The sequence below is a fragment of the Panthera onca genome, chromosome C1 (assembly GCF_046562875.1).
Source record: "Panthera onca isolate mPanOnc1 chromosome C1, mPanOnc1 haplotype 2, whole genome shotgun sequence".
Lineage (NCBI taxonomy): Eukaryota > Metazoa > Chordata > Mammalia > Carnivora > Felidae > Panthera > Panthera onca.
In genome coordinates, this window is record NC_138346.1 from 173,855,101 (window position 1) to 173,926,862 (window position 71,762).

The 71,762-nt window shown below is 45.1% G+C and overlaps 1 protein-coding gene and 1 long non-coding RNA gene across 2 annotated transcripts; one reads left to right on the forward strand and one right to left on the reverse strand.

Annotated features, from left to right (window-relative positions):
- The first annotated feature begins 4,574 nt into the window (after positions 1-4,574).
- JUN (Jun proto-oncogene, AP-1 transcription factor subunit) lies at positions 4,575-7,324 on the forward strand. The gene has a single exon (XM_060625320.2). The coding sequence runs from the start codon at positions 5,555-5,557 to the stop codon at positions 6,557-6,559; it is 1,005 nt and encodes a 334-aa protein (XP_060481303.1). The 5' UTR covers positions 4,575-5,554; the 3' UTR covers positions 6,560-7,324.
- A 13,591-nt stretch (positions 7,325-20,915) lies between these two features.
- LOC132673328 (uncharacterized) lies at positions 20,916-49,640 on the reverse strand. The gene is made up of 4 exons (XR_009607988.3): positions 49,459-49,640; positions 23,136-23,218; positions 21,917-22,005; positions 20,916-21,127 (listed from the first exon to the last, which is right to left on the reverse strand). It is a non-coding gene; the product is annotated as an uncharacterized LOC132673328 (long non-coding RNA).
- Between the last annotated feature and the right edge of the window lie 22,122 nt (positions 49,641-71,762).

Here is a 71,762-nt window from a genome sequence, read left to right on the forward strand (position 1 = left end):
ATTGGGCTGTGCACTGACAGCAGGGAGCCTGCTTGGGATTCTGTCTCCCCATCTCTCTCTGCCCCTCCCCCCCCTTTCTCTCTCTCAAATTAAAAAAAATAAACTTAAAAAAAATTAGCACTGAGACATGCGGTAATGTAACAACAACAAAAGTAAACATTCATTTAGAAGGCAATAACCAAGAACACTGTTATCAGAAGCTTCCAGGATGGTGATCCATTTGGTGGACATATCACCTGTAATAATGGAGAAGGCATATCATGAACCTAATAAATTAAGCAAGAGATTGTAAAATTGTAAAACAAAATGTTAGCAGCCTGTGTTGGTGGCTGTTGGATACATTTGTAAACTTACTACAAAAAAGAAATGAGCGAGCTCACCGAAGATTTGCCCAGTTTGTAAGCAGAAATGAAAGAAAGCCTGGACAATCTGTAAATTCAGAGGTATTTATAGGATTAGAAGAGGCTATTGTTTTTCAGTCTCAAGCAGTAAAATATAAAATTAAGACATGTTTTCAGCCAAAATAAATAAATAAATAAAGACCAGTTAAAATGAGCCTTGAGGTATGGATCAAGTCAAGGGTATGGCCTCAAACCTATTGTTATAACCTCTGGATAAATTAAGATGTTACCCAGCACATGCTTTCAATTGGATGAACTGGCTCTGGAAAAGGGAGGGAAAGTATCACTCTCCCACCAAAGCCCAGTAAAGCCAAAGCACACAAAACCAAGTCAGGAGAGAGTGGAGGAGAAGTGGGGGGAAATGAATGAGAGAGAGAGAGAGAGAGAGAGAGAGAGAGCAGGCATGAGAGCAAGAAAGCAAAGAAATACGGCAAAACGTGGAAGCGTGTCTAGGAAAGAACTGGCTGTCGCTGTTAGCTCATGGAACGCCTGGAATCACACAGATAAGGCTGCATTTTTGTGAGAGTTGTACTGCCAAAAGTGCATCCGCCTGCATTAAAGGAGACCGGATTCGAGACTTAATATCACTCTGTACCTCCCCTAATGTTTAAAAGCGAATTTTAAAGCTTTTAGGGCTACTTTAGTTGTAGAAAAGGAAGACTTCCTCAGAGAGCAAAGCCCGGGGTCATGGAGAGCCATGGGTAGGGCAGCTACACGCAGCAGGCAGAATCAGGGTCTAATCGGGGTGCTGGTCTAATCGGGGTGCTGAACATGTCTGCTCAGAGGACTGCCTGGCGTCTACCGTGGTTTCCCATCCCTTCGCTTTCCAAACCGTGTGCCGGGTTGCAGCTCTCCTAGCTCTGTCCTACTGTTACGTACTGAGGGTGCGCGGGGTAGACGCCTCGCGTTTAGAAAAAAAGAGTCACATCTGGAGCTGATACAGAGTCGACTACGAATCACCCAGAACCTGGAAAGTGAGCTTGACATACTGCGACTAGATGAGTCTTTAGGATTGTCCCCCCTTACGGGGGAAAATGAGGAAATTCTGCCTGGGGTGGGCAGGGTAGGGGGAGACAGTAAGCCAAACATTCGGTGAACAGAAAGGAGCCTGCTAGAGTCATTGGTGTTTGTTCCGCAAATATTCCCGGCTCTCTCCCTTCCAGACACTCGGCTGGAGTCAAGTCGGACCTCACCACGTGACTTGCTCCGGCCAACGACAGCCGAGCAGAAGCGCAGTAGGTCACTTCCAGGTGGACGATTCGAGAGCCAGTGAATGGTTGGTTTGCTGCCTTCTCTCCCCCAGCCAAGATAGCAATGAAAAGCACGGGTCAAGAAGAAGCCTTCCTCAGCCCAAGTCCTCAAGTGTCCACCATGAGCAGAACTCCCCTGCAGACCCAGAGTGGGGCATGTAGCATGAGCAAGAAATAAACTTCCCTGGGGTAAGTCACTGAGATGTCAGGCTTGTTTGTTAGGGGAGCAGAGCCCAGCCTTTCCTGACTGATACTGGCAGTGACAGATGAGGCAGGAGAGCAGGATGGGACTGTGAAAGACCCCTTCTCTCAGGCAAACGCCTCTCTGAACTCTTTCCTGGTCATAAAGGGGAGCCATGAAAGCTTTCAAGCAGGGGCGTTAACATGAGCAAATCTGTTACTTTTTGGATGAAATAGGCTACTTCTCAACATAAGGAGAAAAGAAGCCTGCTAAACTACATAAGGCAGAGAGAAACACACAGAACCCTTAGGCAAAAGATATATAGAGAGAGACAGAGACAGAGACAGAGAGACAGAGTCAGGCGTGGTCATTTCTTCTTCCACACCATCCAAGTGCCATTTCCCCCACAGCTAGTACAAGAAAGTCTCCCAGAGCGGAGCAGATACAAGGGAATGTAACACAGACCTGAGGTCGATTTCCTGTTGTCTGTGTGACCTGAGCCAGATACTCAACCTCTCTGGGCCTAGTTCCTCACATGTTAAATCCAAATAATAATATATGCAGCTGGACACAGTTGTAAGAAGAAACAGCATATTTCAATTCCTCAGGTGAATGCCTGGCTGGTGGTAGGTGTTTAATATGTGAAATTTATTTTTGCTCCCGTTGACATACAAAATCATTGAGAACACCAGCTCCCTGATTACAAAAGAAAATGACTCAGGGCCACAGAATAGAGAACGTCTCCTCCTTGAGAAAAGTAACTGGAATTGTCATCACTGTATCCCTAACACACACACACACACACACACACACCCCACCTCCATGCCCAGTGCTCACAGGAGCCGCTGGGTTTTCCTCTGCTGCCTGAGAAAATGAGAGGAGTGAAGAAAAGACTTCCCTGACATTAGCTGCTGTTGGGCCATTGAATCTGAACTCTCAGAGCCACAAATACCCTAAAGCTCTGGGCTATAAACCCAAGGCTGAATTCCCCTAAGTGCAGAAGCTGAAAAGCCAGAATTAGAAGCTACGTATGTAAATTGCTGCAGTTCCAACTTCTTGCCCCAGTCCTCAACAGGAGGCACGGGAAAGTGCTGACTTCTGCTCCTTTCGTCCCGGCTTCCTCCCCTCACTGCTCCTCACAGGAGCACACCTGCTCCTGCCAACTCACACTCCTATCCTGGCATTCCATCGAGGCTCTGGGAAACCCTGAGGCGGGGCAGGGAAGGGGGCTGTTAGGCGACCGCCTCCCGGCTTGGAGGCGATGATGCTGCACTATCTCAGCCCTGTGAGGTGGGTCTCACCGGCCCCACTTGCAGCTCTGAAGGATCCCAGAGAAGTTCGGCGATTTGTTCACGTCACACCCTGGCAGCTCCGGCCACGAGAGAACCCACGATTCCCGAGTTCAGTATTCTTTCCGCCATACACTTTTGTCCCGAAGGGGTGCGGGGTAGGGGGAGAATAGAATAACAACCGCGGAAAAGGAACCACTTATATGTGTCTAGCGCTTCCTAGAGGCTACCCAGGATATGGGCCCACCACCCGGCCGGGAGCGGCGAGATTTTAAATCCTGGTCCTATCCCTGACTCGCTCACTCGTTGCGTGACTTTTGCTGAGTGTCTCACGTTCTCGTTTTCCTGTAAGCAAATCAGGACCGGAGGGTGTGTGCGTGTGTCTGTGTGTGTGTGCGTGCGTGTGTGCGTGTGTGTAAAGTGTGTCTAAAGTGTGCTGGCATGTTGTGCGGGGGCGGGTAGTAGACGATCACCGGGGTTCCCCAAGTTTCGGATTCCCTATACGCTCGTTCACAACTGGAAGCTGAATTGCCCCCCAATTCCACCCCCTATAAAAAAAACTTCGCCATCGAAGCAAAACTGTGAACCCTCGCACCCCTTTTCCCTTGGTTTGGAGAGGGCATTAAGGGGTGCAACGCGGACTTAGCTGAGCGCCCAGTTTGGAGCAATACAAATCACTTGGTTTCTAGGCGCAGCCAGACAGCAGCGCTGTCCGTCGCTCGTGAACTTGACCGGGAGACAAACTTCGGAGCGTCCTCAACGTGGGGGGCCCACTGTCTCGAGACCGCCCCTCAACTTAAGCCCACTTTCGCTCGCCCCCACAGGGGACTTAACAGAGCCACCTTAAGGGCGGTGCTCCCGCCCCCCGGAAGTGCGGGGGGGCACAGAGCCTGGCGCTCGGCCTCCAGCCCTGCACCGAGGCGAAGTGCCCGTGGGGGACAACGAGCCCCCCAAGTGGGGAAACACCTCCCTCCACCCCGCGCCCTTGGCTGCAGACACCTGGCCGGGTTCCCGAGCCTTCCGGGTGCCTGCATCTCCTGCCTTCCCGCCCAAGCCCTGAATTTGAGCCCGCTTCGGTCAGAGGCGGCGAGAGCCCGCGTCCGCCCGGCTCGCGGCAGCCACCGTCACTAGACAGTCAAACCCCAAGACGTCAGCCCACAATGCACCGGGCGGGCCGGGAAAGACGCGCCGGGGAGGGGAGAGGGAAGAGCCGGGCGCGAGTCGCGCTGGAGGGGGAGGGGGAGAGGAGGAGAAAGAAGGGCCCAACTGTAGGAGGGCAGCGGTGCATTACCTCATCCCGTGAGCCTCCGCGGGTCCAGAGAAGAATCTTCTAGGGTGGGGTCTCCATGGCGACGGGCGGGCCCGCCCCCTTGAGAGCGACGCGAGCCAATGGGAAGGCCTTGGGGTGACATCATGGGCTATTTTTAGGGGTTGACTGGTAGCAGATAAGTGTTGAGCTCGGGCTGGATAAGGGCTCAGAGTTGCACTGAGTGTGGCTGAAGCAGCGAGGCGGGAGTGGAGGTGCGCGGACTCAGGGAGACGGACAGATACAGGCAGGCAGGCAAGACGGCAGCAGAGTCCGAGCTGCAAATCTTATTTTCTTTTCCATTTTCTCACCAACTGCCCAGAGCTAGCGCCTGTGGCTCCCGGGCTGGTGTTTTGGGGAGCGTCCGGAGAGCCCCTTCTCCAGCCGCCCCCAGGAGGAGAGCCCCGCTTCCCCGGAGCTGGTGACAGCGCAGAGAGCGGCGACAGTCTGTCCGGGGAAGTCCAGAGAGCCGCTGCAGCGGCAAAGAACTTTCCTGACCAGGCGGACAGGGGACAAGTGGCCCGAGTCCCGGAGCGAACTTTTGCAAAGCTTTCCTGCGCCCGAAGCTGCCGCGGCGGCGAAGACAGGAAGGCGGCGGAGAGAGGAGACCAAGGAGGGACGTGCGCTCAGTTTCACTCGCACCGGTTGCTGAACTTGGGCGAGCGCGAGCCGCGGCTGCCCGGCGCCCCCTCCCCCTCGCAGCGGAGGAGGGGACAGTCGTCGGAGTCCGGGCGGCGGACACCCGCTGCCGGCCGGCCACCGCGGGATCGACGCTGACTGCCGCCGCCGGCAGGGCCGCTGTCGCCGGGAAGCGTGTTCGTCTGCGGGCTCCCAGGGACGGCTGCGCCAAGAGCGCTCCGTGAGCGACCGCGACTTTTCAAAGCCGAGCAGCGCGCGCGAGCTGACAAGTTAAGAGTGCTGGCGGCATCTGAACCCTGAGCGCCTGGGAGCGAGCCGGTGAGCAGGGCGCAGGGGGGAGGACAGCCGGCGGGTGCGCGCGCCCCTCGAGAAACTTTCCCTGCCCAGGGCCCCGGGAGGGGTGTCCTCCGCTCGCCAGCGCGCTGTTGCGGCCCCGAAACTTCTGCGCGCAGCCCAAACTAACCCCACGTGAAGTGACGGACTGTTCTATGACTGCAAAGATGGAAACGACCTTCTACGACGATGCCCTCAACGCCTCGTTCCTCCAGTCCGAGAGCGGTGCCTACGGCTACAGTAACCCCAAGATCCTGAAGCAGAGCATGACCCTGAACCTGGCCGACCCGGTGGGCAGCCTGAAGCCGCACCTCCGGGCCAAGAACTCGGACCTCCTCACCTCGCCCGACGTGGGGCTGCTCAAGCTGGCCTCGCCCGAGCTGGAGCGCCTGATAATCCAGTCCAGCAACGGGCACATCACCACCACGCCGACCCCCACGCAGTTCCTGTGCCCCAAGAACGTGACAGACGAGCAGGAGGGCTTCGCCGAGGGTTTCGTGCGCGCCCTGGCCGAACTGCACAGCCAGAACACGCTGCCCAGCGTCACGTCGGCGGCGCAGCCGGTCAGCGGGGCGGGCATGGTGGCTCCGGCGGTGGCTTCCGCGGCGGGCGGCAGCGGCAGCGGTGGCTTCAGCGCCAGCCTGCACAGCGAGCCGCCGGTCTACGCCAACCTCAGCAACTTCAACCCGGGCGCTCTGAGCAGCGGCGGTGGGGCGCCCTCCTACGGCGCGGCCGGCCTGGCCTTTCCCGCGCAGCCCCAGCAGCAGCAGCAGCCCCCGCAGCCGCCGCACCACCTGCCCCAGCAGATCCCCGTGCAGCACCCGCGGCTGCAGGCCCTGAAGGAGGAGCCGCAGACGGTGCCCGAGATGCCCGGGGAAACGCCGCCCCTGTCCCCCATCGACATGGAGTCGCAGGAGAGGATCAAGGCGGAGAGGAAGCGCATGAGGAACCGCATCGCTGCCTCCAAGTGCCGGAAAAGGAAGCTGGAGAGGATCGCCCGGCTGGAGGAAAAAGTGAAAACCTTGAAAGCGCAGAACTCGGAGCTGGCGTCCACGGCCAATATGCTCAGGGAACAGGTGGCACAGCTTAAACAGAAAGTCATGAACCACGTTAACAGTGGGTGCCAACTCATGCTAACGCAGCAGTTGCAAACGTTTTGAGGAGAGGCTGTTGGGGGCTGAGGGGCAACAGAGAAAAAAAAAATTCACCCAGAGAGACAGACTTGAGAACTTGACAAGTTGAGAGAGAAAGAGAGAGAGAAAAGTGTCCAAGGACTAAAGCCAAGGGTATCCAAGTTGGACTGGGCGGCGTCCTGACGGCGCCCCCAGTGTGCACGAGTGGGAAGGACTTGGCGCGCCCTCCCTTGGCGTGGGGCCAGGGAGCGGCTGCCTGCGGGCTGCCCCGCTTTGCGGATGGGCTGTCCCCGCGCGAACAGAACGTTAGACTTTTCTTTAACATTGACCAAGAACTGCATGGACCTAACATTCGATCTCATTCAGTATTAAAGGGGGGAGGGGGAGGGGTTACAAACTGCAATAGAGACTGTAGATTGCTTCTGTAGTACTCCTTAAGAACACAAAGTAGGGGGGGAGGGGGTTGGGGGAGGGGAGGCGGGAGGGAGTTTGTGAGCGCGAGGCTGAGCCTGCAGATGAACTCTTTCTGGCCTGCCTTCCTTAACTGTGTATGTACATATATATATTTTTTAATTTGATGAAAGCTGATTACTGTCAATAAACAGCTTCATGCCTTTGTAAGTTATTTCATGTTTGTTTGTTTGGGTGTCCTGCCCAGTGTTGTTTGTAAATAAGAGATTTGGAGCACTCTGAGTTTACCATTTGTAATAAAGTATATAATTTTTTTATGTTTTGTTCCTGAAAATTCCAGAAAGGATATTTAAGAAAATACAATAAAATATTGAAAAAGTACCCCTCCCACAACCTCTTTTCTGCATTACCTACGGATTACCTATCTAGATGGAGTCGAAAGAGTTCAAAGAGTCAACTAAAATCACTCTCAGTGCTTCGTACTATCAGGCAGTGAAAACTGTTCTCTGCTGGACTTGAGAATAACTGTAGCTGAAGCTCTCATCAACTTATACTCTTCCCTCCCCCAACAATCCATATAGAGTTGCTTACAAAGGATAGTGTGGCCCTTCAGAAGGCTGAGGAAAGGGAGGTTGTGGTGGAGGGGAACAGACAGCCCACTGGGAAGTCAAAGAACTTAAAAGTCTGGTTCATACCGAGTGGCATGTGCTGTGACCATTTATGATGTTAGCAGAAATTTCAGAGTAGCTGCGAATTCTCAAATGAGGAACAGTGGCAGATTTTTACAAAAGATGTATCCTTCCAATTTGGAATCTTTAACAATCCCTAGATAAAAAAGATGGTCTTTGCTTATGAATATTTATAACAGCATTCTTGTCACAATAAACGTATTCAAATACCAATAACAGATCTTGAATTCCTTTCCCTTTACTACTTTTTTCTTCCCAAGCTCTACACTGAAGCTTTTCTTTTCAGTTGCTGGGGTTAACATTACTGCCAGCTAAAGTTACTGGGTAATTAAGAAGCAAAGAATTTAGGAAGAGTCAACACAGAATTTGCAATCTGGATGAAACATTCTCCCAGTTTCATTAATATTCCCTCCCCTCCCTCTCCCTCTCTCCTCCTCCCCACTCCCCTACTCTCTCTGTCTCTCTGAAGTAAACACCTATACTTAGACAAATTACCACTATAGCCATTTGCCATTTGGGATTCTTCTGCAGTTTATTTCTTAATTTGTTTCTAAAATAACCAGCCTTATTTAAGTTATTACTACAGAATCAGCCTTAAAAGATGGTAATCTATACAACATGGAAAAGATTCATACAAGAAAACATGAACACGAACACAACGATGAGATGTGTAAATCAAACCTTAGCTCTGGGGAAATGGCAAGCTTAAATTCTGTCTACAGGTATAACTTAGGAGATCAACAAGGCAGTATGCAACAAGGGAACAATTTTTGCTTGGTTGCTCTTCATCCCAAGAGCTAGTATGACTATCAAGCAGCAAAAGCAATTTGATATCCAGGAATATTTCACAAACCACTAATTGAGGCAGGGCTGTCTGCTCATTAGCAGTGCTCCAGTACCCAACAGGTCTGAGAGTGCTAATATCCTGCCTGTGGCTGTAAATCCAAAGACAAAGAGTTTCTCCTTAGGAGTGTATCTAGGAGTGGAAGAGATTGGACAGACTTGTAAGCTATCAGATCCACTCCGTTGTAATAACACTTCTTTAACAAAGGGTTACTGGGAGCAGAGCCGAGTTTGCCAAAGAGTGAATTTGCCTATGTCAGCAACCCGGAAGGTGAGTTGATTTTGACCATATGTAGGAATAGTCAGCAGAGGGACAATAAAGCACTTTGGGGTGGGGCTCTATGGAAGCTAAACAAGAGCCAACTAGAAAAAATAAGCAGGCTGGGGAATTAATTACCTGCAAAGGTAGACTAAGCCCAGACAACAGAGCAGCACAGAAAAGCCACACCACTCCCCAGCTTTATTTAGATTCCAAGTGTTTAAAAAAAAAAAAAAAAAAAGGCAGCCTGAAATTCAGGCCTCTCCCCACACTTGTTTGTTTCAACTAACATTCTAAATGTGTGTACATATATATATATATGTGTGTGTGTGTGTATGTATATATGCGTGTGTGTGTGTGTGTGTGTGTGTGTGTGTGTATATATATCCCTGAAATTCTAACCATTCTAACAAAAGGGGTAACAAAAAAAAAAAAAAAAACAAAAAAAAACATTGTGGTTGAGGAAATTAACCAATGACCTTTGGAGACAGAAAAATCAGCTAATTACTTGTAGACACACAAAAGTTAATTTTATTTTGGCACTCAGTGAGTTATTATTAATGGAGATGAAGCTAGTGGCACCTAAAACCATTAATTCACTTCTGATCTGTTTTATGTATGTGTATTTCCATCAGAGATTCTTAACACTTTGTGTCCATTGGGGCAGAGGGTTCATGAACTCAATGAAAATGCCTACAAAATCGTATATATGTGTACGTGCATACACACGCTCCCTTGGGGGAAGAAATCATTAGCTTTTATTTGGTTTTCATAGAGTCCCATGACTCAAAAATGTTTAGTAATTCCTAAACTTAAGGCCTACACACTCACTATGAGAAACTTACCTTTGTGTGAGTCTGAATCCCATATGCCTTTTCACCCTTCCATGCTTCTGCTTGTGCTCATCCATCTACCCAGAATACCTTTCCATCTGGTTCAGCTGATGAATCCTACTCATTCCTCATGGCTTGGCACACAGCACCTTCTCTATGAAGCACTCCTTGCTAACTCTTATCTTCAGGTGGAACGAATATTCCCACTGAGCATTCATAACATTTTATCAAAACTTCTATGATAGACTTATCAAAGTATTATTGTGAAACTCTCTGTCTCTTGGCTAGAGCCATATCCCACTCATCTGTGGACCCCAGACTACTAGTACAGTGCCTGGTACTAGGAGATGTTTATAAAACAACAAATGTGTGATGAGTGAACAAGCAATTGAACTTAAAACCTCCTCCAAAATAATTCCAGATCTCAATTTCTTCTAGTGAAATATACCTCATCCATTTCCAGGTATGCAACTCCAGATGGATTGAAGACCCCCAGAAAATTCAAGCCCAGCCAATTTTCAGTGAACGTTCTAAAGTCCAGTTTTCAATGAGTGTTCTTAAAATCATTACACTGTTAGCATATTCTTACAGCCACACAATGTCCATTCTCCCCTCTGCTAATGCAAGTGGGCATCTTACATAAAATGAGTCAGCCTGAAACATTAGGCGTGGAGGTGGGAATGGGCAAGGATACTATGTAACCATTAAGCAGGCACAAAAAAATAGTTCCAGATATGGCTTTATCAAAGCAACCACTTCATTGGCAATGGCAGAGAGGACTTTCTGTTTGTAACGTTAATGTATCTCAGGGGTCTCGGAGTTAGCACTTGGTATTTGCTGGATAGAGATAAGGATCATGCTAAAGTGTCTATTCCCCATGTCTTTTTATTGTCAGAGAAGATATGCATTGGTGGAACTAAGAGAAAAAGACAATGTCCTTTACTCTGTCCTACCCTTGCTTCCATGGGTCTTCTATATGGGTCAAGTGGAGTGTTGTGGAAGATGGGAACATGTTAGAATATGGGCTAGCCACAGAATGTGAAATTATTTCCTCCTAACTCTGGACTCTGGTCCCAGTTGTTTGCTTGTGGACTTCTGACATCCCAAAGAAGGGCATTCCCCCAGGCCTGGGTCTCATTGAGGCCCTATGCTGAGCATGGGGGTTCAACGATGAGCAAGACACAATCTCTGTTCTCCAGGAACTCCTAGTCTGGTGGGGAGAAGCGTAGAGATGAAGCACAAAGAGGTGCCAGATCTGGAAAGGAGGAACCGTTATCAGGATAGACTTCAGAGGAGAAGTGACATCTGAGCTGAGCCAGTGGAACTCACCAGGAAAGGAAGGTTGGAGGAGGAACTTGTGTGCAAGGGCACAGGGGCATTGGAAAACATGGCGTGTTCGGGAAGCTGTAAGCTGGAAATGAATGTATGAGAAGAAAAATGAAGGGAGATTTGAAGCAGGAAAGTTGAGGTGTCAGGTTGTGAAGTAATATCCATTCCATGCTGAGTTTGGCTGTCACCCTCTAGATGACAGAGAAATGTAGAAGAAAGCAGAGCAGGGTAATGGACTGTCAGCTTGAGAAAGATTCTTGCTGGTAACAGTTTGGATGATGCACTGGGGGAGAGGAGAGGCTGGGTAAGGAGGATAATACCAAGGACAGGATTCAGTTTAATTTAGAAGGTCCGTGGTCTTTAACGCCGCCCTGGGGTTGGGGGAGAGATGGGGAGGAGATAACGGGGGCCCAGCTCCGTTATGCCACATTTCTTCCTACACAACCTCCTGGCAAGCTAGGCCTGCGGAGGGATATCAGGAAGTTCACGCGACACCTTTGCTATTTGTCCTGAACTTAAGCTTTTCTCTTCACTGGGTCGACTTGACATCTAAAAGAAAATCCTCTTATAAAATGGTCCAGAGGCCACCTGCTTAGTGTCAGGATGCTCAAATAAACAGATGTAAAAGACAAAGACTTGTGACCTCACCACTGCAGGCAGGACCCAAGCCTGATTTTATCTTGTCCCCCATAATTGACTAAGCTCCGTGGGACTAACTGACCCAAACTATACAAACATTTCGACGCAAATGAAGAGACCAGTGTTTTTACTTACATTGGGGAATTGCATGATTAACACCTTACATTCATGCGACACTCATTTTATTCATCAAGCAGCACTAAATTTCTATTTTGTGCCAGGCACCAGGAATACGATGGAGAGTGAGATCCACAGGATGCCTCCCCTTTTGGAGTTTTTATTCTGTAAGAGACACAGGAAATCGAAATCACCACTAAATGTATGATTCTACACTTTGACAAGCACAGTGAAGAATTACTGAGCACCGTGAAAGAGAAAAACTATCCAAACTGGACCGGAGGGGCGGGGGGGGGGGGGGGGGGGAGGTCTTTCTACAGAAATACGGGAATTGACACTTCCTAGATGATGAGTTCATCAGGTGAAGAGCAGAAGAGAAGGGGCAGCAGGTGGAGGTGCAGCATGAGGGAAAGCTTGGGAATGATTTCTGGGCACCCTAGGGGTCAAGAGATGGTCGACTTTCCTGGAGCAGAGTGAGCAAAGGAAGCTTGATGCGCAATGCGATTTGTACCAGTTCACACTCCTATCATTTCCAAAGTACTTTTGTCCCTTCCATCTCATTTCATTTTCACCACTGCTCCGGCTACGTCGTTGTTAGAGGCCGTGTCTCGCGGACACAGTGACTGAGGCTCTCAGTGAGTCTTAAGAGCTTTTGACAAGGTCCCTCAACCACTGGCTGGTTTCAATTAGGCTTCAAGAACCCTACTCTTCTCCTATATTGTTCCAGGAACCAGATGCCCTGGTGATCCTGGGTTCCTTACCCAGAGCACGTCCCTGCTTCCACATCAAGGACCCCGAGGAACTGAATTAGTCATCAGAAGGTTCTTTGATGTGCACACCATCTGAGCAAAGGTAATCAGATAGTCCCCTGGGATATTTCATCCATGCCACAACAACGGGTAGTGAACTCTCCTTGCCCTGCTGTGAACCCCTCCTCTCTGGAGGGGCCAGAACACTTACAGTCCTGAGAAGCCCTGACAGTTTCTTGCCATGCAAACTTCTTCCATGTACATCCACTGAAGAACAGTGCCTGATGGTTGCCTCGTTATTGGATTACCAGATCATTAATTTACAGCCTTCTTAGGTTATTGCTACTCACTGGCTACCTGGACAGAATGTGTGTATTTCCTAGATCTCAGGACTGTCAGTCCATCAGCAGAAGCTGATGCCTAATCTCTTCCAGAGAGTTGATTCATCCAGGTTCATGCTCAGAGGAAGGGATTTTCCCTGACCTTATTGTAAGTCCTGGAAAAAGGTGGGCAGGAGCCTGGGCTGTTATATAATTGACCACACTAACAGTTAGGATGTTTACAGGGGCCAGTAACAGAAGACACAATTTAAACAAGAGGTCCAGACATGAACCAATCCAGGACTCAATGACCTCGTTCACTGACATCATCATGGGCCTGGGGGCTATCTTTTCATGTCACCATTCGTGGTGTGTCAAAGAAGTTCCTTGTGTGGCCTCAGAATAGCTCTGGCAGTTCCTGGCATCATAGGTAAACACAATAATCACTAGCAATGCAAGGATGTTTACTTTAATCTTTCCCTTGGGGCACCTGGGTGGCTCAGTTGGTTAAGCGTCCAACTTCGGCTCAGGTCATGATCTCACGGTTTGTGGGTTCAAGCCCCACATCAGGTTCCGTGCTGACAGCTCAGAACCTGGAATCTGCTTCAGATTTTGTGTCTCTCTCTCTCTGCCCCTCCGCAGCTCAAAATCTTTCTTTCTCTGTGTCTCAAAAATGAGTAAATATTTTTAAAAATTTCTTTTTAATCTTTCTTTTTATTAGCAAGAGAAGCCTTTCCTAGAAGCTGCCCACCTCCACCCCAGTAGACTTCCCCTCACATCCTGTTGGTCAGGAGCAGGTCACATGCATATATCCTGCAAGGGAATGTGACTACCATAATTGGCCTACAGTCATGATTCACCCCTTGGGATCACCTTTTTCTAAGCACATGGGAGAGTGAACACAGAAAGTTATTTTTAAAATAAATAAAAAATCAAGGCTCTGATAGCAAGAAAGAAGTGAGAAGGAGGATGGCTTTTGGGTTGGTGGATGGTCATTAACACCCTACACAAAATATTTCCAGCTCTCCTCTTGGGTACAATGTAGGGTAGTACTTCCCCATCTCCTACCTCCTTGAAGGTGGGTGAGAGGCCATGCAACTTGTGTCAGCCAATGAAATGTGAGCAGGGGTGCCATCTGTCATACCCAGGCAGAAGCCTTAAGGGCAAGTGAGAGATTCAACATGCTTCCTTTTCCCAGCCTTGCCAACTATGGAAGCACAGAGACGGAGTGTCCATTAACCTGGGTCTTTAAATAATGACAATGTAGATCAGCGTCCCTCCCCCTGCCCAGCACATCTACAATAGACATTTAACAGGAGCAAGAACGAAGCCTTTGTTGTTTTAGGACACAGGGATTTGAGAGTTGCTTGTTTCTGTAGCATCGTTTAGCTCTTCCCAACTCCAATAGGAACCAACAGTATCTTCCACAAGTATAATAAAAACACCTGTATAATATTCATAGTAGATACCATTTACCACATTTCTACTATGTAGTAGGCACTGTGCTGGGTCTCACAAGGCAAATGAAAGGGCTGGATTTTGTAGATGGGAAAATGAAGCTTCAGGCCTTGTTCGTGTTCGTGGAATAAGTGACTGGTGGACGCCCAAGCTGAGTTCAGGTCTTCCTGACCCTAAAGAGCTTATACACACATGTCCCAACTCCTGAGTAGTAATGCCACATGAATTTATATCCCAATTGAGCCTCACAACCTTCCTGCCACAGACACTGTTATTCTACACTTCACAGGGCTGGGAAGACACTAGAGTCTCTCCCTTTCCGCTCTTCCTCATTACCCTTCCAAATATATGAAGAATCAAAGTATTTTACGAGTTAGAGGGGACCATGAAATTTGGAGTCAAGTGTCTAGGGGTTAAATCCGGGCTCTGCAGTTATACCTAGAGGAGCATGGAGCAAGTGCCTTAATAGTGCCAAGCTTCAATCCCTTCGTTTATGAAAATGAGGCCGGCTGTGGCTACCTCAGAAGGTTACCAGGAGGATCATTTAATGTACAGCCCTTATATAGAGTAGGAAAGCAAGAATTAGTCATTTTTCACTGTAGACTTGTTCATTTAAGAAGAAATAATCAGGAACCCCCCACCCCGTACCCCCAGCCAGTGTGCATACACACACACACACACACACACACACACACACACGTCACCCTAACTGAAATGCAAACATTTCCCACTAAGATTCAACAAGGTCTCAGAGGGCTTGCTTCTTGGTCATATAAGGGCTGGCAGGTCCTCTCTACGGGCTAGAGAAAAGTTTTGTTTCCCCAGCTGCACTCACAGGGGAATGCTCTGCAGGCACGGTATTGGGAACCTGTTTGGCTTGGCTCAGAGACCTGTCAGCACATTCAGGAAGTGAAGTCAGAGAGAGGCAGGATTTCAAACAGAGCCAGCTTCACACAAATGCCCAGGCAGTGAAATGCCTTATCTAGGCAGGGTGCCTATCAGCCCAGGTTGCCCTGGGTGCCGTCAAAGAAGCCTCTGAGAATGGCTCTGGGCCAGAAAAGGAAGGAGCAATCTCTGGCACCCAGGGGAGGGCTGTGACTTCCATAGCAAAGAAGCCAGAAAGCCTACACAGGGGTCATCTCAGCAATCCCCATGTCTTGGGCAGGGGAATGACTAAGCCCAGGCTCCCAGCGCTTGCTGGTTGGAGGGGCTCATGTTTATCTCCCTGGAGACTTGAACTCAAGTTTCAGGAGGGGAAAAAAGGAGAGGGGGGGAATAGCAAAAGGAGGGACTAGGTTAGAAGTGCTGGGGAGGGGAGGGAGAGAAATGGATGATGCCTGACAGCATGTGGGACCTTGAGAAGGAGCATGCTACCATTCTCCAGCTGTGCCCAGGAAACAGTGCAGCGACTAAGACCTGAACCCTAATCCCAACTTGAACATTTCTAGCTGTGAATGGGAAGATAGTTAATTTCCCTAAGCCTCAATTTCATTATCTATGAAGTAGAGATGGTAATATCTACCCACATTGGGTTGTTGCAATGATTAAAGAAGCTGATATATGTAAAAGGGCTTAGCTTAGTGCTGGCAAATCAGACGTGCATCAGTTAGAATTTTATGGTTGCAAGTAACAAAAAAATTCAGTTTAAGTAAAAAGCAATTTTATTGGAATAAATCAATGAAAAGCCATCAGCAGAAGTAGCTCTAAACCTGGCTATATACAGGGCTCACATGGTATCAGCAGGCTTTGATTTCCCTCCCTCACTCAGCTTGCTATGGGAAGTGTTAGCTTCCTGTTCAGGCTCCGTGTGATATTGTCCAGCAGACCCCACTCTCTGTCCATAAGGAAAAGTAAGATGGAGATGGCACTTACTTGCCTCCTCCCCGGATGGTGTCTCATTGGTCTGATTGGGTCTCATATCCCTCCCTGAACCAATCACCATGGCTGAGGGATGGGAAGGGACATACTGAGTGGCTTAGGTGTAGGTCAACCTTCAATACTAGGGTTTTGGAGTCCCATCAAACCACAGAGTCGGAGAAGAAAGAGAGGGAGGAAGAGATCATCAAAGCAATGTCAGGACTTGCAAAACAGTAGATGCTAGAGGTCAAACAGAGTCCTGATGGACTCTGGTCCATCTATTTTGTGATTACTCTTGTTACTCTCAACACATTTTACAGGCCAGGGTAGAGGGGCATCTAGTCCCCTTCAAAAGCTGGGTCAAGATTCATGATCCATTCTTGAATCTCTTACAACAAGTTGGGGGCTCCAGGTACAAGTTATCAAAGCATACTTCTCTGGATGGAAAATGTTCAGGAGGACTATATTAAACAATATAATATGTAAAAATACTCTGTAAAAAATAGCTACTTATTAATATTGGTTGCTGTTGTAATATTAACTCATCTAGGCCAATTAGAATAGAGTCAAAGATACTCGGGGCAAGACTATGAAATGTCGGGAAGCCCATCTATTCAGGTCTGTGTTTTTCTCTACTCTCCTACTCATTGAACTGTATCAGTATTGGTATCTACAATAGTATTTCCACAATTCAATTGTTGAAGTAGTAAAAGTAAGAAAAAAAAATCAATAGACTGTCTCCATGACTGAATTCTGAGAAGAATCCAACGCGCCATGAAATATTTTTTCTCTCCTCACAACAAATCAAAGATCTTTACATGAAAGATCTCTGAAAATTTCTAGAACTGGTTATAAGCATAAGAAGTGAATGATATATCCAGTGTTGCAAGTGTGAGATACCAAGAAAGGTTGATGAGTCTACTGTGTGGCTTAAGACATTTCTAGGAGGTAATACCTAACCAATTCTTGGTGTATATGGCCAAAATCTTTCTGCCTTAAGATACTAACATGGCACTGAATGATCATCACTCTCTCAGAAGGTAATGTTACTGTATTCATCCTCACTCAATGTTTATCGAATGCCTCCCCGGTGCCAGGCACCCACTAAGCACTGGAAGTGAGAAGCTATGTAAGGCATCAATCCTACTATCAAAAGCTAATGGCATTCAATATATTAATTGCTGTGACAGACATAAAAACAATGTACCTTGGGAACAAGTACCCCACCTAAGGGAGTTGAGCAATGGCTTCACTGAGAAGCCGACTTGGAATTGTATCTTAAAAGAGATGAGTGGGGGGTTGACAGAAAAATGGGGGGATAGTGTTTCAGAGAGAGGGGACATCAAGGACTAAGGCAAGCAGGACTCCAGGGCCCATTAGCCACGCATCAACTGTTCATGGACAAAATGGACAGAGTTCCTGCCTACTTATTGTCAGGTAAGGAAAAGACATATAACAGATCATTAAAAAGATGATCACAATTGCTTATGAAGCCCAGCACTTTGCAAAGTGCTGAAAGATGTGCAAACAATATTACTGTAGATACTATGAAGGCACTTCCAGAGCATTCAGTGGAAGGGTGGGGAGATGCTTGACTCAGTCTGGTCATTAGGGAAGGCATCCCCAAGGAAGTGACCTTTAGACTGAGACCTGAAGGAAATTAGTCAGGCATATGGGAGTGGGTGGGGAGAGCATTCCTCTCTTGGGCAAAAGCATGTGTTAGAAGTAGCCAGAAGACCAGTGTGGTTAGAATGTAAGGTTCCCTCCAGGGGAATCAGAGGAGGGGATGGGAAAAGAAGGAGCCCATGGGGCAGGTGGATCCAGATGGTGTGCAGTTTAATACCACATGTCCAAATATAGTATCTTAACCCTCAGGTCTCAAACAACCAGAGAGGTTGGATGACAGTGAGCAGAGAACCCAGGCGTTTTCTAAAAGTCACACATTTCATGCTTCAGGCAGAAGATCTAATTCCTGGCTATAAGAGACTGATCTTGATTAAGCTGTTTATGAAGCTCTTAAAATGCGCCCAGGGGCACCTGGGTGGCTGAGTCGGTTAAGTGTCTGACTTTGTCTCAGGTCATAATCTCACGGTTCGAGGGTTCAAGCCCCGTGTTGGGCTCTGTGCTGTCAGCATGGAGCCTGGAGCCTGTTTCAGATTCTTTGTCTCCCTCTCTCTCTGCCCCTGCCCCCACTCTCAAAAATAAATACACTTAAAAAAAAAAAAAGAGTCACATGTTTTTCAAAGAAAAAAAAAAAGAAAGATGTGCCAGGAGGAGTGGTAAATGCCTCCTGTGCTACGTTCTTTCAACCTTAACAACAGTCCTACTAGCTAGCTATCACAAGCTTGTTCCCAGGAAGTCGGACTCAGACAGGTCCCAAAAAATGGCTACGTCCTCATGACTGTAAGAATCAGGAGCAGGGTTTTGCTCTAGAATTGAGCTCTTGATCATTCTGCCTCTGAAGAAATCAAAATCTTTAGATATCTTGACAACTTCAACGGCTCAGCAATATCACCCTCCCTCCCTGAGTGGTGCTTCAACAGACAGTCGGTTTACCAGAAACCCTAATTCCTTTTCCTTCAATGTGAAAGGTGAGTGGGGGACTCCAGGGACCTTTTAATTTTCTCTTCCATCCATAGCTAGGCTTTATGCCCCTGCTGTTTTGAATTCCATTTCAAACAAAAAAATAACTAAAAACCATTCTCCGCCAAGCCATTTGGATTTAAAACAGACTGGCAGAAACCTGGAAAGAGTCAAGATTCTCCTTAATATATCAAATAGAGCAGCCAGCGCCAATCTGAGAGGCTTTGCTCCATTTTGTAGAGAACAGGCCGTATTTTGAAAATGGATGAGTAAGGTTCACTGTTGCGACTTGTTTCAAGGTCTGGAGGCCAGGCCTGGTTTTGATCTGACAGGCCTGGGTCTCCAAACATGGGTTATTCCTTTGCAAATGCTCAGAGGGGCGGCTGGCTCCCCAGGCACAGACCTGGAGCAGTGTCCCTTTGAAGACTTCCTCCGTGGGTCTTAAGTGGGATTTGGTGCCCATTGTGGAATCAGAGTAATGAGCTCAAAACTAATGTTTTTCATTACACCAGCAAATCAGTCAGCCCCTGTGTTTGCTCAGGTGTGCAGCTGTGTGCCCCATGCCCTGATCTCTATATAAGAACAAAATAAATATTTTCAAAAGGAAGAAAGAATTGAAGATGAAGGAATGTCACAACGGGTAAGGTAGGAAACGCGAGAGAAAGGAGACTCTGGCCTCTTTAAGGTGAGCTATATTTGCTATCTACTCTCTTTACTAATTGGTCGCCCTCTAGTCTGTGAAGAAAAAAAAACCAATGGGCTAATGAAGCGACAAGATTCATCCAATTAATTGGGGCTCATTCGGAGACTCGAGCAGTGCCGGTAGATGGCGCCAGAGGGCAGACACAGCGCTCTCCCTTTCTGGGGTGTAAAGGACTGGAAAAAGCCCAGCCAACAAATTTGGCTGGGACCTGGGACAAATCATGGGCGTCGTCCGGCTTCAGAGGGGACCAAGTATAAACACATTTTTTTTTTTTTTTTTTTTTTTTTTTTTTTTTTTTTTTTTTTACAGAATAAGGAAGCATATGCACTGGAAATGTTCTTGCTCCACCAGCCGGAGGCCTGGAAGTGAGCACCAGATACTGTTTACAGGGCAGCTCCTATTTCAGAATGAAGAATGAGGCTCAGCAGGTAGGGAGGCCTTGAGAAAGAGAACCGAATTTCCAAGAAGCCCACGCTGCGACAGAACTGTGGAGAGCCCGTCTCAGGAAACTCGCTGGATAAGACGATGGAGGCTTATGTTGTCAGAATAAACCCACCTGCCTCCACAGAGGGACGAGCTTGGTACTCTGGGGGAAATATGAAATGCTAGAATTGGCCAGAACTGGGTTAAGATGCTGCATGTGTGACCTTGACCAATTCTCTTTCCTTCTGAGCAACAGTTGACTCATCCTTGGAAAAGATGCAATACTTGTAAATGGGAGACGAAATTTGATTTATGGAAAATGCTTAGCACAACACTCGGTACTCAGAAGTCTCTGAAAAACTCTTCCAGCTGTGGCATAAAACCTCTTCCTATGGGAATTAGAACAGTCAGAAAGGACAATCTTCCCATTAGTGTCACCACTGCATCTGATACACGCTGATTCTCTTTGGGCTTATCACACTATTTTGCATTCTATTTATTTACACAGGTCCTTAGACTGGGCGCTCCTTTAAAGTAAGGACTGTGTGGTAAAATTCTCCCAGCATTCCCAGAATCTATCACGCCCCTGGAACATAACATCTGTTGAATACATGAGCTTTTCTTGTGAGCAACTTGTTCCAATCCACCAAGCTAGATAATTCAGATACAGAATAATGGCCACATCTCACTTTCTTTTTCTTCACTGTGTTCGGGAAAGAAAACAGAAAATACTACAAACCTGGTGATGAAAATCAACTGTGAATGTTTTGTTTTAGCCAAGGACCAAATAGAAGCCAGATGCTAAGCAACCATTTTTAGTATTGGCCAACTCAACCAGCCAAGATTCAAAATAAATTCCAAGAAGAATTACAATACGAGATGTAATTCTATAAACTGAGTGTCACAGGTTAAGCTTTGGGCATGTGGCATTCTAGTCTATGCAGGTCAGAGGGACAGATGCTAAAGGAAAAAAACCGACCTGAATGGAAGCAAATGACAGGAAGCCAACAGAATCAGGAATGCCAGCGTGGCCAATACTGGCCAAGGAGGGAATGGGAAACCACAGAGGTTGGCTCTTGTGGTCAGATAGACTTGGTTCCTAAGTAGCCCCTTTGATTGGGGCAAGTTACTTAACTGCTGAAAGACTCAATCTCTTGGTTTATAAAATGAGGCATATTTAGTCAGGATCAGTTAACCTATGCTGCAGTAACAAATAAACTCTGAACTCTCAGTGACTTAGCAAAACAGAAGTTAATTTCTCACTCACCCATAGTCTCACCCAAAGGCGGGTTCATGGGAGCTCTTCTACATCCAGTGACTCAAGGATCCCATTTCTTTGTATCCTGTGATACCTCCATCTTATCAAGTGGCGTCCAGGGTTACTACAGCATGGAAGAGAGAATTGGAGAAGGCACACTGGCTCCAAAATGCATTAGTACAGAAGTGACATGTCATTTCTGCTCTGAGCCCATTGTTCAAAATTAGACATCGTCCCAACCTAACTGCAGGGGAAACTGAGAAATATGGAGGGGCATGGAGATATTTGGGGAGCACTATATATGTCTGCCCCACCATATATATTAAATATTTAATTGAAATAAGTTCATCAAATGGATGAAGAAATTGTGGTTTATATACACAATGGAGTACTACATGACAATGAGAAAGAATGAAATATGGCCCTTTGTAGCAACGTGGATGGAACTGGAGAGTGTGATACTAAGTGAAATAAGCCATACAGAGAAAGACAGATACCATATGGTTTCACTCTTATGTGGATCCTGAGAAACTTGACAGAAACCCATGGGGGAGGGGAAGGAAAAAAAAAAAAAGAGGTTAGAGTGGGAGAGAGCCAAAGCATAAGAGACTCTTAAAAACTGAGAACACACTGAGGGTTGATGGGGGGTGGGAGGGAGGGGAGGGTGGGTAATGGGTATTGAGGAGGGCACCTTTTGGGATGAGCACTGGGTGTTGTATGGAAACCAATTTGACAATAAATTTCATATATTGAAAAAAAAAAAGAAAGAAAGAAGTTCATCAATCAGGAGTAGACTGTGTCACATACAATAGAACAACCAAATAAAAAGTTAGAGATTTATTTCCTTTGCTATAAAAGAAGCCTAAAGAGGTGGGGCAGCTCTCCAGTCATCAGGAGCATAGGCCCCTTCTACCTTTCTGCTCCACCACTGTGTGTGGCTTCTGTCCTAAAGTCACTTCATGGTTACGAGGTGCCCTCCAGGTGCCATGGCTACATTCCAGCCTAGAGGAAGGAGAAAAAGATCAGAACTTTAAAAAGACACCCTACCTGCTTTAAAAAGTTTTCTCTGAAGCTCACCCAGCAACTTCCATGTAGACTTCGTTGGCCACTCCTAGTCACAAGGCAGTGTGTGATGTGTAGTCTTTAACATTTGTGACTGGGAGCGTAAAGGCTGGGAAGGCAATGAACAGCCTGTGCCATAACAATAACACTCAGTTCATGGGGTTACGGTGAGCACTTCATAAAAGTGAAAAAGCTTTGAATGGGAGCTGACCATTATATGTGTCCAATAAATGTCAGATATTGTCATTACTGATTTTAGTAACCACGTCATCATTTAGGAAGCATGATCTCGGTGGCCACACCTTAAGGACCTGTCAAAAAAAAAAAAAAATGGAGCGAGTCTTTGGTCTTAGGAGGACTTGGAAGAGCAAGGCAGGGCATGAGAGCCCCAGACCCCGCGTTAGGGATTAGGACAGGGGAAAGCATTAGCACTCAAGAGAAGGGACCAAGGTGGAATATCATTCTGATGGGCTGGGCCAAACCATGGGGGAGCTGCAGGTACAGGAGGGAAGAAGCCGAAGGTGGTAGCAATAGGTTTTTTCTGGGGCTGACTCTGGTTACGAGAGGTAAATAGCAGAGAGAGGAACACAGGAACTATGGTGGAAAAACAGCAAATATCACAGTGACTGCCTTGGTTGGCACCTTTAGAATCCAACGCCTCTGTACCCTCAACTCTACGTATGTACTCCCTTGCTTGCTGACCTCTCTCCACCTCTGTGAGATGATCTCACCCTTTCACTTGGTTTCTGCCACCACAAATCTCAGCCCTTCTTAATGCTACTGCTTTCTCTCAGCACCTATTTCCTGAGTGCTTATCATGGCCAAACTTGGCTTTTAGTACGAGGGATAGAGTGGGGAATAAGACAGGCAACACTCCTTGTTTTGTGAAGTCTACATAGCATGTTGGCCTTTTCCTTCCTTGAACTGGTGCCTTCTAGGTAATTCCTCAGCCTGGCCCCTGGGACTTCCTCTCTGGTATCCTTCTTACCACCTTATTGGTCTTAGTCTTAACAGCCCTATTAATCACTAAAACCCAGATATAAGAGGGACAGTTTAAATCTACATCCTACCTTCATTTCCCACTTCATTTGGCTCAGAAGCACGGCAGGGCTAAGTGTGTGGCCGGAGGCATTTGTGGTCTCATCAGGAGATTCTGGAAAAGAAAAAGCCAGAGTGACAATAGTCAGACCAGCCTATACAATTCCAAATCTTTAGGTAGAACAAATGAATAACTACTTGTGTCATTTAAGGTTCTTGGGTTGCAAGCAACAAAAACATAATCTAATTAACGGAAATAAAGATTTACTGGAAGGATATGGGGCATCATGAACAAGATTTGAAGGACTAACTGAACAGTCAGACTTCAGAAGAGACAGCTTCCAGGGCAGCTCAAGAACTTTGATATCCATGCCTCTGCTAGAAAAAATGGTCCCTGATCATATTACTGTGCTTTTTCTGTCTCTACTCAAGAGACAAATTCCTGAGAAAGAGGGAGGCTATTGTTCTGGCTTGCGTTACATTTCTACCCCTTCCCACCTGAAGCCCAATTAATAGTTTCTACCAAATCTACAAGGAATAGGAACCAGCAGTATCCCAAAGCGAAACTGGGGTATCACTACCAAAATGGGGAATGAATGCTGGGTAGGCAAATACAAGGATGTCTACCTTCACACTCTGCGTAATTCTCCTATTCCCAAAGCTATGGCTTTAGGGACATTTCATGAAGACGCATAAGAAGGGGTCCACCTGGAAACATTTTCAGTTGCAGGGAGCAAGACTGTGGCCCGGTTATAATAAACTGGATGCTAATGTTGAGAATTTGGAGTGACATCGATAGAAGTAACAATTACTGATCATTTAATAATCCAAAAAATAAAAGATTTTATTTTTTTGTATTATATGGGTTTTTAAAAGTCTGATCTATGTTTTTGTCATTGTCATATTATTGATTTTTTTTCAAGTGAGTAATGTGTCCACATGGTTCATGCACCTTCCTCCATCCTGCCTCCTGGAACACGGATGTCTCCATCTTGAACCTTCAGGCCTGCCCTTTCGGATCATGAGGACTAAAACACAGGAATGGCAGGACAATGTGCTAGAAGGAAGGTAGGTTCTGGTGACCTTATGTAACAGAGACATTATGTTAGCCCTCCTCTGTATTGTTCTCTCTCTACTTTTTTTTTTTTTTTATTTGAGAGAGAGAAAGAGAGAGTATGAGCAGGGGAAAGGGGCAGAGAGAGAGAGAGAGAGAGAGAGAGAGAATCCCAAGCAGTCTCCATACATGCAGGGCCCAATACCAGGACCCTGGGATATGACCTTAGCTGAAATCAAGAGTCAGACGCTCAACTGACTGAGCCACCCAGGTGCCCCTGAATTGCTCTATATTTTTATGTAATAGAGAAATAAGCTTTTACCCGTTAAAGCCACCCCCTGTTTTGGGTTTTTCTGTTATAGCCAAGCCTAATTACAATTGCTTCTCTGAGGTTATACCTCCAATAAGTGATGGAGCCCTGATTCTAACTCAGTTCCAGAGCCTGGACTCGATGAGGCCAGAGAAGCACCCTAGGTGCAAATTGAAGGAGGCTCTCACTCTGAGAGTCATGCAAATGCTGACCGTACACTTGTATGATGCTGAGAATAGGTGCCTCCTAACATTCTGCAGCCTGGGTGCTTCTCAGCCTCACCCTGCTCTGCTTCATCAGCTTTCAGAGCCCATGCTTTTTCACATCACACTCACAAGACAGGGCTGAAGATTGAATCAACCTAGCAATACACCATGACTGTGAGAAAGCACCTGGTCTTAGTCTGAGATTTAAGAAGTGCTTTTTCTGATATTAACTATGAGATGCAAGGTTGTAAAACTTTCTGACACCTCCATTCCACAGCACCCCTGCTATTTCAAGAGCTAGCTTTTATCATTCGCTGGCATGGGAGTAAAAAGCCCCTTCTGAAATACCTCACCCTCCCGCCCTCCCATCCGCTTTCCAGGCAGGCAGTCTTGTTTATATATCATTTCTCCTGGATGAATCATCTGCAGCGAGGGTACAGCTTCCACTTGTCCATGAGAAACTGTTCAAAACAATCCTTTCTATTCTGCATAAAATCTCAGGAGTAACAATAGATATTCAAAATAAGACTGCTACTTCTCAGCCTCTAAAAGTCAGGGAACAAATAAAAGTAACTATGTGCCATCAAAAATCATTTTGAAAGAAAAAACAAAACCTCCCTGTGATTGCTTCTTTTTTTTTTTTTTTTTTTTTTTGAGCTCCCAGCCTCCACCTTCTTTATATTATGCTTCCTGCAAAAGCCTTCCAGTTCCTTTTGCTTCTGGTTTGAAGGTGTTATTTTCACATGACGCTTCCTGAAATCCATGCAGAGTCATCATGGGGGGAAAGGAGAGGGCTGCTTTAGGGGCCAGAGGTCAATTGCCATTTGCATCTTAGGGCTCAGCTGGGCTTAGGTTAGGGGGAAACATAGAGTCATTTCTCAATAGTGTGATATGCAGAATTTAGGTAGTGGTGCACAAAGACCTTCCAAAGAAATACGTTTTCTGTAGATCCCTGCCAAACTCTCAGGAACAGAGACACTGTAGGTGAAGAAACAGGGGCTGGAGAAGGTCACAGAAGTGGAGAATGGAATCTGGATGATGGCTTGCGAAGAGACACTGCCCTAGAGTCTTCACATTAATTCTCACAGCCCCCCCTTCAAGGAAAGCGTTTTCATCTCCATCTTACAGGTAGAAAACACAAAGTTCAGAGAGCTTAAATAACTTGCCCAAGATCACACAGCAAAGACATAGCAAGTGGGGATCCAAATCCAGGTTGACCCGACTCAATACCTCTGCTCCTTCAGGTGTGCTTTGCTGCCTGCAAAAGCTCAATCTATTTCTTATTAGAGGGAAGATCAGCAAGGTGTGGTTAAGTCAGGAAACCGAGGATCTAGTCCCAGCCTGGGGACATGGGAAAGAGGATTCCTTTCCCTCTGGGCCGCCGTGTTCTTACTTCTAGGACAAGAAAGTAGAACTGGATGGTCTTTGGCTGCTTCTCCTCCCTGACAATCTAGGTTTCCATATCTACTCCCATCAAAGGCATCTAACAAAAGCATAAAAATAACAGGAAGGGTGAGCCACAGGCAGGATCCCTCCCTGTGGGTCAGGAGTCCAGGAAAGGCCAGAGACAGACACTGCAGGATAAATAAACTGAACTTGGTGTTCTTTGCACTCTCCCATTTTTTCATCAACCTTTCCAGCCCCTGCCTCCACCATCCGGGTACTCTGCTCCTGGCCTTACCACCTCCAGCCCGCCCCCACTTCTGGCACCCCATGTGGGCTTGCCTGGATTCCTGTGGTCCTGAGTTAAAAGGCCTAATTCCTTTTTTATCTAGCCAACTGGATGGTTCCTTTTTGCAAATTATCAGAAGGTGCTTCTCCAACTCGGGTGGGCATAGCCCTGAATCAGGATGTATGACTTGACAAGCAGAGCACAGATTGCCTTTTAGCTCCTGCCTTCCCCACTCAGCCAGATGCCCTGTGCAGTGCACAACTCACACAACTGTATGTGGCAGCCCTGGGATGAGGCCAAATATAGTACTCCATTCATCCAATTACACATGGCAGAGAGGAACCTAGGCAGTATCTTCACCATTTTCTCACCTTCCCCTCCCATGTTCTACTCACCATACTACTGATTTAGTCCCCTCCCTGTGCTTCCAGATTCATCTCACACTGTCTTCCTTTCAGCTCTTTCCCCCTCCCCAGCTCCTCAGGAAAAGTAGCACAGGCACACACTCTTCTCTCTACCTGGAGCACTGGTCCCTCCCTCTTTGCCTATTAACTCCTAGTCACACTTCAAGTGCGTCCAAGGTCAAGCACTGCACCTCAGCAAGGCCTTCCCCGATCCCCCTGAGTGGCCAGCTGCCCATATAAGTCCCTCAAGACAAGGAAGGGCCTTCTTTCCTGTGTGGCACTCATCAGAGTTACCGTTCTGTACGTATCTGTGAGATCGTGTGACACTGTTTCTCTCCCTCCATCCGGCTAAGTGGGGAAGGCAGGAGCTAAAAGTCAATCTGTGCTCTGCTTGTCAAGCCATATATCCTGATTCAGGGCTGTGCCCACCCACGTTGGAGAAGCACCAGGCATCACATGGTCCCTGAGCTCATTGCCATATTCCTGGCCCCTCAGCATGGTGTTAGGCACACAGTATCTACCGGATAAGTATGTGTCCAATGAATGCAGGTTTGTCTGACTTGGGGAAGCCACCATTTAGCAATGATCACTTTTGAAAGTCCCCCAAGTGACCTACTAGTTTAACATCCCCAAACTGGGGGCATAAAAGAAAGAAGAGCAAATCATAGAAAATAACAATTGGCAAACCACTCCTCCGTAACTGGCCAACTCTGACGGCATCTTCTATGAGGCATTGTGCTTAACAGGTTCCTGGCAAATGTTTGTTGGACCAGTGAATAAAATCCCATCATTCAAGGCGCAGATTAGATGCTACACCTGCTAGAAAGACTCAGAAGTAATCTCTCTGTCCTGTACAGATTCAAAGCATTTCGTCATTCCTTCTTTGGTGATAGTTTTGATCTTGTGTTGAGTTATTTGGGGATCTGGGTGCCCCCTCCAAAAAAAAAGAGTTATCTGGGTATATGTCTCATCTCATAGAGCACTTTGTAATTGCCCAATTGAATCCTACTCTGATCTTCCATTCCTCAACACCTAGCACAGTGTCTATCGTGTTCAAATAAGGTTTGGCAAAGGAGCAAATGCAGAAATGGATGATAAATCATGCCTGCTTAGCCCTCTCTCTCTCTCTCTCTCTCTTAGGGATACAGACTGTTAGTTTGAGTGTATTTCTGACTTTCCTGATACTATATTCTCTTCAAAAAAAGCTGAGGGAGATGATTACTTAGGATTCTTTCAAGTACTTTAAATTAATTAATTCTTTATCATTTATTAAGGCTCCATTGTGGGGAGCCAGGTTTTTGTATCCCTCTTCCCAGTTAAGCATTTTCAGTCTGGATGATATCAACAGCTTTCTAGTTCAAATCAGAGAACTTCCAGTACCAGATACGTGCCTCACGCATGCCAGAGGTTCAAAATCCAGCTTGGGGGATCTCAGTACCCACCTTAAAATCATCTAGGTATATGCCCTCTAGGTATATGCTATTTAATAACTATTCCATAATCTATGCCATCTAGGTATATGCTATTTAATAACTACCAACACTTTCCTTGAGTTTCTTGTTTGTATCAATTGAAAACATGCGTTAATACATATAAAATCTACCCCTCTCATTAGGTCTCTGATTGAAAGACAATTTAGGTAATGTGTCAGGACAGTGGAAGTCTCAACTCTTCTCTAACCATGAGCTACCCTTAGGATTCAAATATGTGTACTGAACTATCCCTAAGAGTTGCTGAGTTTTAGGGTGGAGAGAGACCTTAGAGGTTATTTGACCTAAATGCCCATTTTACAAATGGCAAAACTTAAGTCCTAGGAGAGGAAGGGAGCAGCCAGGTGGGTCATGGAGTTGAAATGCACACTAAGCTTTGGAAGTCTTCAGAGTTGAAATACTTATTGGATCTCCTGGGATGTGAAAGGCTTTTTAAATACTTTATCACTGGTTATCTCAATAACACCTCAGGAAAGATGCATTGCCCACATTTCATAGGTGAGGAAACTGAGCTCAGAAAGCTGAAATAATTTGTTTCAGTGTCTACTGTCTGCTAGATCTTCCAGATAACAAAGCCGGGGTCGAAACCCCTGTCTGTCTGAATCTGAAGATGGAGATTCTCCCACCACACCAGAGTGGTAAAGGTCACTGGAGATTTGTGAAGAGCACACTGCTACCGAGCGATGGGTCTGAGGCCAAGAGAGTGCAAACTCCAGACTAGAGAATTCCAGAGCAGAGATGTCACGTGTTCCTGTGCCCCCAGGCCTCCCATACAACCCCCACTAGCATCCTGAATAAGAGACCAATACCTCTGCAAAGGTATTTACTGTGCATACAGATCACCTGGAAGTCTTTTAAAAGTGCAGATTCTGATTGAATAGGTCTTGGGAGGGCCTGAAATTCTGCAGATTCTCAGGTGATGCAAATACTCCTAGTTTTGGACCACACTCTGCGTAGCAAGGCTGCTGAAGATAACTCAGTCTTCAGCAGCTCCATCCAGCTGTCACGCAGCACAATTCATAAGGATGACGGAGGGTAGCCGTGGGTGAGTAGTTGGAGGAGGTAGAAGGCTGTGTAGATAGCATTCATTGAACGTCTTATTATGTGCTGGCATAACACTAAGCACTGTATTGGACAATCATATTTAATCCCCACTATAACGCTCCTCGTAGCTCTCAGTGTTCACATTCTACGGATGAGGAAACAGACGCAGAATTTAGGCAACTTCTCCAAATTCACATGGTTCCGTCTGATTCCAAAACTCATGCTCTTAACCACAATGCCAACTTCCTCCACAATGAGTGTCTGTCTCCTTTGCACTCAGTGATTCGGAATGGCGTTTTCAAGGGGGAAGAAGTCTCTGGGCAGATATTGATTAGCTGATAAGCACATCCCGAACTTAACATCAAGATGCTAGTGAAGATCTTAGACCAGATGTTGGTCAACTTGCCAGAGGAACGTGCAAAGGATTCATTCACACCAAGACAGAAGTAAGCATAAATCGCTTGAGTGAAAAATTAGAAATAATTTGCATGCTCCACATGAGGAAAGGTTAAATAAAACATGGCATATTAGGCAACAGGCATACTAATTAAGCGATGGGTATACTTATTTTAGTAATAAATCTCCTAGAATAGCATGACCTGAATTGTGTTAGAAAAGACCTGTGTGTGTGTGTTCACACATACGAAGAGATTGGAATGAGGTATTCCAAGAAATTAATATAAGTAACCTTTGGATGGTATTATTGTTCATTTTTTCTTTTCTTTTCTTTTTATATTTATCTGTACTTCTCATTTTTCTATAACAGGGGTGAGTCATTTGTACAACTTTTCAAAGAAAAAATAAATATGCAAGAGAAGCTGGGAAAATCTTTTTGAAAAGGGGCAATGAAGGTAGACATGAATTACCAGATATTAAAACACATTATAAATCTGTAAATATTATAACAATTTAAAATTGAGAAATAATAGACTGACAAATCAGTGGAAGAGAATAAAGTAAACTGCTCATAAGATTTGGATACATAAATAATTTACTTTTTCTCTTTACGTGAGAAAGCTTTTCGAAAAATAATACAAAACTATTGCCTGGCTCCCCAAACACTATATATGCAGCCAATGGACCATTGACTAAGTGGGGGGAAAATATTTCCAATATGTATACAAATAAACAGGACTAGTTTTCTTAAAATATAAAGGGTTCTTATAACTCAGTAGAAAAACTGGCAAAGAACATAAACAGCTATTCAAAAAAGGCGAGGGTGTGATGAGCAAGAGAATGGATCCTGGCTACAGTAGCTTTTAGAAAGGGGAAACTGTTTTTTTTGTTTTTTTTTTTTACCATGGTCCACACTGGTCATTAGAGTCTTTATGTAACTATAGAGGTAGACATTCCAATCAAACTAGAACAGGAACAATTTCATGAGTCACACCTGACCACTGAGAGGTTCATCAGTAGCTTAGTGAGAGAGGGATCAGAAATTAATACCAGTATCCTATTGTACACAATTCACAGTTGTTGTTGTGCATGTAATTTTTTTTTTTTTTTTTTTGCACATAATTAGGCTTAAGCTAACTGCAGAATAAAGCAAAGAAGAAAGGGAAGTGACATGGCATAAAGAATGAAAAGATGTAGCTAAAGGGGCTTCAATCCCAGCTCTTCCTCTGGCTGTGCGTGTCCTTGGACACCTCACTAAACCTTCCTTTCCTCATCTGTAAAATAGACTCAAGAAATCCTATTCACAGCGTTTCTCTGTGGGAAAAAGAAGATCGCCTATGTAAAGCACTTCGCACCCTTAGCGGGTGCTCAATAAATAGTAGCTATTATTACCTCCCAGAATTATTATTACCACCCATGCAAGGGCAGGAACAGGGCCGGGTGCTGTGCCTCCCCCCTCTTCAGCCCAGCACTGAGCCTATAGAGCAGAAGCCTGTGATTAGTGGGTAGGGGAGGGCAGCACGGCATTGTGGCTGCATGGATACAGCGTGACATTATCTGCACCAGCACTGACTCCCATGCGGGGAACCTCTCAGGACCTCTGATTCCTCCTGCAGGATGCATGCAGTAGGGATCAAACTAAAGGAGAAGTTGTTTGGGGAAACACTCTCTGAGCTGTAAAGCTGTGAGCCTCAGCCCCGCCCTCCCTAGTTCACAGATCTCAGTACTTTAAACAAGCTTAGCCGGCAAAGTTTACCTCCAAGTCACCTCATTTACCCATCCAGCAGGGCTTAGAAGAGGTTGCCGGATGAGGAATCTGCTAACTTAGCCAGGACCAAGCAGCTCCCAGCCTAGTGCAGGACACCAAGATCCAGTTGACTGGAAAACTATGGGAAACCGTAGAGTGCCCCCTTAAACTGCCATCATTGCCCAGACACATGCCACATAACCTACACCTTCACTGCCAGACAGACCGGGACCCGACATCCATAATAGCTGACATTTATGGAGGGCTGTCTGTGTTTGAGCCTAATGCTAAGTATTTCTTTGACCTGCATTATCTCAACGAATCCTCGCAGATCTATGAGGTCAGTACTCTCACATCTTATGTACAGCTGGGGAAATAGAGGTTTAGGGATGATTCAAGTACAGAAGTTAAGTAACTTACGGTTATAGGCCAGAGCCTTGCACCCAAGTCTGCCTGACTATGATCTTGGTCATTATGCCCCTTCTCTAAGAATTATTTCACAGACGCCCCCAAGAAATGAAGTGACCTACCCAAGATCACACAGCTAGTAGGTACCAAAACTGGGATTCAGATCTACAGCTCTCCAAGTCCGAAGTCAGGCACTCCCCATGATGCCATGCTGTGTTCCCCAGGCACATAAGCCTAGTTTCTAAGTGTCCCTTCCCCGAGTCTAGAGCCTCCTGTTGTCCCAGCCTATTGGTTGATAGCCTGGAGGCATGCCTGACTTTTCTGAGCTCCCTCCCCTGGTGGCTGGTTCTGGAGTCTGTTCCCGCCGGTGGGACAGATCTCCCCCAAAGAGGACAAATCCCAGCTTGGTTCCAGAGAATACAAACAGGAGTTCCCACTCCAGGCACGTCTACCTTTGAGAATGAGAAGCAAACTAACCCAGCCTCTCGGTTGCTGCCCTGGGTCTCTGGAGTCGACCTGCTCCGAAGCTGACTTGGAAGGGGTCAAGAGGTCAGTCCTCCATCCCGCCTTCTCCCACTCTTGTCCTACCGCTCAGGCAGGTATGTGAGGGACCCACCATGCCTTGTGCTCAAACCTGACCCATGACAACTGTGCACTGTTATTATTATTTTTTTTTTTTTACGACGTTTGTTCATTTCCAAGTGTAAGAGCAACACGCTCATTGTGGTATCCCCCACTGCTCTGACAAGCCTGCCCTCCCCACACCAATGCCGCAGAAGCATTGCGGGGGGCCGGAATTGCAGGTGACGTATAGGAACGGGCGGGAAGCACAAATTGAAATTCCCTCCAAGGTGTTCAAAGGCCGCCACAACTGGGGCAGTTTGCACATAAAGGCTCCCATTCAAACCGAGGGCTTCAGTCGAGGAAAAGCAGACTAAGAAATAGACTGTTTAAACACTTCAAACCATTTCCTCAGAAAGGCTTTCCGCCTCTCATCGGAGGAGCGAATCATCTTCCTGTGTGAAGTGTTCGAACTCGTTTCCGGTGAGTAATGAGGGGGGCATTCAGGCCTGGAGGCAGCCAGCGTGCACGTGGCGGAGCGCACAGCACTACACAGCTTCCTCTTCGGAAAACAGAGGTGCTGCCTCTCAGGCCCCATCGCCCCTGGCTTTTCTCCAGGCCGCCAAACAGCCGGAGGCTCGGAGGGGCATCTGCTGGCGGCATCCGCTGGCTCTCTCTCTCCAGCGTATCCGTGATGTCTGTGACTCACAGCAGGCTCACACCGGAAGCCACTTCCCCGTGCCGGCTCTGTTGGCTGAGATCCTTGCCAGCCCCGAGAAAGGTCCGTGGCGCTGGAAGGCAGCAGTCGTGCACCTGGAAAGCAGTAAGGACCCAGCCTTCCCTCGGGCTGCGGCAGCGCGAAGAGCAGAATCACTAGCCAGCACAAAGTACCCGCTCTGGTCAACGGGCTTGTTGTCTATTTGGTGGGCTGGAAAGCACATGCCATGGCTATGCGGAGACTGAGAACACAAGCCATGCTACGTGTTAGCTAGGCCAAAGTGGCGCTTCAAAAGGGGAAAGGAAGCAAGGAAAGGAACCCATTGCTCCGAAAGCAGATCAGGCAGGACAATGAGAGACTCGGTGTGTCAGAAACTCCCATCCCACCTCCAGTTGGGGTTAATCATGATGCCTTCCAGGGAACCCCATAGAAATAGCCAGCAAGGGGGACGTGGGAGGTGTTGCCCTTTACTTTACACAGACTGAACTTCAGAGGGGTTAAGTTGCCACAGATCACGGCAGTAGTCAGTGGTCCAGCGGCATTTTAACCCACATCTGTCAGACTTCCACACTCTTAGCTACTTAACGATTCACTTCCTTGGGGCACCTGGGTGGCTTAGCTGGTTAAGCGTCCGACTTCGGCTCAGGTCATGATCTCACAGTTCGTGAGTTCGAGCCCTGCTTCGAGCTCTGTGCTGACAGCTCAGAGCCTGGAGCCTGCTTCGGGTTCTGTGCCTCCCTCTCTCTCTGCCCCTCCCACACACGCATGCTCTCTCTCGCTCTCTCTCAAAATAATAAACATTAATTTTTTTTATTTTTTAAATTCATTTCTTTCTGACAGATTTTTATTGAAAACCACATGGCTTAGAGCCAGAGACCCTTATGAGGTGTTGAATGGAGGAACAAAAGAGAAGGAGGGTAAGAGTCCTAGATGTGATGCTTTCTAACTATGTGACCTTGAGCAAGTCCCCGATAACCTCCATCCCCATAATGTTCAACTCTGTGATTGTTCTAAGAAGTTGTTCAGGGGAGGCTCTTTGGTGCCCATTTCCCTTATTGACCCTAAGAAATATAGTTTCCTCATTCATTCATTTGTTATTTATTTATACCTTCACTCTGTAAACATGTATTGACTACTCAGTAACAAGCATGGGGGCAGAGGGATAAGTAAGACCCAGTCCCTGCCATCAAAGTAGTCATGATCTGGTGGAGAAGAAAGGCCTCCAAAGGTAGTCACACTGTAGTGAGATTGATGGACGTCACAGGGAGAAAAAGGTACAGCGGTAGGAACACAGAAACAAGAACAACTAATTCTGCCCAGACGGCTGGGGAAAATTATAGGGAAGGTGACAGCTGAGCCAGACTCCGAAGAAGGGTTGACTAAAATGAGTGTGCTTCATGCCCTCTCTTGTCTAGGCACAGTCTTTACCTTAACCTCAAGAAATGCTGATGCCGCCATCTTGAATAAATGGGCAAATGGGTGGAAGGCTGATGAGGGGGCTAACAACATAGGCTTGGGATCCAGGCAGTCCTGGGCTTTAACTGGAGCTCTGCCACATACTAGCTATGCTGTAAGTCCAAGTCTCTATCATGGCAACTTTTTGAACCGCTCCTTTTTGGCAGCTTTCTTTGACATACCTTTCTGAACCTGCCTTTTCTCAGTTAAAGGCCCTTCTGTAGATATATGAAATGCCTACCACTGCCAGGTAGTTGCTAGGTACTGGCGGGAGATGCAGAGGTGAGAGGGACACAATCCTTGCTCCCCAGAAGCACAAACATTTTGGGAGGTATGGACACTGATGACCATCTGTTGGGCATAGGGGAACACACACCATGATGGTACCCTCCTGCAGGACTATGGCAGCCCAGGGATGTTTAATGTTCAAGGCTCCATCCTTAAACCATGGCTTCTTTCTGAAGTTACATTTAGGGTCCCCCAGGCCTACACGGCACTATTGGGTGATTGATTATAAAAGTTAGAGCTGAAGTGGAATTTCAAGATCATTTTACAGGTGGGAAAACTGAGGCCCAGAGAAGTGAAAGGCCTGGGTCAGAAGGGACAGAAACTGGTTCTGGACCCAGACCTCTGGACTTCTGTGTCTTGCTAATTTTCGGCAGTGATGAGATACCCAAATCATCCCCCTCGTTTTATCCTGCCACCTGCAGTCACTCTGTAGTCTCATTCAGCTAGGTATAATACTACAGGACAGGGACTCAGTAAATATAAAATTTCTCAGTGAAACATTTGAAATTAGAGAAATCATTTTTTTTTTTTTTTGCACTGCTTTCCATAAATTTCTCTGGTTAAGGACCTTTATTTATCTCACCAAAGTACCAAGTCTCAGCTTAAAATCTGCTACAGATGAATCTCTTTTGTGAAACATGGTGGTTGGAAAACGTCCTGGTATGGGACTTAGGAGGCCCAGATTCTAAGATCAGCTTTGCCAATTGGTTGCCTTGGGGCCTCAGACAGATCACTGCCCTCTCAGGACCTCCAGCGTCCCCTCAGCTGTAAAGACGGCTGACCCCACTAGAAATTCCACGAGATCTGAGACTGTCTCCTGTGGTCTCTCTGGGGCCTGCAGCTACATATGGTACACAGTAGGAACTCAACACATGCTTCTTTTACAAGCTAAATATCTTCAAAGTCACCAGCAGTCAGTGACTAGGAGTCCATACAATCATTTCCAAAATCTGAAGTTCGTCTCTGTTCATTTTTTCCCCTCTCTCTCATTAGGAGGCCTGATTACCTCCCCACCTCCCCGTCTCTTAGCAACAACATGGAAGGGTTGACTGTTCTGAAGCACTTCTCAAGTTGCGTGACCTGGCAGCTGTGAATTATTCTGTGTACTCTAATATTATCGTTTCGGCACTGCTCCCCCTCTGCTGTCACTCCCCGGGCCTCCTGCTCAAAACCGCCCGCTCAGCGCCTCGCCTCACTTGTTGCTGAAAACACACCCTGATTCCGCCTACCTTCGCCAAGCTTATGTGTGCAATTGTTCAGGACACTAGAAAACTGGACCGAGCGGCGTATTTTAACAGGAGCACAAGAGCACAGTGAGCTAAGGTAAATACTTTGCAGTTCTCACAAATCCCAAATCTGAAGCCCGTAAACATTTCTAGGGTCTTCCGTTTGTCACTTTATTGTGCAACGGATTGGGAAAAAAAAAATCAGCAAATAATAATCACTGCCATTTATTGAACACCTGCTATGTGTCAAGTAACTTCACACGCTCTACCCTGCTTTACCTTCCCGACAATCCGGGGAGCACCCACTTTTACGGATGAGGGAACTGAGGCTCAGAAAGGTCCGTGAACTTCTCAGGGCCACACAGCTCATAAATGCTGCTGCCGACGCTGGATCTGGGTCTGCTATCTGATTATAACTTGTTTTCTGTTGCTCTCTTATAGAGAGCTGACTAAAGGTTGGGCCTGCTGAGGAGATGCCTGGCAATTATGAGGCCAAAGAAAGTTCAATTTGGAACGCTCCTTCCAGCCCGTTCAATCTAGCCCTGACATTTTATAGATAATAAACTGAAGCCCAGAGAGTTTAAGAGGGTCACCCAAGTTCACCCGTCTTAGAAGTAGCATAAGCCAGCCTTATCTCTACCAAATTCTATGCTTTTCCTCTGTGAGCGGCGGCATAACACCTGTGTAAGAGGCTGTGTCTCTGACGACTAAATGAGATAATATCCTCAAAATGCTCAGCCAGGCCGGGCCCTGCAAATGGTAGCTGCTGCCGCTCACTCTGATCCTCTGTGAACCTCAGTCTCCCTGTCTGTAAATAGGGCTGGCAAGGGCCCTGAACTCCTATCTTTGCTAAGAAATTCCACTGAGCTTTGGCATGTGGGAGAGCCTTGTGTCTGCTTCACAAACACCAGCCGGACGATTCCGCATGTTCTTGTATGATTTCCCTGGGCGGGGGGCGGGGTGGGGGGCACATTAGAATAAGGTCGGTGGCGCCTGCCCCTGGCCTCTTATGATTATGGATGATTACGAAACAGCAGAAAGAAAACACACAGGAAAAATATTAGAACTTGCTTCCACTTACATGTTTTTACTTCCTCAGCCTCCTTCTCTTCTCGGCACTGCTTAGACTTCACTGAGCCATGGGCAAGGAAGGCTGTCAGCTGGAAGGTGACAGAGAAACTAGTCCTGGGTGGGCCAGGCTTGATTAGAAGTCAGGCCCACCAGGTAGAGGGCACATAATGTGTGAGAGGCAGCTGAACCGTACGTGTCATGAGCCTGGATTGCCGTGGGCTCCCCCAACATGCATGAGCCTGGATTGCACGCGAGGTGGTGAGGGCCAGCAGGGGCCAGGGCAATTCCATTCTTGGTTGACCAGAGCTTCTATCACATCCTCTTCCCTCTCTACCCTCTCTCTAGGTCCCCTTTTCAGGATGGAAACAACTCCCTTGTGTCTTTGACCTTGCTTCCTCTAGACTCCAGCTTGTCACCCTGCTTGTTAAAGGCTGCACCAACGGGAGGAGTGAGTGGGGGTTGAGGAAGTAGAGACAGGTTGTGCAGACAAATACTGCAAGGAGTTTGCCTAGGGGAAGATGGAAAGAGAAGAAAAGCACTGGGGGAAGAGCTGGGATTTAAGCTGTGTGTGTGTGTGTGTGTGTGTGTGTGTGTGTGTGTGTGTAGTCAAGCTTGCTCTAAGGAAGTGATTGAAGCCCATTTAAATGCTTCTGGGGAGAAGCCAGTGGAAAGAAAAGGCTAAAAGGAGAGGGGCCGGTGGCACCTGGGTGGCTCAGTTGGTTAAGCAAACAACTCTTGCTTTTGGCTCAGGTCATGATCTCAAGGTTCATGAGTTCGAGCCGCACTGCCAGCTGTGGAGCCTGCTTGAGATTCCTTCTCTCTCCCTCTCTCTCTACCCCTGCCCCCCTCACACTGTCTCTGTCTCTTTCAAAATAAATACATAAACTAAAAAAAAAAAAAAAAAAGGGAACAGGGGCCAGATCAATAGCAGAATAGCAGAAGGTCTCTGAGAAAGTGAGAGGGGAGGGGGCCCAGAGTTCAGGGACAGCAGTTAGCCTCACTCGGGAGGAGGGACCTCTCTGTCTTTTGTGGCAGGAAGGGAGGAGGGTGATGAGGAGCAAAGGTAAGAATGCCAGTGTGCCCAGACACTCGCAGACAGGCCGGCTCCCGAGTTCAGGGCTGTCTTTTTTCCCTCCTGGTGCAGCTGTGGCCTCGTGCCAGGTGCTGCCCCCCGTGCTCCACACACCTGAACTGCCATCCTCACCACAACCTGCAAGGCAGACACTTCCCAAACCCCCATTTTATAGATGAGCACACCAAATCTCAGAAAGCGTGTGAAATTGCCTAAGGCTGCACAACCAGTATTATTAATAAAAAGAAATAGTGCTGACACCAATACAGTCCTAAGTCTGTGTCAGTCTTTATTCTAAGTACTTTCTATTCATTAACCTATTGAACCCCATGAGGTAGGTGCTGTTACTCTCCTGACCTCACAGATGAAGAAACTGGATAATTAGATTATTTGCCCAAGGACAAACACCTTTGAAAAGCACTGGAGGGGCGCCTGGGTGGCTCAGTCCGTTAAGCGTCCGACTTCGGCTCAGGTCATGATCTCACGGTCCGTGAGTTCAAACCCCGCGTCGGGCTCTGTGCTGACGGCTCAGAGCCTGGAGCCTCTTCAGATTCTGTGTCTTTCTCTCTCTCTGACCCTCCCCTGTTCATGCTCTGTCTCTCTCTGTCTCAAAAATAAATAAACATTAAAAAAATTTTTTTTTTGGAAAGCACTGGAACCCAGGCTGTCTGCCTCCCTCCCAGGCGAGTATTCAGAACCATCATGTCAGGTTGCTTGTGGAAAACAGAGTAATGGAGATCCAACTCATTTGTCTGATTCCAAAGGCCATTCTTTGCTCATCATCTCAAGGGATGAGGCCACGGAATGGCAAATCAGCTTTTAGAGTTGAATAAGCTATACCAAGATCTAGGTAGGGCATCTAAGAACAAAAACAAGTATCCCCCCAAAGACTTCTTCCATTTTCTCTTTGGCTGAAACTGGGCGACAGGGCTCTCCTAAATTCCCTAACGGCTGGGGTGTTTCTATGGTGGAAGCAGGCAAGTGGGGAAGGTTAAACATGGTATAAACGTAACCACTCAACAGAGCCGGCCACATCCATGCAAGGCGGTAAGTGCTGTACTGACGCCTTCATGTGTTCAGTAAATCACTTAGGGACCACCAGTTCTGGTGGGCGCTGTGCCAGCACGGGCATCCCGGAGGGAAAGCCCGTGGGTCTTGCTCTTTAAGGAGCTCACAGACTGGTACTTGCAACAAACACGTAAGCAGACGAGTCCGTCGCCGTGGGTGACAGCGGGGTGCCTGCAAAGGGTGATGGGAACAGAGTGGGGTGCTGTGTCCGTCTAGGGGAGGAACTGAGGCACAAGCTTCACAGAGGAACCGTCACTTTTAAGGAAATAACTTGGCCGGATGAACAAGCAAAGTGAGGGCGTGTGACCCAGGCAGGCAGGACACATGTGCAAAGTCAGAGAAAGCATGGACAAACACGGCAGCTTCTGGGGACCTGTTAATAGTTCGGTATGGCTGCAGCAGAGATGGCAGCTTTGGGGGGCGGGAGACACAGCTGGAGAGGTAGGCAGGGGCCAGATCGTGTCGTGATGGGAGCTGCGCTCCATGTGCATGAATTTAACCTCCAATCCTCACTACCACCCTGGGAGGATGCCCAGTTACTGCAGTTTCCCCAGTTCACAGTGCTCACAGGCACCGTTCACAGCTCGGGCGGCTTGACGCTGAGGTGCCTGGGAAGGTGCCTGGCGGTGCCACAGGCCGTGCCAGGTGCACGCTGCAAAACAAACGCTGATTGCGTTTTTTTTTTGCTTTTTTGCTTTTATTCCCAGAAGCGACAAACTCCCCTTCCGGTTTCTTTCGGTTAGCAAAAACGAGTACTCATGTAAGGTCTTTCACGAAAGCAAAGTGGCACAACACGAACTTTGGGAAAGCAGGGGATACCCGTATTTCCAATTTACAGATAAGAAAATGGAGGTTCGGAAGAATTAACACGCCCTCTATCCGGAGCTGATAAGAAGCAGATCTGAGGTTTGAACCCAGGCTGGCCCAAGGCCAAAGTCTACACTCTTTCCACTCTGCCATAATGACTGCCTCAGCCGGGCCTCTAAAGCTATCGCTCCCTATTATGTAACCAAAAAAATAAAAAGCCTTTCTTTCTATGGTGGCAGTGGCGATGTCATTCCAGAAACTAAGATTTGTTCCCTTTATAAATGAGGGGTCAGTGCATTTTTTTCCCCTGCTCATTATAAAGGCCTGCTTCCTACCAGAATGAATAATGAGGTTGTAGCCGTCTGCATTCAGCCATAGGAAGACGCATAATTGTATTTCTTCCATGATGGAAGAACCAGCTGTGGCACTAATAAAAATGACTGCTTTTCAATTCTTTCAACAGAGTAAATAAAACTCCCTTGTGATTAACAGCAAATTGGTTTCCTACAGAGTTGTCAAATCCGAAGGGGTGCAGGGACGGGGGTGGGAGAGAAGATGGGGGTGAGAGCCTGGTTAGTGGTTCTACTCCAGCAGCGTGCTTTCTCAGAGGATGCGTTCCTAAGGTGCTCTGGGTAGGAGAGATATTTTTAACTCCTTTCAGGAAATTCCCAAGTCTGGCAAAATAACATTCCAGTATCCTGGTGTGGGGACAAAAGAGAAAAGGGGTCTCACTTATTAACAACTGCAGTCCCTGAGGCTTTCAAATTTGGGGCTCAAATTCTTTCCCAATTCATGTCCTCTACGAATATTTATTAAGTGCTTACTAGTGGTTTATTCATTAATGGACTATTTAGTGAGTTTCTACTCTATTCTGACACAGAGCTGTGCCTTGAGGAAGGAGCTCATAGTCTAACAGGGAGAGAGATAGATAGAGAGAGAGAGAGAGAGAGAGAGAGAGAGAGACATGGTTTGGTGCAATTTCTGTGATAAGATCTGTATACTGGAAATAAAAGTTGTGAATTTTTAGAGCTTTTTTGCTCTCTCAACAAATAGGATAGAAAAGCTGTTTTGCCCCCAGCTTTAAGCCAAAAGAGTTACAAACCAAGGTCAATAAAAGATCAATCACAAATGAAGATAATGTAGTTTGAAATGATAACAGAGGGAAATGTGATTCTGAAATTTGCAAAATACTGGTGGATCAGACAGGGTCCCCGTAGGAAACAGGTGGGATGCCCAAATTAGGATAATTCAAGGAGAGTTTACTTACAAAGGAATCCTTTGTGTACAAGCATGTGGGCAGGATGTAGGGGACTCACAGGGGCAATGCAGGGACCCAGAACTAGCAGCAGTGGTTCTGTGACCACCCCAGGTCCAAAAGAATAGGGGAGAGTATTTTTCCAGGCTAAAGAAACCTGGAAGAGAAGAGTTACATGGGGAAGATCACTTTGAAAGGTGTAGTGGTGGACAGCTAAAGTTCATAGCCAGGGTGACCATACAGGGAAAGTGTCAGAGAAATAAATGCCTAATCTCACTCCCCTCCACCCCAAGACTTTTTCCATCTTGGGGGTCAGGGAAGGCTTCCTGTAGTGGAGATGGTGTCCTATCTAGATCTTGACAGATGAATGGGAGTTAGGTGGTGAAGGGAGGGGGAAAGTCTTCAGGCAGAAAAAATAGAGCATTAGAAAGAAGGTGGGAGGTGGACTGAAAACAGATCCTGGGGGACCTTTATGATATAGATAGAAGTTTGGCTTTTGTAGCCCGGGCATTGGGGAGCCACTGAATGATTTTTAGGCAAGCGAGTAGCATGACTATAAGTGCACTGATGAAAATCCCATTGTGAAGCATAGGAGATGGGTCAGAGAGGGGTGTGGCTTGGGGAAGAAGAGATGAGCCGGCACAGTAAGTAGCAGATAAAGGGGGGAAGCCTGGACAGTAGTCGTGGAGATGGAGAGAAGAGACAGTTTTGAAATAGTTGAAAGAAGTCGAAATGATGGCTGATGGAACGGGGGAAGGGTGTGCAGGAGAGAGAGGCATCAAGGCTGATTCTCAGCATTCCCACTAGGGTGTCAGTGGACCGCACCATCTGCTGGGACTTAGAAGGGAAAGAGGCAAAATGGGCTTGGGGGATGAAACAAGAAGGGTCTGCTCTGAGGCATACTGAGTTCGACGTGCATGCAAGACATCTAGGTGGAGATGCCCGCTGCGACCTGGGTACGACTCTCAAGCTCAGGAGGGGGAGACACAGCCGGCCGGAGAGAGGGGCACAGGACACCTGAGCACGCCCGAGCTTAGGCCATGCTAGCGCACAGGAAGAGCGTGGACAGAGGGAGAGGGCTTCCCGGCTGGGGGACCTGCACGCCCTCATCTGCAGGCCGGAGATGTGGGGGCCTCCTTCCCTGGGGTGTTGTGAGTGTTAAGAGAAGAGATCTATGTGAAAGTGCCTGGTACATAGCAGATACTAAAAATACTTGCAGAAGCAGAGAAAAGGCACAAATGCTAAGAAAGTTGACTTTACACTGCATTCAGAAAAGAAAACAGCAGCTGCTTTCCACTTAATGAACACCGCAGTATTATCTCTGCGGCTGTTTCCTTACACATCTGTTTCTTGCTACTTGGGCTGAAAGGAGATGGGAACTACAGCCCACAGTTGTTTGTGCTTCCCATTCCCCTATGTACTCGTAAGACAGTTAGGGCATAATAGGTATCCACTAAATATATAAATATGACTGATTGATTGTCTGGGGGAGGGAAAAAATGAGAAGGACTCGTAGCTGGAGATAGTCCCAATTACCCTAGCACTTCTCTAAAACTGACAAACTGCTCACTCTCTGGGTCCCGTCCCTCCCCCACCCCCCATGGGAGAGACGTGATTAATGTCCTTTCTCTCTTGGAGACTGGTGGTCCAAAGATTAATGAAGTCAGAATCCCTTGGAGATACTTGAGTAAGAAATGGGCCGTATTGTTGTCTCATTTTAATTAATTTGAAAATTATCCTATATTGTTCAAATGGCAACTGACTCATCAAAAGTGGGTGTTTGGAAGTGATAAATGGAAAGTCTGAGGATTTTCTCATTAATTAATTTGGCTGTGAAAATAAGCACTGGCCCACATTCCCAGTGAAATAAAAACAGACCAAAAGGTAACCAAGAAGCCAGGCTAATGTAGAATGGCATAAATTCTGCCCTCAGGCATAGACTCACACTTTGGGCAGCCAAGTAATAATTTTATATAGGTAATATGTAATATGTGATTTTCTGTATTTTCCCAATTTTCTACAATGGGCACATGTTACCTCACAATAAAAACTTAATTTTAAAAAAATTAAAAGAGGTGCCTGGGTCAGTTAAGCATCCAACTCTTGATTTCGGCTCAGGTCATGATCTCACTGTTCATGAGTTCAAGCCCCACATTGGGCTCTGTGTTGGCAGCGTGGAACCTGCTTGGGATTCTTTCTCTCTCTCCCTCTGTCTCTGCACCACCCCCCCATCTTGTGCTCTCTTTCTCTCTCTCAAAATAAATAAACATAAAAAAGATTAAAAAAATTAAAAGAATACATATTTATCATACATGTATATTATATGCAATAAATATAGCATATAAAAAATATAATAATATAGAGTAAATACTATTTTTATTTTTATCTATATTTTGAGACTTTTTAACTAATATTCCATAAGATTATTTGTCCCCTTATTTCATTACCATGTAAAGCAGGAGTCTTTACTTGTAAGCAACAGAAACTGCATCTGGTTAACACATACCAGAGAGGAGTTTTTTTGGCAAATACAAGGGAATTCAAAATTTCAAAAGCAAAGTGGGGAAACAGGGTTAGAAAGACAGGAAGAGGAAGTAAGCTGCTCCAGGGGTTTTGCAGGAACTACACAGCGGCTTGTCCAAGAGCCCCTGTGGCAACCAGGGGCTCATACCACTCACATGCTCAATCAGGAAGGGAAGTTCTGGTCAACCCAATAAGGGCCATGTTTCCGCTATGGCTAGAGAGGAGTAGGGCGCCTTGCCAACTGTCCAATAGCCAGACTGTATCCAAAGGACTTTCACCATTCACTCAACTGAATTTTATTTTTTTAATGTTTATTTATTTATTTTGGGGAAGGAGAGGCAGAGAGGGAGACGGAGAATCCCAAGCGGGCTCCATGCTTGGTGGGGAGACCAATGCAGAGCTCTATCCCGTAACCCGTGAGATCATGCTCTGAGCCGAAATCAAGGGTCCCATGCTCAACCAACTGAGCCACCTATGTGCCCTTCACCCAAGTGAATTTTAATCCTAGTCCCATAGGAGATAGTATGGACGTTGAACAAACAAAAATAGATGCCCACCACATGAAGTAATTGTTTCCCCCTCACCCAATGTTTTTCTAGGTGTAATTTACATATGAGCATTAATATTGCAAATCAACCTCTGATCCATCGCTGAACAGCTCTGAGTGTTTGAAAATTATTCCCTGAGTATTGATTCCACTTCTGTTTCCTTATATCAAAAGAGGGGTCCGGATGGTGGTGGGACTGGAAACAACTGGAACTGTTAGAGGATCAGTTGAGAAAGCTGGGGGAGGGGGCAGCTTGGAGGTTAGAAGGAGACTCAGGTGAATGAGCTGTCATCACCATGTTTCCAAAGGGCTATTTACCATGTAGCAAAAGAATGAGAATTTTAAAACAATGGATAGAAGTTCAAGGGAGGCAAATGTTGTCTCAACAAATGGTAGAACTTTTTAAGAATTAAAACTGCCCTGCTCTGGAAAGTAGGAAGCCCCCATTTCAAGGGGTGATCAACTAGGAATTCTAACATGGAATGGGGTTGGGTTATTTGATCTCTAAGGGATTCTTTGAACCCTGATAGTCTATGGTCCTATGATCCTTTGTTATTTGCAAACCGAGTAAGTGTCCTGCTGAAGGGCTCCTTGCCTTTCACAGCTATTCAGTCATATCCATGCCTCAGGCTCAGCTTCTCCGTTTCACCTGGTTTGCTTGCAAACCTGTGTTTGTGGAAGAATTCCCCAGGCACCACTCTCTGCTGGAGAATGTTGGAATTTCTTCAACCAGCTTGGCAGGCAGAGAAGAGAGGAAGGGCACCAGCAACAGATCAGGAGTAAGAATTCTTAGGTTTAAACCTCAGCTTTGCCACTTACATACTGTGGATTCTTAGGCAAGTCAATGGGCTTTGTGGTTCTCATTTTATTCATATGTAAGGAGTGGATGGAGGGAACAGTAATAATAGTAATAACCTTCTTTACAGAGTTTTTTTTTAACGTAACACCTGGATTTTGTAGAGTCTTAATGGTGCGCTAGATTATTTACATGCATTATTTTGTTTACCTAATTCATTTATTTAATCCTTCCAATGATCCCATGCTGTATAGATTCCATAATTCCCATTTCACTGATAAGAAAACTGAGGTTTAGGGGGTTTAAGCCATTTTCCTAAAAGATGGAGCTAAAATTAAAATCAATTGATCTAACTCCATAGGCTGAGTACTTTATCATGCCAGACCACAGTTGTAAGAATTACATGAGCAAGCACATATCATACTGAATGTAATAGACGATCTGGAACATGATAGGGACTCAGTAAATACTAGTTTTCAACTCACCATCCTTGTAACTTAATCTTCTAAAAACTCCAGCTAAAATTCATCTTTTTCTTAAAAATTTTTAATGTTTATTTCTTTTTGAGGGGGGTGGGGGAGGGGCAGAGAGAGAGGGAGACACCGAATCCAAAGCAGGCTCCAGGCTCTGAGCTGTCAGCACAGAGCCTGATGTGAGGATCAAACTCATGAACCATAAGATCATGACCTGAGCCAAAGTTGGACGCTTAATCGACTGAGCCACCCAGGTGCCCCTCGAGCTAAAATTCATCTTTAAATGTTGTGCCCCTGTGCTGCCTTAGCACTCTGGCTGGTCACAAGATGATGGCAGCAGCTTCAAGTGTCAAATCAAGATAACAGAAGGTGCCTTTCTTGTTCTTTTTCAAGAGCAAGAAAAACACTTCCTAGAAGCCTCTTGTCACATCTTATCTAACAGGTGTGGGTCCACAGTCTCATCCTGAAACCAATCATTGTTAAAGGAGGATGATTGAATAACCCTTAGGCCAACCAGGCCTACCCCTGGAGCTGGTTGGCTTACAAAATCAGCCTTCTTCTTGGAGAGGAAAAGGAGGTCATGGATGCCGGTAAGCTACCAAATGTCTCCTCTACACTCTTGTTATTCTGATGAGGAAAAGAAGGCTCGGAGGGGTGTAATTAATCTACCCAGAGTCCAAGGGCAGGGGCAGGACTGGAGGTAGGGAAGTGCATACCGAGGGTGGTTCTTAGGTAAGGAAGAGGGTTGGAGCTGTGGCAAGGTATGGAGAGGATCTAGGACTGGGGTCCTCACCTGTGCTGCACATTGCAGTGACATGAGCCACTTTACATAGCACTGATGACTGGATCCGACCTCTAGGGATTCTGACTCACTTGGTCTGGGAGGCAGCCTGGGCCTCAAAAGCACCCTGAGAAATTTTAATGTGCAGCCAAGATGAGAACCACTGGTTTAGGAAGAAAGCTAATGGAATGTGGAGGGCTTGAGGTCAAAGGCATAGAGTCTGCACGGAGTAACAGAGATCCTGTCTCCCCTGTTCCTCCTCAATAACTGTTGCCATTTACTGAGGACTCCCCACATTCCAGGCAGGGCTATGCCCTTAACACTTCTGCCTAGTAGGCAGTCAATAATTGAAGGGATCACAGATGCTCTACTCACAGAATGAATAATTTTCATGCAAACTACACAAGGTAATAGTGCTTCCATTTTAAGATGAGGAAACAAAGACCAGACATTTTGAGGAGCTAAGTCTTTTTGATTCTGTGCTCTCCAAGTCCTGTCCCCTCCACTCCTGGTTTCTTCAGGAGTCTGAGAAGCAAAACGGAGTGTCCCCTCTCTCTTTTTGCCCTCCAAAGCCTCACCTTGCATCTTACACTGTCTGGAACCTTCTTGTGGTCCCACCTACCTACTGGGGAGCACCAGCCTTCTGAGAGAGGAGGAAAGGGTTGAAGCTTGCATGGGCAAGCGTCAAGACCAATCTTCATTTTTGAGAAGCCCTATTGGGAGGCCTGGTATCTAGCCTGGTCTTGGCACCTCCTTGTGGTATGACCTTGAGCAAGGGCCTTCGTGTTTCTGGGCTTTGTTTTTCCCATTGGTAGCATGAAGAAGTTGGACCAGAATCTGAAGGTTGCAAACTCAAGTACTTTTCGGTCTAGGTAGATGATGTACACCCACGGGACAGGCTGGTAGGGACTATAGGGAAGGAGCAAAAATATGCCCTGTCCAAAAGGGTGGAATTTGTTGCATTCCAGCCAATTGTCACTGTGGTGGCCTGTGGGCTCAGGGTTATGAGAGCTTCTGATTCATTTTCAAAGAAATGCTAAGAAGTCTTTAGTTTATATTCAATCTCCTGCTTAAACTAATGTTAGTCTGATAATAATACTAATAATGATGATAATATAATGTAGGGGAAAAAACATGAATGTGGACTGAATTTAGCCCACGTGCTATTTCTTTGTGATCTGTGAGCTAAATGGTCTCTAAGGATTAATCACATTCTGTGATTTCTAAATGAGGGAAACTGACCCAATATGAAACACAAACATTGGCACTCATGCACTAACTAAAAATTCTCTTTGGGAAGTAGATTCAAATGGCATCTTTCCTATTTTTCATTCCTAGTACTTTGCTGTGCATTTATTTCTGGGGTCTCAGGGAAATTGTATCCCTCTGCAAAATCCGATGATCTTGTTTGAAAGAAGACCACTGGCTTTATAGAGAAACAGTGCCCTCTGCTGGAAGAGTAATGCAGAAAGATGCCTTTGGGTCTGAGATCATTTAACACTTGGGAAGAGTGGATTTGTTTGTTTTCACTTGAAATAGATGTAATGAAGAATAATAAATAAAATATAAATGCATATTTATGGATGGCTTGATGTATGTTAGGCATAAATTTGACTTTCATGTATCCATTTGGGAGTAATTACTCTTAATCTACAAAAAGGCCAGGATTCGAGAAAGGAAGAAAACATTTGTTACATCAACTGACAGCAATCTGGAATGCTCAGGCAAGGAAAGGAAATTGGAGTCTAGGTCTCAAGACTGTGTGCTGGAAAATCAGAGCCCTATAATAATGTGTTGCAAATCTGTAGGTTTTAATAGTTACTTTCACTGCATCCTTTTAATAAATCCTTCCAATAACACGCAAAGGCAGGTATTATTATTTTCATTTGACAGATAAGGCAAATGAAGCACAGACTCTGAGGGACGAGCTCGAGGTTTCTTGGCAATTAAATGGTAGAGACAAGGTTAAGCAAGTTGCTTACCCTTCCTAAGCCTCAATCCCCCTACTGCATGAATTGCAAATATGTGTGTGAGGCACTTAACACAATGCTTAGCCTAGAGTGAGCCTGGTACCCAACATTAGTTAGAATCACTCTAATGGTTAGAGTCCAGGTCTTTTACACTACATTGCAGAGTATCTTGAATGTTCAAAGTAGGGACACAGTGCTGCTGGGATTTACAACCATGGCCTTAAACCATGGGCTTAAATCTGGGCTATGATTTAGCCCAGATTTTTTAAAAAATAAGTGGCTTTGTCAACAGCTATTAAGATCTTGAGCTGCATTATAAAGATAGGTTATTCCAAATGAGGAAAGTTACAGTTCCTGTGACTTATGCACCACTCAAACCATCCTAGAACTACTGTGTGGATTGCTGATTCTACATTTGAATAGAGCATTGCCATGTTGGATGGTATCCAAAAGAAAGTGGAGTCGGGTCCAGGAACCACCTCACAGGAGTCCTGTTGAAGGAACTGGGGATATTTGGCCTGGAGAAGACAAGATTCCCGGACCATATTCATTCATTCACTCATTCACTTGTTCATTCGTTCTGTGTTTACTGAGTGCTTGCTCTGTGTCACATGCTGCGTGCAGACACAGCCAGCAGCCAAACAGACATAATTTCTGGTCTCATGAACCCAAATCTACAGAGGATTTGCATGGAGTAGTAGAGGGTATCATATGAAGAATAAGCCTTATTGTGGGTGAACCAGGATTATGGCCAGAAGAAGAATACATTTTGGCCGAACTCTTTAATTGCCTGCAGGCAAGGGAGCAGGGATGGCTGGCTCAAATGTGTGACCTCATTACTGCTAGGTGTATTTTAAGTCTAGAAGACTATTGGGGAGGTTTTAGAGGAGATTCAAGATGGGGCCAGTTTCGGGCAGGGTCTAGTGGCTTTAGTTCCCTACAACCCCAAGCACCACAGATATAGCAACATTGCCCAGGCTGCTCTGGGAAGGCCCTCAGGAGCTGCCACTTACCTTGTGGGGGAGAAAAACAAGGACCCAAAGTTCCTTGGTCTTTGGCTTCCTGTCTTGAGCCTCCATGTTCTTAATGCTTCAGTGATACCGTGGACCTTTCTCTCCCCATCACAGAGAATTCTTCTGAACGGTGTCCCTCGGCAGAAAATAAGGGGATAGGCAGCAACATTCTTTAGTAGAGGATGCAGATTTTTCAAAAGCCCATTTTATATATATATATATATATATATATATATATATATATATATATAATTCATTTCCATTGTAGCTAATTCTGAAGCAAAATATAAGTAACAAGAATAAGTGGGAAAAAGTCACCCAAAGATAACCATGGCTAAGAGTATTTCCTTCCATTTTTTTTCCCTTCTGTTTAGGATTTTATTTTATTTTTTTAAGTACATATGATCCCACTAAATCTTGCCTTTTCTCTTAGGATTATTCAAAACAAATCTGTCGTTAAAATTATTATAAGCTTCATTACAATCATATACTGACTTCTATAATTATATACTTCTATAATATTATTATTTCATAATATTATGTCAAGTAAATACACCATAGTTTACTTATTCATTCTCCCATCATTGGCCATTTCCGGTCTTTGATACTATTTGGTGCAATATAGAAGTCCATATGTGATACTACTGTGGGGGAATAAATGAGGAAATGGTGTGCTCTGTGGGGAGGAAGGAGGGTGGCATTGGGTGGGGAATAGGGACGCTGATAAAAAGGGGGAACAGAGGAAGTGACATAAACTTAAGGACCCACAGATGTTCCCTGGGTAGACAAGTGAGGAAAACACATTTGCAGCCAGGCCATGCCATGACTGAGTCTGCAGGGGTCAGCCCCAGAGTCTCACTACCTGAGACCAGCTGGGTGACCGTAGATAAGTAACTTCTCCGAGCCTCATTTTTCCTACCTGTACATCACAGCATGGCTGAAGGAATTACTTTAAATTGGTAGATCTGAGGACTAAATTGAGATAACATGTGCAAAGTGCTTCATGCCATGCCTGATTCTCAGCATGTGCCCAACAGAGGCCAGCTGTGCCAGATTGTCTCTTGGCAACTCAGGACCATTTTTGCCCTTCTAAGTTCTCCTTATAACATGGGGGTTGGAAGCTTAGCAGCTCTGTCTTATAAAATTCCTACTCTCAGATTGTGTTAGTTTGCTCCGGCTGCCATAACAGAGTACCACAGGCTGGGTGGCTTAAACAGCAGAAATGTATTTTCTCACAGTCCTGGAAGCTGGAAGCTGAAAGTCTGAAATGAAGGTAGCAGCAGAGTTGGCATCTTCTGAGGCCTCTCTCCTTGGCTCGTGGGATGGCCACCTTCTCGCTGGGTCTTCACATGGTCTTCCCTTTGTGTGTCTGTGTCCTGATCTCTTCTTATAAAAGGACAATCATACTGGATTGTTACACCCATGAGATCTTATTTTACATTCACTACCTCTTTAAAGGCCCTATTTCCAAATATACACACATTCTGAGATACTGGGTATTAATACCTCTGCATAGGAATGGGAGGGGTTGTCACAGTTTAGTCCATAACACAGAGTCTGGATTAGAGGCATACTTGCAAAATTTAAAAGGCAGAAGAGAAGCAAAAGCCATTGTCTAGCCAGGAATCCTCTTGAAAATCACCCACTTTGCTGCAATTCCTATACATCCTGCTTCCCTGAACACTGGCAGTGGTTTTCCTAACCTTTTTCCCTGGAATCTTCTAACGGCTTTGCAGGCATCTAACTTCCTATGTAAAATTAATTCCTGTTTGAGATATCTACAGTGATTTCGTATTCTGACTGCATCCTGAAGGCTACCATAGCTGTTGTTTTAAATGGTGAGGGATGGTTGGTGAGTAGAGTTTCAAGGGACCCATTAAACAGAACAGGGTAGCAAGACACAAATGAATAGATCCTGGAGAAATCAAGGATAGGATACTTGGAATTTATCCTAGGGTCTAGGACATTATAGACTTTTCCCACTAAAACATCCCTAATGGCAGAAAAGGATAAACTTGGACTCCCATGGGTTCTGACAGCAGCTCCTACAAGAAAAATTCTTTGAATGTTTTAAACTCACCCAAAGTTTTCATCTTGATCTATATTAATCTATAGTGTTTTCATGTAAAATACTATTTGTAATTATTGGCCATCAAGTAAAATGAACACTCTAGAGTAATGCTATTTATCCTATGGTTTTGAGCACTGTCTGGACCCAGTCACAAACCACAATTCGAGAAGCAGAGCTTGAGGCAATATGGAAACACTGAATGGTTTTGAGGAACAAAGTAAAATAAGGCAATTGCTTTTCTGAATGATCTCTGTGCTGCTGTGTGGAGGATGGAAGGAGACAAGCATGTAGGCAGGGCAATCTGTTAGAAGGCTATTGGAATACGGAGTCCCTGGGTGGCTCAGTCGATTAAGTGCCCAACTCTTTTTTTTTTTTTTAATGTTTATTTTTGAGAGAGAGAGAGAGACAGATTGTGAGTGGGGGATGGTCAAAGACAGAGGGAGACACAGAATCTGAAGTGGGCTCCAGTCTCTGAGTTGTCAGCACAGAACCCGATGCGGGGCTTGAACTCAGAAACAGTGAGATCAGACCTGAGCCGAAGTCAGATGCTCAACCAACTGAGCCACCCAGGTGCCTCAGGCGCCCAACTCTTGATTTCGGCTCAGGTCATGATCTCACAGTTCATGTGATCAAGCCTTGTGTTGGGCTTCATGCTGAGAACACAGAGCCTGCTGGGGATTCTTTCTCTCGCTCTCTCTCTCTCTCTCTCTCTCTTTCTCTGCCCCTCCCACTCATCTCTCTGTCTCTCTTTCAAAATAAATAAATAAACAGAAGAAGAAGAAGAAGAAGAAGAAGAAGAGGAGGAGGAGGAGGAGGAGGAGGAGGAGGAGGAGGAGGAAGAAGAAGGCGGCTATTGAAATAATCCAGGTAAAAATTGATGAGACATAGGGGTTCCTGGGTGGCTCAGTTGGTTAAGCATCCAACTCTTGATTTCAGCTCAGGTCATGATCTCACAGTTCTTCATGAGTTCGAGCCCCACATCCACACTGTCAGCGCGGAGCCTGCTAGGGATTCTCTCTCCCTTTCTCTTTCTCTCTCTCTCTCTCTCTCTCTCTCTCTCTCTGCCCCTCTCTTGCTCACTCTCTCAAAGTAAATCAATAAACTTAAAAAATGAATTGATGAGACTTTGAAGTAAGACCCTGGCAGTGAGAATGGAGCCAGTACAGGTGATTAAGAGACCTTGAGTGGTTACTTTCATCTCTGGGCTTCAGCAGAATAAACAAGTTGAACCACCCAAGAACCAAGATCCTTCCCAGCCCAAAGGTATTATGATTTCTTTCTGCTTATATTTATTTTATGTGCTTGCCTTTAATCTATTATAAATATTCATGGTTTATTTCACTCAAAGACCAGCTTCATTCAAAGAAGACTTTTGCTGCTAGTTTGCCTATGAGATAACATTTTATAGACTTGTTTGTTTAAAAGGAGAAGAAATTCTAGATATAAGGAGCAGTGATATTCTGACAAAGGTTTCTAGTTATTTCCAATTCTAATTCATTCTAATTCTAATGTTACCTGGCATATAGGAGACACTCAATACACATGTTTTGAATTACCAAATGAATGAATTAATGGAAAGTAACATATTTCAATGGATTCAAAGCCTTATTTTTTTTTTATGTTTTTATTTGTTTTTGAGAGAGAGAAAGGGGGAGGGCAGAGTGAGAGAGGCAGACAGAGGATCTGACAGCACAGAGCCCAATGCGGGGCTCAAACTCACAAACCACGAGATTACGACCTGAACAGAAGTCACTTAACTGACTGAGCCACCCAGGTGCTTCTCAAACACTTCAGAGAGCAAGTCCTCCCTTGTATTATCTGTGTAACCTTACATCGTCTTGGCACTTCAGCCCATAACTCCAGGGTCTTGTTCATATATGATCTGTGCCCTCGGTTTACAAGGCCCTTTGCCTCTTAATCCATCGGGAAAAGTGCCTTTTCATGCGTCACAACTCAGCTTAAACACCACATTGTCAGAGAAGAGCAAAGCTATGTAAGACAAACACAGGCATTTAGAGTCACACAGACCTGGGTCCAAATCCAGACTCTCACACATATAGTGGAAGGGTGTCCCAAGAGTCTTCTCATACACTTTTGATCTATTAGATGGTAAGTAAAACAAGAAAGAAAAATTATGTCGCCAAACCCAGGTGTCATTTTCCATGGGGGGGGAAGCATATCTCTGCAGGCAATTCAACCTGGTAACAGCACCAAGCCGCATGTTCAACTTTGCTGGACGTCTCAAACTGCTGCCCATGTGGCAACATGTCATAGGTTGGATAGCAAATACATCTGATGACACAAAATCTCAGCTATAATGGATGAGCCAGCACTTTAACTCCATCCAATTTCTGGATTTTGTCTGGGTCAAACATGTTCGCCAAGCTTGTGTATCACTGTGCTGGAGGGATCCATACTTAGGGTTGACCAAAGCTGGGCAGTGAGGTTCAGAAAACTTGCAACCAACTGAGCCAACTGAAAAGATGGAACTCTCATCATTCCACCAGTCCTACACCTTCTCCCTGTGCCTGAGTCAGCCTTGGCTGATGCACCAAATGTGGCTTGTGAAGCATTTCACCCATTGTCAATCTCTTGGCCTTGGCATTCACAGATGTGTTCAGCCACCACCTTTACTCTCAAGCCTGTTTTCCAGAAGAAACCCTGAAATACTTGAATTTTATTTTCATCATGACATATCTGGAGGACTAAACAACATAAAATGTGCTCAAAGGGCAGATAATATGGACACCTTGAAACAAACTTCAAAATGATACTAAACCTGCTTAGATACCATTGACTCAAAATAAGTTTTGACACACGCCAGATTTCAGTCCTTAGGCAAGCCTCCTAATATCCCTAGGCTTTGGTTTCCTCACTATAAATTGTGAGTGATAATTTCCATTGCGAGACCTCAGTGGAGTGTATTAACATACCTAGCATATAGTAGATACCCAGTAAACAACGTCTACAATTATGTATCTCAAAGTTCTACCTTTCACGGAATATACTTTCTTCTTTGGTACCATGTACACAGAGTGTCCTCACCTACTTAGTGGGCAAAATAAAACCAAATTCACAGGATTTTTAGGGCTAACTTAGATAGGACACATAAAATTATAAGCTCATCACAATTCCCATTTGCATTATCCTAAAATGCAACATGCTTCCATTAGACTTCTAATCGCTCCCAAAGTGTTTATTATGTGTCTATATTGTTCATACAGCTACACATTCTTTGAGTTTCTCGTGTGTATCTTGAAAAAGGATGGTTGAGTGATATGTGTTGAGAATTTACCATGAGCCAGGCCCGCAAAGGGTGTTTTTGATCCACTGTCTTGTTGGTTCTTCCCCTAGCCTCTGTAAGGAGGATGTTGGATCCCAACACAAGGTGGGCGTACTGATGCTATGAAGGTCAAAGTCCTCAGACCAGTGTGATGCCATGTTCTCTGCATCACTCTGTAGCTTAAGTGAGGCAAAAGCAGGCATTCAATAAATGTGGAAGAATTCTCCGGGTGATGAGGCACCTGTGCCAATGCTGAATGCTCACTAAGGCTCAGCATTTGAGAGCAAGCACTCTAGAGCCAAAATGCCTTGTTTCTTTCACTTTTCCAGCTGTCTGACTTTTGATAGGTTCTTAACCACTCCATGCCTCAGTTTAAATCAATTGCAAAGTAGAAATCATAATTGCATCTACCTCACATTATTGTTTGTTTTAAGAACAAAATATAATAGTGTATGTTGATTATTTCATACAGTGCCTGGCATACAGTAAGTGCTCAATAAATGTCTCCCTTAAATATTCAGTCTCAGAGCCTCTGAATGGCACCACTGGAGACACTCAGGAAGCTGCCCCTTGAGCTGTGGCAGGCCCAGGCCTCAGGAGCCTGCAGAAACGTGGATGCTGTTGCCAATGGGAAGTGAAGCCCATCTCCAGCTATAATGGCTTCACAGCTGACAAAGGGACACTGTTCATTTCCTTCAAAAGTTGTTTTGCTCTCTTTCCAAGGCTTTAGGGCAACTGCTGCTTCAATAGGAAGCTCTCTCAAGTAGTGAGTCAACAGACACTCATCCTAGGAGGTGATTCACACACCAGAGTGTGTGGTCCACAAATGGTGTGGGGGTGGTACCTCTTGGGGAGAGACTGACGTGCCCCTAAATGAGTTGTTTGTGATCGCAGGCTGCTCACCGAGCAGACATGGGAACAGATGCGCTAATTAAGTACTTGTCATGTCCCTCCGCACTCCTTCAGGAGGGGTGCAAATGGTCCTCAAAAAGATGCTGAACTTGGAGATAAGAAGTGTCATTGCCCCCCATCCCCCAGGCCTCTTCAAAATGAGGGCCAGTTAAGAGTCAGACAGAATGAGGAAGTGGAGGCTTGCATGGTTTCAAGACTTGCACTGTTTGTGTGGAGATAAAATGAGAGAATTCCTGAAAAGCTGGAGCTGAGGGCAATTTCAACGGGGTGACAGTCTTGTCCCTAAATTTTTACTCAATGATAAAAATTTTATCAAGATAAAAAAGTAATTAACCTATTATTTATCCATTTCTTCCAACGGACTGCGCACGTTCTAGAGGTACTATAAATCTTATTCTGTATCCATTACAGCCAAGAGGGTTGCATGGACAGTGCCAAAATGCTTGGATCTGAAGCAGAGCACTGGGAAATTCCTAAATCTCTCAGTGCCTCAGCTTCCTAACCTATAATATGGGTACTCTGAATAATACCTACCTGATAGGGTTGTGAACATTAATTGATCTAATACAGTGCTACTCAAAATGGGATCCACCCACCAGAGCTCATCCACAAACTTTCTTGTCCTCTGTCAGTTACGTACAAAAAGTAATAGTAACTGGGGTGCCTGGATGGCTCAGTCCGTTAAGCGTCTGACACTTGTTTTCTGCTCAGGGCATGATTTCACGGTTCATGGGATCGATACCCACATCAGGCTCTGCACTTGGGATTCTCTGTCTCCCTCTCTCTCTGCCCCTCCCCTGTGTGTGCTCTCTTTCTCTCTCTCTCTCTCCCTCTCTCTTTCAAAATAAACATTTAAAAAAGTAAGAGTTGGGTCGCCTGGGTGGCTCAGTCAGTTAACCATCCAACTTTGGCTCGGTTCATGATCTCATGGTCTGTGGGTTCGAGTCCCACGTGGGGCTCTGTGCTGACAGCTCGGAGCCTGGAGCCTGCTTCAGATTCTGTGTCTCCCTCTCTCTCTCTGCCCCTCCCCCGCTCACGCTCTGTCTCTGTCTCTCTCTCTCCTCAAAAAGAAATAAACATTAAAAAAAAAAAAAAAGTAAGAGTAACCTTTTGGGAACCTTTATCCCAACTGCCCATTACAGCAACCGTTTTATTATATTTTACAAAAGTATCAGTTTGAAGTAGATAAAACATTTTTTTAAAAAATACTGGCCCTTCATCACAGTTTGAGAACAACTAATGGTGTACATCTTAAAATGTAGATGTGTCGCAGTATCTACTTTTTAATTTTTTTATGTTTATTTATTTTTGAGAGAGAGAGACAGAGCATGAGCAGGGGAGGGACAGAGAGAGGGAGACAGGCATTTAAGGTACCCTCAGTTTTCTCTTCCATAAAGTGAGAGATTCAAAACAAATGTACGTATGATAGTGTAGTGTAGCAGAAGGAACAGAAATTTTGGAAATAGGCGTAACTGTGTTTGGTCTTTCACTCCGCTGCCTACTGCTTGAGAGTCACTTTCTGGGCCTCAGCTTCCTCACTAGCAAAACGGGGATAGTACCACTGAACTTTGTTGGGTCTTTGTGAGAATGAGCAGTGATACTTGCAGTGTGCCCTTGACATAGAGTATTTCAATAATTGTTAGCTTCCATCTCCCTGCCCTCCTGTTGCCAGGAAGGAACTTCTGAGAAGTAAAAATTAAAGATGGTCACAAATGTTTTGCTATTCTCCTCACTGAGAGGTTTGGAATCTAGATCCCCCTCCCCTTGAATCTGAGCTGGGCTTAGTTACTTGCTTGACCACAGCATGTAGCAGAAGTCATGTTCTAGGACCTACAAAGCTAGGTCATAGGAAACCTTGCAGTTTTCACCTGGGCTTCTTGGAAATCTTGCAGTGGAGGAAGCCATCTGCCATGTAAGTTTCTGATTTCTCTGTTCTCCATGCTTCGAGGAGCCCAAGCTAGAGAAGGCAGTGGAGGAGAGATGCCCAGCTAGTTCCCAGCTGGCCCATGTGCCAGACATGAATGAAGAAGTTTTCTGATGAGTCCAATGCCAGCCATTATCTCTGACAATAGCCACGTGAAAGACTCTAAGCAAGAACCACCCAGTTAAGGCCGTCAACAGGCAGAACTATAAGAAAAAATACTGTATTGCTGTTTTAGCCACTGCATTATGGGATGGTTTGCTAAGCAGCAGTAGATAGCCAAAAACATTCTGCTGGAGTACAACTCCTGGTCTTTCCGCCCATTCCTAACTTATGAGTGGTTGCTGGTTTGCCAATAATTTAAACTGCATTAGTCCACAATCTTGTACTGGCCAGGAGTAAAGTGTTTAAGGTTGCTCTTCTCACATGGCCTGCCCTTGTTTCCCATTCTGTGATCTATGAGCATTCTCTTCCGTCTCCTCTGTGATTTGAGTGCCCGTTCTGGGGTGGGTGGGGAGGAGGCTGCTTGCCTCACTGATCTTGCCTGTCTATGACTGGGTAGGTAAGTGAGTGGAAGCCAATTTGGCTTCATGCTGAGGTTACTTTCTCCACTCTCGATCTGGTATTTTGACCTCCTTCTCTTTGACTCAACTGTGTTAGAACCACTAGTGGGGAGCATTGGGACTGGCACTTCAGAGAGACCCCCAATGTCCCTTATAGCTCTGACATTCTGTAGGGCAAATAGTTAGGTATGGAGCAGCTTCCTACTTTCCCTGTACCCTTGCTGATATGGAACTCTTGCCTACATTGCTAATAATGTGTTTAACTTCCTCAAACTTCCAAACAAGCTAAAGCAATTATAATCACGGTTAGTAAGTTTCTGGTTTTCTCTTGACACTTTTGATGGTTTGCTTATATTAGTTCCCACAAAGATCATGACAAAAACTTTCTACCAAAGCCAAGCTGATAAACAGAGCCCTGGAGACTGCCATCACATCCTGTACATGACTCAAATATGACTTCTAATTTCCTCAGCCCCTGGGAAGATGACAGTGTGCATCCACTTTATTAAATTCTGTTGGGCCTTCAATATTTATTTATCTATTTTTAGTGATTGTCGTATTGCTTCCAATCATTCTTGTTGCTCAGGACACAGAAGGAGAATGGAAATTCTGTTAAGGTTGCAAATATGGTGGTTTTCTGCCTTCTCTCCACGACAATGGTAAGTCATATTCGTCCATCCATCCATCCAGTCATTCATTCAGCATGTCTTTATTGGGAGGCTTCTCTGAACCGAGTCAGGTGCTGAGCCCTGGACATATAACTGTAAGTGAGATCCTTGTAAGCCCTTTCCTCAAAGGGAGTACATCTAGTGATGGAGCACCTGAGCAGAGAGTGGCAATGCTGTGTAATGCGTGTTCCAACAAGGAAATACATATACACATACACATTCTTCTGAGGGAGGAAAGCAGAGGCACTGAGGACACCATCCTCTGATAGCCATCTCCTCTGAGTATTCAAGTTTAAGCACAAAATTTGAACATTTTTTGTGACTCAGCTCACGGGCAAATTTCACCGTTGCATTTTGCATCCTTCATGCACCTTAAGATTTACAAAATCTTAAGCAACACAATTGCTGGAGGTGGAAAATCAGTCTCTAATAAAATGCATTAACATGGTGATTGCAATATACATTAGCTTAGTTAAGCCGCACCACAGCCCTGTGAAGCAGCCTACTATATAGAAGCCTCTATAGGTTAAGTTACTTGCCTAAGATCACACAGCCAGGGAATGGCAGAAACAAGGTATGAAAACAGGTCTGTATGAGTCCAATTCCATCCTCTCTCTATCGTACTGCACAACAGGAAAATGTCTACAGAAAGAGCAACTCCATATTATTTTAAATAATAACATAATTTAAAAATAATAAAACCCTTATTGGGGAAACAACAATAAAAGACAAATAGGAAGAATGGTAATGGTCTAATAATGTTAAGATACAAAAAAAAAATGCAAATGTTATGGGCTTAATGTTTGTGTCCCCCCCCCAAAAAGTCTTAGATTGAAGTCCTAGTCCCCAATATGATGGATGGTATTTGAGGTGGAGCCTTTAGAGGGTTATTAGTTTTATATGAAGTCAGGAGGGTGGGACCTGTATGATGGGATTAGTGCCTTTATGAAAAGAGGAAGAGAGAGAGATGATCCATCTCTTTATCTCCAGGAATATGAACCAAGGAAAAGCCATATGAGGACACATGGATAAGGTGGCCTTCTGCAAGCCAGGAAGTGTCTCTCCCAGTCACCAAATCTGCCAGCACCTTGATCTTGGACTTCCCAGCTTCTAAAACTGTGAGGAATAAATGTCTGTTGTTCAGGCCACTCAATCTATGGTATTTTGTTATAACAGCCCAAGAAGACCATGACAGCAGAATACAAAATTCAGTACAAGCATAACAACGTAACACAAAGTGTACAAAACAGAGCAAAACAAAACAAAATAGAAAAAAAGCCTTAAAATGTTAACTCTGTTCTAAGTGATAAAAAATACTTTTTTCAAACTCTTCTATATTTTCTAAAATGTTTATAAAACAGCTCATATGAGCTCCAACTGCTCAAAGGCTAATGTTTACTGAGCATTTAACTCCATGCCAGGATCCATAATTTCAGTTGGTCCTCACAACAATCATATGGGGCAAGAACTACAGATTCCTCTATTTTACATGAGGAAAAAGTGAGGCCAAGAGAAGTTAAGTCATTTGTTAAAGATCACACATCTGGGAAATGACAGAGTAGGTATTCAAACTTCACTCTGTATGGCTCTACAACTAACCTGCTTATTCCAAAAACAATAAACTCTATGCTCTTCCTTGGCTTCATCCTAAATTTAGACTCCAAAACTGTTATGTTACTACAAAATTTTAACCTTCATTTGTATATTTATATTTTGACACTGGGAAGACAATAAGCCTGCAGAGGTGGCTCAAAAGTACAGACTACCCTGAGGGAGTAAATTCCTTAGTGTGAGGACATGAATTAATTCTTAAAGACCACTTAGTAATTTGTTTAATCTCAGGGGGCCTCCTTCATCCTTTCCAGCTTTTCCTTTCTGTTACCCTTCTCATTGGCTGACCTACTGAATCACAGGACCCTAAGGTTGGAAGGACCACAGAGACCATCTAGTCAGATTCCCCAGGTGATGCTGGAGGCCTTCTTTAACCTTCCCAGCAAGGGTCCTCTAACTATACCTTGAATACAGGTCTGTATGAGTCCATCTTGAATATATCTTGAAGACACCTCCAGGGCAATTGCCGCCCTTAACACCATGATCCCAGCATCACCCAGCTCTTAACTGGGACCATGTTCTGGCTTTCAGGGAATTTATAACAACCACATTATCTGCAGAGACAAATGAAGCAAATACAGTGCTGTCCTTGCTTTTCCCTCATGGAAAAGGAATTTTAATGTGCTGCAGTAAATTGCTTGTCCAGCATATTCAAGACATTAGTGCCTGACTATGGAAGAAATCGTTGTCTATACTCAGCCAAGAGGCATCTTGCATCAGGCCAGGCTGCCTCTGACCAAGGCTTCTTCAGGCTGCTCCTGCTCCAGTCTTCCACATCTCAGTAAACGACACCTACATCCTAGCATCGCTCAAGCCAAAAACCTAGGAGTTATTCTTGTTGCCTCCTTCTTCCTCACCCCCACAGACAATCTGTCACCAAATCCTGTTGATTATACCTCTAAAATATAACTCAATTTCATCTACTTCTCTCATCAACTCATGTCCAAACAACTAACATTTCCCATCTGGACCCCTGGGCTCCCCCACTTTGGCAATACTCCCCCCCTCCAAAACACACACACACACACACACACACACACACACACACGCCATAATCCATTAACTGTCCAATACCCAAAGTGATCTTTTAGAAAAATATGCTAGGTCATATCACTTTTCTCCTTAAAATCCAAAAATGGCTTTCCATTGCCCTCATAATACCATTAAAAACACTTCCTGATACTTCCAAAGCCCCTATAATGGCCTCAGCCACCTCTTGGCTTCATCTCAACAGACAGCTTTCAATTCCTGCCTGCCTCAGGGCTCTCACCTCCTACCATCCTGGAATGTTTCCCCTGCACTGCCCATCTCCTTCCCTGACCTTTGTTTGGCTGGTTCCTATTCATTCTTCAAATGTCAGCTTAAATGTCACTTCCTCAGAGAGGTCTTCCATGATTTCCCAATCTATATTAGCTCCCTGTGGAGGTCAGGGCTCTTGCCTTGCAAATAACAAAAACTTAACTCTAAATGATTTAATTAAATAAACAGTTTTTCTTGGATAAATTAACATTTGACCCATGGAGCTGAGAAGTCTAGAAATGATCTTGCTTCAGACACAGTAGATCTAACATTCAAATGATGTCATCAGAACTGTGTTTGACTCCATCTTTTCATTCAATCTTATATTTAAAGAATATTTATTGAGTATCTAGTAGATACCAGGCACAGTTCTAGGTGTTAGGATGTATCAGTTAAGAAAATTACCTTCATGGAGCTGTTATGCTAACAAAAAAAGATGCACAAAGAATAGTAAAGATAGTAAACGAGGAGAGTATACTGCATATTAGAAAATGTAGAACAAGATAAAGTAGATTGGTAGTGCAGAGAGAGGGAACGGGGCTTGCAATTTTAAATAGGGTAGTCATAGTAGACTTCTATGATAAGGCGACATTCGAGCAAAGATTTGGAGGTGAGGAAGCAAGTCCTGTAAGTATCTGAGCTGGTAGGCTTTCCAGGCTGAGGGAATGGCCAGTGAAAATGCCCACACAAGAGTGTGTCTGCCATCCTCAGGACCACCACCAGCAAGGGAGCAAAAGTGACAAAAAAAGGAATAGGTGAGGGAAGAGAACAGGAGGTCATAGGTAGCAGGAGTCCCATCCGAGAGAGCCTCATGAGCCATTGGAAGGTTTTTGAGTAGAAGAGTTAAAAATCTGACTTCTGAATGAATCATTCTGTGTTGAGTGAAGATTTCAGGGGAAGGCAAGAGTAGAAGCAGGGGTACCAGTTAGGCCCCTATCACAGTCTTCCAAAGGAGAGTAATGGGGACTTTGGACCATAGTGAAAGCAGTGAAATGGTGAGAAGGGGCTGGACACTGGACACATTTGACAGATTGGATGTGGGGTGTGCCAGAAACCCAGGATAAAGGCTTCATTTTCCAGCCTCTCTGAAGGTAGGTGGAGTCACCAAATTCTAAGTTTTGGCTCATGGGACATAAGCAGAAGGAGGTGGGCAACTTCTCAAAGGGAAGAGGCATGCCCTCCACTTTGCCTCTTACCTCTGCCTTGCTGGCTGACTTTCAGCTGTAACACGGGTAGCTGTCTTGTATGTCGCCATCTTGGATCCCTCCAGGGGAGCCACAGAGTGACCCAGGGAGGAGCTGTCACAGCAGCCCTGATCTGCCAATGCCTGGCGATGAGAAAGGAAGACATCTCCATGTATATGAGCCCTTTTACTTTAAATCTCTGCACAAGAGGGAAAATGCCTATCATATGTAAGACAATGGCCATGTGAGCTTCATCTCACATGTGCCAACAGGACTTTATAGTGAATGTGAAAGTCTAGGGTCAACCCAAGGGAAATGTTTTGATAGCAGAAATTTTAGAAGTTTTAGAAGTTACTAAAAGGAAGCTTTACTTCCCATAATGAACTATTTCATTCACAAAATATTTTTTTAATTGAATTATAGTTGACATACAATGATATATATTAATTTTAGGTTCACAACATAGTGGTTTGACAATTCTATACATTCACAAAATACTTTTAACTACATTATTTCCTTTAATTCTTGAAGCAACACTGTGAGCAGAGTGTTATTCTCCACTCTATTGTGATCACCCGGTGGATAGGGACTGTATTTTAATCATCTTTATAACCACATCCCCTGTATCTTCAGTCCAGGGTCTAGCATCCAAATGTGTTTACTAGATACCTGATTAATAAGTGGGTTTGCAAATGCTTGGATGCGTGAAAAATATGGTTCCCCCATTTTCAAGATATTCAAAAAAATACCAAGATGGTAAGTGACTTGCTCCAGGTCACACAGTTTGTAAGAGATCAAGTCGGAAAGCTAGGCTCTCTGAGTTGACACTTTGCTTTGGATTTTACCCAAAGAAGAGAGCAGGCAGGAGAAACATGGGGAAAGGGGGAGCAAGAGCTGAGGGAAGATAAAGGAAGAGAGAAGACGGGGAATAAGCAGGGACCTTACCCGTTGACTGGGTCATATTGCCTGAAGGGAAGAAAACAAATGCAGTAGGGATTTCCTCACTTGGAGTCCCGGGGTAGAGCATGACGACATGGTAAATGCACATCAAAAGCCAGCCTCTCTCGGGAGGGAAGCACGCCTCAGAGCCCGCTTGGCGCTCTCAGCTGTCTGAACTCCAGAGCTGCTCTGAGTCACTTTCCCGCTGGCAGATTCCCGACACAGATACTCTCTCTGGGTAATGGATCCTTCTGTAAGAAAGATCATTTAAGAAAACCAGACCAGTAAGGCACAAGCTGCTTGTGTTTGCCGGGAACAGAAACAAGTGTGTCTTTTCCTTTAAATCGTTCTCATGTGACTTTAAACCTTCCTGCTTGCACAACCTGAAAGGGAATTATGAGACCCAGATTTTTTTTTTTTTTTTAATCATTCTGCAGCTTTAAAGTTTGGCTGCCTTATTCATTTAGTGGGGAGAATGTGGGCAGGGTTGCATGATATAAAGTAAGCAACAAGGCCATGATATTCATCTCAGGCCACAACTGACAGCACGGAGCCATGATGACCAGAAATCACAGAGCTCTCCTCCCTGGGCAGGTGGCAAAGGCCGGTAGCTGGTGGTCTTAGCCACACCTTGCAGGCAGGCTAGTGCCCATTTGAAGGAGGAGCTATTTTGAGCACAGACCTATAGCAGGCGTTAGGGTCAAAACCAACCCAGTGGGTATGGAGCGCAGCAATAACCTAGACGGACTGTAGCCCGAGGCAGCCATGTTTGTTAAGTACCTACCACACACCAGACCCTGGGCTGGGCTGTTCCATTTCCATTATCTTTAGGTCATTTTGTTTCATATCATTTCATCCTTCCAACAGCCCTCTGAGGTAGGGATGCTGACCCACCATTACAGATGGTGAAACTGGGTCTCAGGAACAAGTACCTTTCAAATGCACCCTGCTAATAAATGCAAAGCCAGAATTCCCTCCTGTTCACTTTGCACTCCACCGTTCGTTGTCTACCCCAGCAAGCATCACCTTTGCCATTCTGAGGATCCACCTAAACTCCTATGGGAGCAGACGAAGGAGAAATAAAGATGAAATCTCTGCAGCCTGGGAAGCATAGTGTGGGTGTGTGCCTGTCTGGACTCCCCTGGGAAGCAGTTCAGTGACTCTGTGCTGCCTTCCCAAGACCCCGCAGCCAGAATGGGAAGATGTAGACCACAGGGGAAAGGGAGGAAGGCAGCCCCTGCTCTGCAGCTAATGAGGTGTAACCACTGCACCCCAGGCACCGAGCCCTCCAAGGTCTCTGGAACCTCACGGCAGGTCCACTAAAGCTGCAAATCCGAGTGGCCATAGTATATTTTCAAAGGCTTAGCCAGCTCAGTAAGATGAATGCCCTAGAATCTTCACTAATTCCGTGAGGTCTGTTTCCAAGACATGGGGCTTAGAGTCCAAGAATCTTACTGAATATCATCTGGGCTGCTTAACAGAGGAAAATCACAGCAAGTTCAAGGTGTCGGTGACTGTGATGGAAATGGGCTCCAGTGAGCATGAAATTAAATCAAATAAAAGCGTGGAAAACCTTGAAAAACCCCTTCCTGTCTTAAATGAAAACCACAGAAAATGTATGTGAATAATTCCTTGATGTCCAGTTTTTTTCTATCCAAGTAAATCCTTTCAAAGGGTTGGAAGAGTTAGGGATAGCATGTGGCCGTGCAAATACACCCTCACATGTAAATAATTAACACAATATCTCTACTTTCAAAATTATTTTTACTACCACATTTACCTAAACCATTTTTTTTAAAAGAAGTCCTTGGTTTTCTTATGAATGTGATGGAATATAATCCATGGCATTGAAACAAACATACATAAAACACATTGTGGATAATCACACATGTTAAATCTTGAGTCAGTATGAACAAAAAGATGGTAATATGATATTTTTTTGATGCTGAATCGTAGTGGGTCTATTTCATGATACTTTGCAGGTTTCTGAGGTGGATGACGGAATTTCTTTTTAAAGATTTTATTTTTAAGTAACCTCTACCCCCAATACAGAGATTGAACTCACAACCCCAAGATCAAGAGTCACACGTTCCACTGACTGAGCCAGACAAGCGCCCTGGATGATGAAATTTTAATCCCATGAACTCTCCTATGCCAAGGAGGGTAAGGATACATAGAAATCTGTTCTGTTTCATCCAACAAACATTTGCTGAACACATATCAACCATACACGTATCAGGAACTGTATCAAGTATTAGAAAGAATCAAGGTTGAACAAGTCAAATCACTGTTCACCACCCTGGGATTCACAATCGGGGGTGGGGGTGGAATAAAATTGCAGGCATCAATTTTAAGTGATACATTTTCTCAAATCTCTGGAATCAGGATGCAATTACAATCCACAATATGTCAAAATATAATTGACACCACTTATTCTTTCTCAATGGCGCATAAAATAAGGGAATAGCTACTATCCATGATAATGAAGTTTAGATTCGATGAAATATGATAATTATTGCACAAGACAGAACATAGTGCTGAAACAAAGAGGTCCAAAATTTCCTTTCAAGCCGAAATGTACCATCCCGTCCCTGGAAGAGTAGCTGTGGTTGAAGAACTTATGTCCAAGTGGGTAATTAAGGGTAAATAAGATAGACGTACTTATAAATTGTTTTGTTCATAATAACAAAACAATAAAAATGCACTGCTATTTTATGTAACTTTAATTAATAATAATGGGTATTACATAATTCATTTCTATTTACTTCACTTCCTTGAAATTTTTCAGGATCCCCTCTCCTTTGGTCACAATAAAATGGCTGTAAATTTGTTTTATGTACCTGCTGATAATATGCACATTGAGAGCAGTGTTAGTTTCCAGAATTTGGTCTTTCACCCAAATATTCAATTTTGTCTTGAGTGCATGGCTCACAGTTATTACTCAGTCCATGGGCCACTGATTTCCTAGAGATGAATACTATTAATGCTTTTTTTTAATAGCATTTTATTTTATTTTTTAAGTAGGCTCCATGCCCAATGTGGGGCTCAAACTCACGACCCTGATCAAGAGTTGCACACTCTACTGGCTGAACCAGCCAGTCACCCCTAGAACCACGTGAATGCTTATGGGACAAACAACAAACACAACGTTGGGGTACCATTTTTTCAATATTTTCAGTCTAGTGTATCCGACAGGTATCTCTCAACGAACAAATCTTGCCACTGGCTTTCTTCTGCTCATGTCCTCTATACACCCCATGCTTTGGCCACAGCAGCTTGCTGCAACTCCCTCACCCTGTCTTCTTGTACCATCCGTGCCTCCTTGTCTTCTCTTCTGCATTTTGTTTTCTTTTGCCTGGAGTGCACTTTCACTCTCTCTACACTTGGAAAGCTCTTGCTCAACTTTCAAAGCCCAGGTCTAACAACAGTGTCTTATCTTGGGCTTCCTGAGGAAAAAAGCCCTGAGATCAGGGCTTCAGACACTCATGTATTTGGGAAGTAGTCCCAAGGATTATGAAGAAGGACTGGAAAGAGCGTAATAGTAAAGGAGGGAAAGTCATGGCAAGGGTAAGTTATTGCTCTGTTCCACTCTGTGGCCAACTGGGGCTCCATCCCACAGGGATTTGCTCCCCATTGGTGATCTGTTGTCTCCTTGTCTCATGGGGTGTTAATACCCTTGCTTTCCTAGACTGTGCATGTGTGCACTTTCTGGTGCAGAGAGTGAGAGACGCACGGTGCTCTCAGGTTATATCTGTATGACACTGGTTGCCATGGCTAATATCTATCTTCAGTCTCACTGGTTGCTACAATGACTTCTTGATTTGCTCGGAATGAAAAGTAACGTCCTTACAATGACACCTAAAGCTCTATAGCATGTGGTCCTGTTACCTGTCTGGCCTCCTCTCCTCCTACTCTCCCTTCGTTCATTTTCTCCACCCGGCTGGCCTCCACCAGGCACATTCCTGCCCAGAATCTTTGTGCTGGCCATTGCTTCCACCTGAACACTTTCTCCTGACATCAGTTTGGCACCTCCCTCAGCTTGGCAAGACTCTGCTCAAATGCTACCTTCCCAACAGCTCTACACTGAAACTCCTATTTAAAACCTGCGCCACTCCACCACTCTGAGCACTTGGGATCCATATCCTGCTCTACTTTTTTTTTCTTGTTCCATAGCACTCAATCATCTCTAACAAATATATAATTAATTTATTATGTCTATTGTGTATTTTCTTTCCCCCTCTGCTAATATATAAGTTCTATCAGGGTAGGAACTTAGGCTTTTTTATTTATTGGAGTATCCCAAGCATGCAGAATAGTGTCTGGCACATAGTAGGTGTTCAATAAACATTTACTGAATTGAACGAAATATCTTGAAGTTTTGACATAACAAGATGCTTCATAATATAGAGGACATGTCGTTCATCCAAACATTGATAGGGCACCTACTATGTGATAGGTGTGGATAGCATGGACATGATCCCTGTCCTCAAGGAGGTCCCAGGCTAGTGTGGACACAGGCAGGCCCACAGACAATTACTGGCCAGAGTTATGGGCACTCTGACACAAGCATACACTTGTGGCTATAGGGTCACAGAGGAGGGGGTTTATGTGGATAGTCAGGAAGATATAACAAAGGACACAACACTGAAGCTGGCTTTTCATATAGAAAGGGAGCTACCTAGGGGTGCCTGGGTGACTCAGTCAGATAAGTGTCCAACTTCGGCTCAGGTCATGATCTCATGGCTGGTAAGTTCAAGCTGCTGTGCTGACAGCTCAGAGCCTGGAGCCTGCTTCAGATTCTGTGTGTGTGTCTCTCTCTGCCCCTAACCCACTTGCGCTCTGTTTGTGTGTGTGTGTGTGTGTGTGTGTGTGTGTGTGTGTGTGTGTGTGAATAATAAATAAACCTTAAAGATTCTCTTATGATTTGTTTCCCTCTCTTAAAAAAAGAACGAAAGTGAGCTACCTAGACAATAAGGACATTGGACTGGATTTTATGTACACACATTCAATCATGTGTGAGCTATAGAACTGAGAGGTTTACACTTCATCTTAAACAGCCCTTCATAATAAACACAGGATGAACTTTTCCTTTCAACTTGGTTATTTGCCTTCTTCCTACCCTCAATTCCCTCCAAAAGTATAGGCAGTGCACAAAATAAATAGGCAGGCAATAGAACTTCATACATCTTCATATATCTCTTTCACTAATGAGAAAGGACTTTGGGAATCTATTTAAGTTTATAATTTTTCCTATCTCTGTTGGGATGTATACTTTTTGTCAGGATCATAATGCAACTGTTATATATATGTGTGTGTGCATATATATATATGTATATTTATTTATATTGTTCTCATTTAAAATATCCATTGATTACATGTTTATAAAGTAAGTTTTCTGTATTCAATTAAAAGAAAAATCTCTGACTTTATTCTTTGTAGTTGGTTTGCTCATTCAACAAAAAATTGTTAAGTGATTATTATGTGCCAGGCATTGTGCTACGTGCGAGGGATGCAAAGAGGAACAGAAACATGGGGCACCTGGGTGGCTCAGCTGGTTGAGCATCTGATTCATGATTTCAGCTCAGGTCATGATTCCAGGGTCATGGGATTGAGCCCTGCATCAGGCTCCCTGCTGAGCTCGGAGCCTGCTCAGGATTCTCTCTCTCTCTTTCTCTCTCTGCCCTTCTCCCACTTGCATGTGCACATGCTCTGTCTTTAAAAAAGAAAAAAAGAAACATGTTCCCTGCCCTTAAGAAGACTTTAGTCTAGTGCCATACTCAGACCTGTGAAAAATAAGAACACTGAAATGTTACATGTAGTGCAAAAGAAAGATTTAGGGCAACAGTCACAAGCTGCAGGTCAGATGCAGCCCACATAAGTGTTTGTTTGGCTCAATAGTGTTTTGTTTTGTTTTTTAATTTGAATTGTTTTTCACAAATTAATCTTGATTTCTGGCTTGTCTTAAAAGAAAAATCAGAAGATCTGGTAACTCTGTTGCCAAAATGGCAACAGTTGACTAAAGCTGAGTCAGAACCGGCTCTTTCAGAGGGAAAGAGGGGGGGGTGGTGAGAGAGCGGCAGAGCGCCCCAGAATGTGGATGGGCTGGGAGTGGGGGAAGTGTTGCCGATTCCAGGCAGAGGGAATATTTTGTTTATGGCCCGTCCTTAACTAAGCAGCCAACCATACACAACCCCATGCAAACTTCCAGAATTCCAACCCCGTTTTGTCCACAACAATGTTCCTAAATGCCCATGAAATGAATAAGAATGTGATGAAAGAATTTTACCTCTGGAGGAGATTATTTCATAGGTCGTTTTATAAATGAAGAAGCAACAGTCTAGAGAGGTTGAGTAATTTGCCCGATGTAGGGCTGACATGAGCCTGTAGCTGTTAACAGATTGTACTAAGGGCCTGAGGAAACAGAGGGGACTTGAAACACAGAGCAGTATAGTGGGCATCTGTTGTTTTACTTACCCAGCCTCCATTCTTCCTCTCTCTGGAAACAGTACCCTTATTTTGCTTGGGGAGCCACCGCTCCTCCTTATTCCACGTGATGCTGGTGGAATTGAGTCCACCTGGCTTCTTGGATGGCACGTGACCCAAGCCCGGCCAGCTATACCCATCCTCCCGGAGCTGTTAAGAAAGAGGCATAATCCTTTCAGTGGGGGTTGCTGAGAAGAAAAAATGCAATTCTAAATGGTGCTATTAGAACCTAACCTAAGATAGCACGATGTCAGGAAAAAACGATAAGCTACCGTTCCTTGGGTAAATTGCTCAACTATTCTGAACCTCAGTTACTGCATCTGTAAGTGGAAATAATAATTCCTTACCTCAAAGAGCTATAAGGAAATAATGTATGTAAAATGGCTGGCACACAGTAGGAGCTCATTAATATTGGCATCTTTTCTTTCCCTTCCAAATAATGTCAGATGGATGTAACATTACTGTAATTAAAATGTAAGAAGTGCATTGGCAGACGTTCCTTACAACATATTGAGAACAGCTTTTTCAGTAGCTACCTTATGTGATTTCAGGGAACTGGGGAGGGAAAATAAAATAAAATGCAGCTTGTTTTCCTGGAACAATTCAAGCCATATCCACTGCCTGCCAAGTGTAGCCCATAAGTAAGTCTACGTCTGCATTCATCTATTATCTCACCTCTGTATAGATAAAGTGGTTTTCCTATCTCATCACTGGCCACTTTATTTTTCAAATGGGAACTCTTTTGAATCCCTGGCAGTCATTTAGCTGACAGCTCGGATCATAACATAACAATAACATTAGTGAGCAGTTGTGTGACTGCTTTTAAAGCACTTTACAAATCTGAGCTAATTAGCATGAATGCTAACATGCTAGCTTTTTACGGATTAATATTGCAATTATACTTTGCTTTTTCAATAAAAATGCAGTGATCTTTTTTCACCAGAAATGGGGAGAAACGAAACCATAAACTGCCTCTCCAATGGATTCAAACACAATGTAGTTAAAATGTGAGACACTTTATTGACTGAACGTTCCTCTAACAACATTTGTGAGGATTTGCAGATATGGCACCTCTTACTAATTCTGTTTTAGGACCAACGAAGGAAATAGAGTGTATTAATGGGGGACAGAAAAAGAATTTGTTAACCCAAGATAAGTTTCCAACCTTCAAAATATACTTTCTACTCACTTCTAGACTTAAGCACCTCAAAGAGATCAGAAAAAGTATCTGGTTATAATTTACTCTTAAACCAAATGAGAAGATACCAGTTCACATAGTATTCCAAAAGACCCTATTCTTTTTGTTGTGAATTAGAATATAATAGAGTGAGGTACAGAGGGATAAAGACTTGGATTGAAATCTCACCTCT

What these genes read in the sequence shown, in the direction of transcription:
- JUN (XM_060625320.2), top strand. Translation starts at nt 5,555, where the DNA reads ATGACTGCAAAGATGGAAACGACCTTCTACGACGATGCCCTCAACGCC.